We start from the raw sequence: 72089 nt of genomic DNA on the forward strand, positions 1-72089 counted from the left end.
GGGCTCCCACTTTTCGCCAAGTGTGTTCCGTCCTATGATATGATAGGGAACGAGTCTATCGCCATTTTGGACACAAATTCCAAACTCCGGACTGATGCTGAGCAGAAAAACCTAAATATCACTTTGCACGACCCGGGATTCGAATCCAGGACCTTAGTGCTGCCGTACCGCTTTGTGCTTTTGTGGATACAATAATATATCATACGTACACATTATAAAACAAAACCTCCGCCGCGTCTGTCTGTCTGCCTGAACACGATAAACTCAAATCTATTGAATAGATTTCAATAAAATTAGATATGGAGATAGTTTGAGACCTTTGGAAGGACATAGGCTTTTTTTTGCCCCCAGAAAATATAGCGGGATTTTTATCCCAGAAAGACTGTCATGTGGGCGAATCCGCGAGCAAAAGCCAGTATATATTATGCAATGTTAGTGTTGTGTCAGTTAGTGATGAAAAATGAAATTTTCCGAAAAGGAACCCGACACAACTTAGATACTACTATGCATAAATGCGGCCTGCAAAACGTTTTGAAAAACGAAGCGACGATAGCCTAGTTGGGTGTGGATCGGACTGCCAAGACGAATGTCCGCAGGTTCAAATACCAAGGGCACACACCTCTGACTTTTCTAAAATCATGTGTGAATTCTTTATGAATTTATCGTTCACTTTAACGGTGAAGGAAAACATCGTGAGGAAACCTGCACATCTGAGAAGTTCTCTATAGGAATTTCGAAGGTGTGTGAAGTCTACCAATCCGCACTAGGCCAGCGTGGTGGACTAAGGCCTAATCCCTCTCAGTAGTAGAGGAGGCCCGTGCTCAGCAGTGGGCAAGTATATAATACAGGGCTGATATTATTATATATTATTAAATCGTTTTAATGTTATTAGATTAGACATAAATTCTGTGTAAAGGGAAGCCGGCAAAAATCGGGTTATATTGACCCTTCGCCGCTGGTCAATATTTAGATGAATACAAATATTATCAGCAAACCTGCCACACTACGTTGCTATGGGATCATAGATCATAAGACTAGTGAAATCAAGTAATTAAGGCGCATTTTTCTATTTACACTAGTCGTATCAACTAGGTTCAAGGAACATGGTATCCCCCAAATGCAATTATCAAACCTTGTTAGTACTAGCATACATAACTTAATATTAAAACATTCCGTAGTTAGATAACCATCATTGTAAGGGAAAATAAACCTTAATTATCTGTCAGTCAAAGTCTGACCTTTTCGCCAGTTGAAACGAAATAAATTGGTTTTACAGAAAAAGAATGCGAGTTACTCATTCGTTGGGACAATAAAACCTGTTTGGCTTATATTTTTTTGTTTTATTGAATATATTTGTTTAGTGTTTATTTTAAATGAGTTTATTTGTTACTAGCTTTTGCTCGCGGCTTTGTCCGCGTGATTTAAGTCCGGGATAAAAGTCCCGATATATATATTTCCGGGATAGAAAGTAGCTTATCACCTTCTCAGGGTCAATCCTACCGTACATCATCTTTGTCTAACTCCAACGGTTCAGGCAGCGTAAGCCAAGATAGCAGTTTTTTTTTTCGACTTATATGTATCTTTATATTATGACTAAATTACACAAAATCCTTATAAATTATAGCCTATGTATTATTCTAATGTATGAACAATATTACTGTAAAGTTTCATCCAAATCCGTCTAGTAGTTTTTTCGTGAAAGAGGAACTAAGATATATACATCCATCCACGCAAACTTTCTCATTTATAATATTAGTAGGATAATGTTTGTGACACTCGAAGCTAATCGAGTTCTTTTAGTTTTGTTTGAATATTTTAATTAGGGTTAGAGTATTGCGTGTTGGATTACCTCGTGCTTCAATTTCGAATTCAATTATAAATAATTATTATTAATTAATAGACGTTCAGAAATCCTAAATTCGACAGTCGCAATTAATATATTTGTAACATATGTTATATTTACGAACAACGGCCCGATTTGCTACGGGCTAAATGCGCAAAGAGAAGCCCTTCAACATAGAACATAGAACACATGTTATACGTAAATTATTTTCTGTACTTCTACAAACTTTGCTGATGTTAAGATATATTTTATATCCGTCCGGATAGCAACCACCGTACACAAGGTTTTAAAATCCGCCATAGTAGCCCACGTAAGTGTGTCGCGTTCTGGGATTAGCTAGTATATATCCAGTTACAACAGGCCGGCATAATTGTGTCGACTGTCGAGGAGTAATCATCTCTAACTTTCCATCAGGTGCGATGGAGTCACTTTAGCGTGTCCAGATAGAAAAAAGAACTTTAATCATGGCAAATATCGCAATGTGCTTAAAAAATGATACAGCTCTCTTCATATATCAATATATAGGTGTATATAGTTATTTAAACTTACAACAGACAAATAATATTAGTCCTTTTCGGGTTGACTACAGACGATAACCATAAACAAAAGAGTATATACATGTGTGATAAACGCACCTATGAGTGTAGTTTCTTTTTCTTAATTTTATGTATTTTGAATAATTTTTAAAATATTATCTGTATTTACTCCTCCATATGAATTTTACTGTACCGAATGTCATATCTCCATCCGCGCAATTTTTAAATTGATAAAGTATTAGCTTCACGTATTATATAATGCTTGCAAATTTCAAAAATATCCCTAGCACCACACTATAGTACATGTTATGTAATGAAAAACATAAATTATGGGAATTTTACACCAAGAACGACAACAAATAATGTCGATCCCAAAATTATGGTTTACGGAAATGTATATTTAATGACTATCATATTGTGATCATTATGAATCAAGTTCATTTGAAGCTTAGACACGCATCATTATAATAAATAAAAAATACAATATAAAAGTTCAAGGGCAAATAAAAGAATGTCTAAATACGCACAATACATTTCCAATCTTTTCAATTGCCTGTCATTAGTTTCAGCCAAATTGCTTTATACCAGATTGCGTCGACCTTCTTCATTCGAAGCTATACAAAATATCGCCGCGACAACCCTATACGTCGTATTACCTGGCATAGAGAAGCACTCGCCGTCCGACCGCCGAGCGGTACAGTCGCGTGTACGAGTTTGCACGAATCACTGCGAACTCGCTCGCTCCGACTCCGATCAACGGGCCGCGTGTGCGTGGATTTTCAAATTTCGAATACAGTGTTGATGTTCTAATTCCGTGATTTACGAGACATTTTTGTCGTGTGCGCAATCTCGTTGGGCTCACAACGCCGATGGAATACGCAATACGTGAGCGCTTTTTTTTTCTATTATGCTAATAGGGTTGTTGTTTTTTCCTGAGAAGGGTACGGTTTTGGTTCGTTAATGTTCGGCTTTATTGCGAGTTGAATGCGAATACGCAAATGGGATTTTTCGTGATTTTTATGCGCGGCCCCAGCGGTCAATTTATGACGGTTGGATAAACGTTTGATTTTAGAAGCGCTTTATTTTCAATCGATTGCCCTGGTGCCGGACTGGTTGCTTTTTTAATGACGGTGGATTATTTTTTATAAGTAACGTCGGTATGCAAACGCAACGTTTAATTTTTAATTTATTCACGACATTTAACGGAAACGTCCGTTACCGTAGACGTAGGTCTACGTCGTAGGCGTGCTACGAAATTATTTTGCGTGAGTTGTAGCAAAAAGTTTTCTTATTTGAATATGTATTTCTTACTATTTATTCGTCACAAATGATTGCTACTCAGACTCCGTTTAGCGTGTAACACACGACATTTCCAATCTTCACGTTTCCATTTACGGAAGACGTAAATCTTAACTGAGACAAGCCATATCAGATTTCAGGTGGCAAATCTATTACTGTCTTCACTAAGGTATATTGGTAACTGTAAATGTTTGGATGGCTTAAGCTTCCCAATTATCGCTCCATTTAAAATTAATTTCCATTTGGGTTATAGGTACGCCAGGTTGCGTGAAATAAATTAATTCCTATTAATGATTCTTAAGATTCTTGGTTAAGAAGAATTATAAGTCCTAACTCGCCAGGACTTACCGCGGTGTTTCAATGCGTATGATTGGCTATCCTGGTGTATAAAAATTGCTATCACAGGTGAGATATATAATTTACTAATGTCCCTTCGGTGTAGTTGAAGCGTATTATATAGTCTATCGTTCTTTAGGTTAATCAAAGATTTTTTTATAAGCGAAATATATAAGATATTACCAATCAGTGGCAAAGGGTCCATATAATCCGATTACTGCCGGCAAAAATATGTGTTACAAATAATAAATCAAATTCGATGATCGGAGTTCGACCACTGAACTACTAAATGTAAATAAAGCGGTTGATATATTATTAGAACTTTAAATATCAGGACTCCACATCGTCCCAATTCTTTGAAATATATTTCGACACTTGAAAGACATATCTAAGCGACAAATATACCGAAAATGAATTATATAAATATTTGGAAATCGCCATACTTTTATGCGTCATTTGATCTAGGTTTTGTGTGTCTAGGTCAATTTTAATATCATTAGACTATATCTTTATAAAATAAAAAGGTTTATTGTTATGAATTTTCATATTAAAATTCCAACTTTAAAAAACTCTATTAAAAAATTTGCTGATTATCGCTTAGATATGATTGCCCTGTAAGCGTCGATTTTATTTATAATGATTTCACAGTACCATGCAGTCTTCAAAACGTCGGGAGAAAATAATAATATAAATAACTGAGATAGACTCCATAAAACAGTTTTATTCTATATTTAGCCAGTATTTCTGAAGTCAGCGTTTACTAACTACATACTACTGGTAGTTATTTATTTTCACGAATCGCAAAACTGTGTTTGAAACCATCAAAAATGTAGCCGTAAAATTGTCTCGTGATATTTACTTTTGAATGTTTGTCAAAATTTATTATATTTCTAACAGATCAATTTCCGGTTGGATTTTTATGACATACACCCATAATAGTTGGTGTCTCATCCTCTCCCAATGACCAGTCAAGGTTCATAACCCGTTAGTGGGTTGCCCTGAGCATGGTCGCCTAATTTTCAAGGGTTGCGAGCGCTTACAGCGCTCACCCAAAATCCCGAAGTGTTTGCATAAGCCGGCCCTTGACAAGCCAACACACATAGGCTCATGTTAAAAAAAGGGACTTACAAGTCAATCATCCTAGATTGGCATTAAGACCATTTTTTATTTTAGTTTTTTTTTTTATTGTTTACACAAAAAATACAATAATTATACAACACTAGCATCTATCAAACCACAGAGGTTTATACTAGAGTAGATATATAACAATAAACGATGCGCTACACATTTATTGTAATATATCAACTAACAGGATACTGCTGCAGAAGAAAAATATAGTACGCTTTTACATTTTACACTTTGTTAAAGAGAGAACTTTCCGTAAATTCAATGTTGTCGAAAATATTTCATTTAATTTTAAAATTCTTTTTTCAATCCTATGTATTTAATTTTAAAATTTTGAAAAATGTATATGAAAACAATTTAGGTACATAAAGAATAATAATAATGTATTTTTTTTTGCTGAGAGCGATCTTTCGATAAAATCCGAAACGCAGTTTTATTTTGTCTCACATTCGTGTAAACATAAGAATCCATTTCAACGATAGATTATTTTAATCTCCTAATTATATAACCTATGTTAAAACATTTATTTTTCTACACACACATAAAAGCAAAAAAAAGTATAAAAAACATACACACACAGTTAACAATTTTAGGGATAATATGCTGACGCTTTTGTCCCCGTAGAGTTGGCAGAGATGTAACTAGCACCCACTTTGTGAACTTATATGTTCTTATGAATCAGGGAGCGAGTCTGGTCACAATTTTGCATATGTCGATTGCTAGAACCTAAGTTGGGGGTCTTATATGTAATTTAGATGCAGAATTCTAATTGTTTGACTGGGTAATCAAACCGGTAATCAAATCTGGTTTATAATTAAAATTAACTACCACACTATAATGCGATAGTAATCTTTCATTCGTGAATAAAATCTGAAATGTAAATCCCTTTTTTGGATTGAAATATGGGGGAGCAATATAAAAACACTTGTATTTTTGTTTTTTTCGCGGGGAAAAAATAGCGTTACCGCTACCACTTGAAGGGTGAGTACTGACTATGATCTTACAAATTTAAGATCAGCGAAAAAATATAAAAAAAATCCAAAAAAACACTCTAACAAAAATGACAATGACGAATTGTGTAATTATCTCGGACATTTTCACGCCCTGACGGACACAAAAAGGCACCCATTTTTATTTTCTTGCACAATCATCAATCGTGTATCCTTATTATCTGCTTTTATTGTCCGTCTGTGCTTCAAAACGATTTTGTAGGAAATATTTTTAGACGCTTTGTATGAATGGAGTTTCCTTTTTGAAAATAATGAGATTTCGCATGTTATATCGTAGACATTTGAAGAGTTTTGGAACTAGAGGTCGCGGGTTTGGATCTCGAATTGAGATATATATTTATACATAATATTTCGAGTAGATCAGTTTTGTGATATAATATAAATACGTTATACATGTCTTTATTGACTGGTTAAGATAAAATGAATCAACCACATAATTAAGATGATTTTAAAATAATAATATATTGTTATAGACTCAAGACCATAACATAAAAAATTAAATAATAACATTGACTAAACATTAATAAAAATGAAAACACAAACAAGAATATTGATACCATACACACACGCATTTTAAGCCTCAAAGGGTGGGCAGAAGCGCAACTGCTGCACCCACTTTCCGCTGTGCGTATTCCGTCCCATGATGTGATAGGGGGTGGGCACATTTCAGACTCCGGACTGATACTGATGACAAAAACCAAATATCACAGCCTGACCTGGGCATCGAACTAAGGTCCTCAGCAGTGCAGTCGAACTGTAATACAACAAAGCCACTGAGGCAATATTGATACCAATTAAATTAAATACGCTTATAATAAAGAATGAAAATAATTGGAATCGAAGATCATACGATTTGTTTAGCTTCGTTGTTTGTTCATTTTTTTTATTATTTATTGAACTTAATGAAATTAAGAACATTTCATTCGACTGAAAGCATGACTGCCTCTAGACAATAATACATCTTTTAATTGTTCTAAGTAATGGTAACACATAAGAACTTTTGAGTAAAGTATCCCAAGGGGGTAAGCAGAGACGCAACTTGCGCATTTTGTATGGTGTATTCCGTCCTATGAAGTCATAGGGGTGAGCCTCGGCATATCGGGCACAAATTCCAGAATTCGGGCTGATACTGAGTAGAAATATCCAAAATCACTTTGCTCAGTCTGGGATCCAAACCTGAGATGTAGTAGTCGTACAGCACGGACAATACAATTACGCTACCAACCCCATAAAAATACCGACTAATAACGTCTATCGACAACGAGGGTACTTTCAAACACTTACTGGTGGCAGGTCCCGCATATAAGATTCCGTCCGGATAGGTACCACCGCAATGTCCATTACTGCCGCCAAGCAGCAGTGTGTAGTTCTAGTCAGTTAGTTTCTACAGTAGTGTAGCAGCACTGTGGTGTTCCGGTTTGAAAAACATTGTAGCCAGTGTGACTCCTGGAGATAATAAGATTTAACATCTCACGTCTCAGAATGGTGCGTGCAGTGGAATACCAAACAATACTTTGTAATTCAAGGTGTTGGATGGTGTTTCTACTGTTTATGGGCGATCGTATCGCTTACCATCAGACGAACATCTCGTTTCGTCATTCAAAACAATAAAAAAAAACTCATTTTAAATAAATCCCAGTAACAATAAAATAACTCAATCACCGTGCGATCGTAACAAGAAACTCTTACATACAAGTTAAAAAAATTCAATATTGTTCTTTGTTCCCGAATTAAATTATGCCAACAATAACTCGCGTCTCGGCTGCGTGAAACTTTTTATTTCTCCTGTGTTACATTTATCGGTATTGGCCTGATAAAGTTACAAAGTATTTTTTGTTTTCTTTATGAAAAACGCCTGGGCTGACATAAAATGTTTGACGTAAATTGTCAAACGTAGTAAATTTTGGGTTTGGGAGATAATTTTTGAAATATTGTAAGGTAAAAATATCATGTTATGCTACGTTTAACGACTGAAGTGATAAAGATCGGTGGGATACATAGAAAATAATGCTAAGCTTGATAGCTGTCATTCATTTGTTCACATTTTGCACCATCGATATATACATAGAAAGAAAAAGAAAGAAAAATAGTTTATTCGTCGCAGATTGACACGCACTTGTACTTAAAAAGCGTATAAAGGGGGAAAAACAAATAAAATCCATATCTACTTCGTACTCAATATTTTACTCTATCACGCCTTGTTTGCTGAAGTCTTATATAAATGTATAAATAATAAAATAAACAGAAAATAAGAAAAAAATTAATTTATACAGCATTATTTTGACATTATGTTACTTAATGAAACCGTTCATTTTCATGAAAATAACATACAATTATTTACTCGAACCGTAGATGTAAAATAACAAAAAAGTTCCGAATGAATTATATATTATCATTAAATATTAATTTTAATTTTACACGCCATGATACTACTACTTCTTCTTCAAAAGAATTTTTCAGGGCAGAAAAATAACACTTTCACTAAGAAATATACTCACGCACACGCCATATTCGAACTAAACAAAAAAACTAAGAAAAGTAAAACTGGATTTTTTGCTGCAAATACTCGTTATCATCTATATCATACATATCACGGATGATTTTGGCACAATGTTAGCAGATAAAAACCATATTATGTGGTTTAATTTAACACAATATCGAATAAAAATAACACCCCGTATAAAAAAATAATTACTTAACCAAATATAAACTCTAACGCAAGCATTATAAAGCGCACTTTACCTACGCAAACTGATATTTAATTATATCCAATTACAAAGTAGCCCTTTTCATGGCAGTTAACGTTACATGCACAATCACGTGTCAGATGGCCGTAGTGGGCGTAAACGGCGCATAAATACACCGAGAATTTCCTTACGATAAAACTCCACGAAATTCAAACGACTCTAATAAATTTTGAAATACTTTCTGAGCGGAATGTTTGATTTAGATTTGTGTTGGGTATAGCTGTGTAAGTAGGGTATAAGTTATGCAATATGATTACAGTAAGGCGCCGCGCAGACGTTTAGTTGTAAACACACGTCATACATGACAGTAACCATAAATATTTACTACGTACTAGATCTGGCATTCCGCACACTCATTGTGTTCGACTCAACTGTACTGCAATCCGTACACCTGACTTTAGTATGATTTCTACATTAACAACGTGTGGTTATTTACGCAGTGATGCTCATAATATAAGAACTCGTGTCTAAGTGTAAACCTGGATGAATAAAAATATTAGTTAAAAAAGTAAAATTATTTGTTGTTAAATGAATAGGTTATGAGTAACGTTTTGGTTGCCATTTTAGTTCAGATTTTGAACAAATAGTTTATATGGACGTTCGTGTTTATAGAATATACGTCAATGACAGCAACGGGATGTCAATATTTCGTTTCCACAAGATTATTAATAAGCTGACTTTGGCTTCAACTAAATTGCTAAACTAATCAATAGTAGATTAGTTACAGTTGGTTTAGTCAATATTGTACTCAAGCGATCGTATGCGAACGTATTAACTTCGACAGAAATATTGTTTTTGGTTTGTCTAGAATAAACTTTCTAAATTATTTAAATGACATAAAAAATCGATTTTTGATACAGAGATAAAAATTTTACGGCGATTTTTAATTTAGCATTTTTCATCTACTTTTGTGGCTGACTGTACTTATTAAAAAAAACTACCTAAAGCTGATAAACATTGCAAACTAATGAATGAAGTTGTTGCTGGCTAGTATGCACGTTGTGATTAGATTTATGACCAATATTACAATAAAATTGCATATCTTTTGGGCTAGCTTACTTTATACCAAATTTTATCATAATCGATCCAATATATTCACCGTGCAATCGTATAATGATAATATCAACAGAATAGCAGCAAAGTAAATATCGTAGGTAATTTACGTTCGTCTGCTGTGTAAACAAAACCTCGAGGTGAATCGCGCATAATCAAAGGCAATGTTAAATTAATTCGACTACGAAAAATACAAAGGAAACAATTAACTTTTAATTCGTTTAAAGAAAATATCGTTGCTTCGAAATATCATAATAATAGAAGGTTGATTTTTATATTACATCGAACATAATAGTAATGATATTATGTAATATAAAGATGTTGAATATTCACATTTATTAATGGATAGAATGTGAAAAAAATGTATACTGTTGCTTTATAGCAAAAATAGATAAAAGTAAGACCTATCTAGTAAATTCCAAGAACCGCGGCTAATAAACTCTAGTGAATTTTCCAGAATATACCATTCCCAATTATTTTCCTAATAGAGGATCACTTTTTCAAACAATTGACGATGTTTTTTATTAATGCGAATGTTAGACATTGAAATGAAACCATTTTTTAATTTATAATTTTCTCCCAATGTTTTTAAGACTTTGGAGCCTTTTTTAGAATCAAAAATGTATAATTGTAAAATTTAATCAGATATTGTAACTTTGACTTTTCCCCCGATTTGGAGATAGGCTCGCCCCCTATCATCATGGGACGGAACACACTTGGCGAAAAGTGGGTGCCCTGGTTGCACCTCTGCATACCCCTTCGGGGATAAATGCGTGACGTTGTGTGTGTGTGACTTTTCGGACGAACAAAACCTCTGTCTTCTTGTAACTATAAAGGTTGCAGTCTTCGGAACATCGTGAGGAAATTATAATATAAAAAAATCCGCAATAGAATCCGAGAAAGAATTTTATTTCAATTTCCGTCTTAATATAATAAGAATTTGGGAACCTTATTTTAATCCTCATTTTATTACAATCGCGTGTCGGTTTTAAGTTATAAAAAGAAACGACTGTGAACCTAATTCTTAAGTGGATGATGAAGCAAAACCAGAGATGACGGAGTTCTTTGAAAATTATGTCGGCTTTTATATGGACTTAATAGAATATTGACATAAAACATTTCCCGAATTCTATTTCGGTTTTTATATTATAATTCCTTCGACGCGTCGTTTGCCTTAATAGTCACGGGGTGGATCACATCATATAAAAACCGCCATAAAATCCGAAAGATATTTTAATTCGATGTCTATAAACATAAGAAATCATAACTTACAAAAATATTCTAGAACTAAGAAATTCCTTCTTCTTTTAGCACCCAGATATATGTATTTGATAGGACATATTATTTTATATCCACCTAGATAGCGACCACCGTACACCAGGTGTTAAGCCCGCCATAGTGGCCCACATAAGTGTGTCGCGTTCCAAAATCAGCCTGTATCTATTCGGTTCCAACAGGCCGGCATAATTGTGTCGACTGCCAAGGTTGCCATTTCACAATTAAACATCTCTCATCACTAGATATTCTATCGGACCCTATTCAACTTATCATCAGGTACAGAGGGCTATTTTGTTGTGATTGTATAAAAAAAGCAAGGCGTGACACAGCGTGTTGCGCACCTAGCAAACCACTGTAAGTTAAGGAAAGTAATCAAGCACCTTTGTCCAAAGGCCCGTTTGCGAAGACTCGACGCATTACCTATAGTATTTTACGTCTTTGGATCTTAAGGGATAAGAGACTCAAATGCGTCTATGGTTGACGAACTGATTTTAGCTCCATTATGTGATAGAAAGCTACATATTATAATTTCGGGCGTGAAAAACAATGAAAAGTGAATTTAGGTTTAATTTCTTAGCCAGAAACTGACACAAGTAGTTACTCAACCTGGGAATCGATGTGGGGACCTAACGGTATAGGCACTATTTTTTTTATAATAATCCATAGGCCTCCAAGAAGCATAGAGAGCTTCTCTACGAAGCAAATTATCAGTAAAAAAATATAGCTTATAACTATCGTTAGATACTTTATCTGTCAAAATTGGCTCAGCAAGAGCGACTCTAGAGTGGAAGCTAAAATGCATACATACGTACGTAAGGTGTTAAAATCATTAACCTTCCTTGTTTCACCGTAGTCGGTTAATAACGTCATTACTTTAAATTCATTCCTCGTCACTGCAACCTTTTTTCCAACACAAATCCGAACATTTTGATTTATCTCACAATTAACAAAACTTTTGCCCAACTTCAGTAATCCGTTTAGCTCAATGGGGCATGTAACCAATTTGTCTTAAGTTCAAATTCATTGCCGGGCCCGAAACAAAATGTTAGTTTTTCTTGGCGCTAGATTTATAACTTGGGCCATGTGTGCGGCCAACAGTTTGGTAAGGAAATAAATTTCAGCTTACAAGGTCGCTTAATGAAGCCTCAAAATAAATGGGCTTGGCCATGTTTGGATCCAATTTTTGGTGAATAAGGTTTTGGGCTGGAAAATAGATATTTATGTGCGTAGAGGAAGTGTTTTCCACGTATGGATATAATAATAATAAATAATAATATCAGCCCTGTATTATATACTTGCCCACTGCTGAGCACGGGCCTCCTCTACTACTGAGAGGGATTAGGCCTTAGTCCACCACGCTGGCCTAGTGCGGGTTGGTAGACTTCACACACCTTCAAAATTCCTATAGAGAACTTCTCAGATTTGCAGGTTTCCTCACGATGTTTTCCTTCACCGTTAAAGCGAACGATAAATTCACAAAGAATACACACATGATTTTAGAAAAGTCAGAGGTGTGTGCCCTTGGGATTTGAACCTGCGGACATTCGTCTCGGCAGTCCGTTCCACACCCAACTAGACTATCGCCGCTTACAATGGATATACATGATCTATATATTATAAGTGAAGATATAACTTTATTCATTTCTTTAGCACATTGCGCGCACGCAGGGGTGTGATATTTGGTATAATTAAAGTTCATATAGAGAGTACAAAGAAATTAAATTTATGAATTACGATCCAATTTCCATCACTGGAAAAACACGATAACATATTATTACGTATTTGCTTTTACTTGCAGCAAAGAAACAATACAAAGATACACAACTTACGTTTACGCGAATGTCAGACATAAAAATTAAACTATTTTTTTCATTCTGCGTAGATAGGACCGTCATTAGACATTTTCTTAAATATACAAAATATTGTAGAACTGTAAAATATAAGTAGATATTAACTTTTTCGACAAATTTATATTATAAAATAACAATAATATCAGCGCTGTATTATATACTGTCCTACTGTTGGGCACGGGCCTCCTCTACTACTGAGGGAGTGATATAAAATACCGCTATAAAATCCGAAAAGTAATTTTATTTTGAAATTACACAACTAATAAAATATTTATAACTAACAGAATACTTCACAGTAAATACACGCAAATGATGTGGCTTCGTGTTTGTATATTTAATGATCCAGTGTTCTGCGGTTATTGTCAATTTCAGTTAATTGGTGTAATCCTCAATGACGTGCCAATTGTAGTAACGTCGTAACGTGTAAGTAATTTTCCTTTGGGTGTATTTTCGGGCTCTTAACGTACTTGCATCACGCCTTCATCCCTTTTCAGGGGTAGACAGAGGTGTTACAAAAGCCTCATTTAGCCTCATTTTTGTCATACGGGCACTGCAAAGGGTCTCCGTTGAACCTGGTGGTACGTGGAGTGGGGTCCAATAGAATGTCGATTGACGAGAGATGATTACCCCTCGGCAGTTGACACAATTATGCCGGCCTGTTAGAACCGGATGTACACAGGCTGATCGCGAATCACACTTACGTGAGCTACTATGGCGGGTTTTAACACCTTGTGTACGGTGGTCGGAATCCAGGCAGATAAAATATATTCTACCACTAGCTATTAAGTCTCATGTAATAGAGGGCTATTTCCGGGCAATATTCCAGACTGCGGTCTTGTATTGAGTAGAATAACGAGTTTAAGTATGATTAACTAGATTGCTCGTATCTTGATCGCGTTACCTCGGTTGCAGCCAAATACTAAAGCTTTGGTCGCATAGCAAAGATATTTTTTCATACTTGTATTCAAACCGTAAAGTATGTTTGCTGGTATTGATATATTTTATATCATCTCGGATAGCGACCACCGTACACAAGGTGTTGAAACCCGGCATAAGTGCGTTGACTATCGGCGGACAATCATCTCCCGTCAGTTTCTTTTAATTTTTATTCGTAGTTTTTTACGACTGGCTTATCTAGTAATAAACGTCTTTAGCCTTGAGGTTAAAATGCCTATTATTTTGTCTCCTGCTTTGCTATGGAGGGAAGTGTACAATTAATATTTTCAACTTCTTTCTATTTGATTAATGTCGTTGCAGAATAATGACAAATTAGTTTTCCCTGAGACTCGCCGAGCTTCATCGCTCGGTGTCATAAAATGCGTGCCACTGCTGATCCCTTACAGGAGTTGTAGTGGTGGGTATAAGGGCGAGAAAGTCTCTATTCTATCGGACCCCGCTCCACTTACCATCAGATACAGTGGGTTCTCTTTGCCGTAATCGTTTTTTAGGTCACAACTCTCACGTATATGATATTTATCTCCATAGCCTGTTTCATGCAATACAGCATTAGTGAAAAGACAACTTAAAACAATATAACGTAAAAGCCAGTTTATCGCTAAAAGCATCTGAAAACCCTAACATTATTTATGACTTAGTTGAACTAGATTTAGGTTGCCGCAAAGGCTAAGTTATCTTTTACATAACAGGAGGTGTGTTTAGGCCGACTCATGCACCAACCCGCTCGGGTAGGCAAACAGTTAAATTTTATTAACGAAGTTATGGAATGGCGGTAGTTGAGTAGACTGGTGAGATGACTAATCCCAGAAGACTGCCTTGACAACCTCGGTGGCGTAGTTAATGTACACTGTACAAGTACGACTACCGCGCTGAGGTCCTGGGTTCGAATCTCGTGTTGAGCCAAAATAATTGTGACTGGGTTTTTCCATCTTAAAAATTACTCAGCCGCAGCTCGTAGTCAGGAAGTTGGCGGTGGGATACCCCCGTGCCTTAGAAAGCTCGTAAAGCCTTTGGTCTTGCGCCGAATCTCTCTCCGGTCATGTCGGATCGCCGTTTCACCGGACAAGAGTGAAAGAACACAGAGTGCACCTGTGTATTGTGCACACACTTGTGAACTATAATATATCCTGCCTACTTGGTTGATCTCTGTTCAGATTGGCTGCCATGGCCGAAATTCGGCTAGGAGGGATTCATTAATTCATTCATTCAATTCCAGAAAAAAATATCACGTAGTTTTATTATAAAGAGCAAGTAACTCTACTTTTCACATTTGCTTTTCATAACCCAATTTCTTAAATACACAAAGCTTACATCATTTATATCGGGAAATAATTGGACTAAGCTAGTTGCCTCCCAGTTTGCATATCTTCCTCCCTCGGGAATATTGTTAAATTCGGGAACAAAATTATGCTATACAATATATTGGAAACGGTAATCTTTATTATAACGTACATTCTCTTTCGATAGACGGTTTGGTTCTAGAATTGCTGTCTGACGTCAGATAAGTCGGGCCGGCATAATGATAGTAATCTTGGTGCATCGCTCGTTAGTAAATATAATTATTGTAACCTGTAGATACCTTTAAAAGGATACGGTCTCATACTGAATAAATTTGTATTAATAATGTATCGTATGTGTTATTTAATGGTATCTCTAACAAATAAAAAAAAATGTTTTATAATATCTTAAGAAATTTGTTTTAGTGTAGTCGATTACACGGTTTTGGACCTGAAGGGGAAGGCAGAGTTGTAACTAGTGCATCCATTTTTCTCTATATTATGTATTCCTATAATATTCACTAGTGTAGGCCTCACTGCGGTGAGTAACTGAGGTTCTACGTTCGGTTTTCAAGTCAGACAGAGCACAGGTTGACGTGTTTTCCATTTATTAATCACACCTTTCCTTGAGTTTAGAATATGTGAAATGGGGTTAGAATGTGTGCGAAACAACGTAATAGGCTCATCTCTATTAAATCCTAACCCGTATGTAACCTCAGCATGTGGGCACTGGTTATATCTCTGCCTAACCTTCCAGGGACAAAGGCGCGTTTATATCATGTTCGTACAATATACAAAGTAAATTTATGCTAGGACGTTATTAGGCTAAGCTAGTTATTGTTAGCCTCCCAATTTCCATATCATTCTCTCTTGGGATTTTGTTCAATTTAGGTACAAAATTACGCGATACTATAATCGTAGGGTAATCTTTGTGATAGTTCTAAGCTAACATTATAATTTTTGTATTGGAAGTATTAAGAGCGTGTGATTGCTTATTGATGTTTATCTAGATCTTTTTCTCATTGTTGTGATGGGAATCATACCAGCCACACTAAATTATATTATCTGAATCCTCACGTTTCTATGTATCTATTTCTCGATTTTGTTTTCACAAGTACCTACATACTATAAATTGTGTTATGTACCACCCAACTTGTTGCCAATTAATAATTATTTTCTTCATTTTCAGTCCCAAATCTATATACAAACTTTGGTGCATCTCACTTTGAAGGAATATATTATTATTTACTAGCCAGTCTTGTTATCCATTGTGAAAGTAATCTGTAGTAGTATGGGTGACTTTAAGAAATTAATTTTATTCTATTAATTTCCACTTCAAACGTATCATGTGAAAGCGGACGTAATGTTGAAGAGAAATACCTTCCTTCCAGTCAACCTTGGGAAGTGCAAGACAGTAAAACAAGTCTAGGAAACTAATCTAACTAACCGATTAGTAGAGAACCTGATTCCTATAGCAAGCACCTTTCAGAGAAATACATATAGCATAGTAACAGAGGAATTACAATAGGGGACCGGCCTATGCTTGACTTTGTTCATTATTCTATATATAATGGTTAATAATATGAAAAAGAAGTACTCCTGCGAAAAATGCATAAAAATTGGTTAAAAAATGAGCGAGTAATACATATTTAAAATATTGTAATGTGCAGAAGTGGGCGCGATGTGGGGATATCGCTACATCTCTTTCTTTCGCACGCGTCGTAATTCCCGATGACGTCACATGTGGATATTTCGTCTCTTTTCTGTTTCTTGTTAATTACCCCTTCCACCGAAATTCAAAGACTTATAACTTGTTGATTTTTTACCAGATTTTAAAAATTCCTTCTGTGTTATAATTTATATCATGTAAATATTTGATGAAAGTAAAGAACAAAAATGAGTCCGGTACACTATTCAAAGAACTGAATTATGAGGACATTAAGGAGTATTAGAGCGAAGATTTCGCTCATGTATGGAAGATATTGAAACTGTGGCAGTAAATAAGAAGATGGAGTAGGAGACTAGGATTTAAAACCGATGCTAACGACTTGCCTTGAGTAAAGAGTGGTAAGACGACGCGTGGTCGTATTTACGAAGATTGATAATGAACCGAATGGAGTTATGAACGAATGAACGAGAATGAAATTGCCTTATATAAAGTAATCTATGTCAGTAACAAGTTTGACATCTTAATCCATTTCTAAAAGGCCACATAAACCTACGCACTACCTACTCCCTATTGACAACTTACGCAATACCTACTTTACATACATTACTTTACTTACATACTCTACATATAAACATTTGTCTTAAATTCCAATTTTTAAATCTGTTGCTTTTATTCTGTTTCATTAAAAACTCGCATCAAACACTGCACCGTATTTCAATTCAAGTATCACATTTTGTATGGAATTTATTGTGTACATTTTCCACGTATCGCTCTCCAATGAACTTGCCAATATTATTTTCTCCCGTAAAACCAAGTATATTTTATTGCAGTTACCCTTCTGTAGGAATGAGAGGCCCTTGCTATGAATTTTTCAGCACGCCAAGTGGGACATTTATATAGGAAGCAGTTATATAAATATCTTGGTAATAAATCAAATTATGTCGCTGTACCTTTGTAATATGATAAAAACTGTTTGTAATATAAAAATAACTAAAAGAGTTAATTTTCTTAACAGTTATTTTTTTAAGCTGATTCCAAAACAGGCTCCATTAAATTTGAGGATTTTAATTATTAAGCGAATTTTTGTAAGTTTCTCACCAATATGCTTGCATGAAAGACTATTCTTTGATTAAAAGTTGCTATATGTATTTTTTTAGATTAATAATAACTTCTATGTAAACCAGAAAAGGGTCTATCTTTTTTTATTGCCCAAGCAGACGAGCTAACTGCCTACCTAGTAAGTGTTGTACGGTGCCCAGCGACGTCGGTAATGCTAGAGGCATCACCGACGTCGCTAAACTGTTGCCTACCTGTGGGAAAGGACCCATATACCCTGATTCCTGCCGCCTTTTATTTCGTAACTAATTTAAAATCTAATTTTCCTTGGAACGATTTACAGACATATTAGTAGTACCTATATATTGTGTCGAGTTTTCTTTCGGAAAATGTCACCTTGCGCCACTGTTGTCCTCCGTACAAATCCTTTTTTTTAACCCAATTTGAAGGACATGTCATAAAGCCTAACTTATGACAAATTTTTTCAGCAGTACTACTGTTTACCTCTAACATCTCTACATCTCAAATTATTGAATTTATAATACTAGTAAGGTAATAAACAATCTCATTATTATTAATGCACCAGTTTCAGTCGTATTTTTCACTAATAAAATTATTTTGTAACCATTACATTGATACGATACGATGGCACTGACCTTCCACCAGTGAATAAAATTTATTATCTTAAATAGAATGAAAAAAAGAAATCTATAAATATTATAAAACTAAATCCCCTTTTCTGTCTGTCAATATGTTATCGATTTTCTCAAAATCTACTGAACGGATTTTTATGAAATTTGGTATGGAGATAGTTTAAGACTCTGGGATAGCTACATTCTATCCCGGCAAAATATATAGCTAGACTCTAATCCCGGAAAACTCCTTCACGTAGGCGAAGCAGCGAGCAAAAGCTGGTGTACTAATATGGACAAGTAGTAAGATAGCAAGATCGTAAGAACACATCCCTCTGTAGTCATAAAATTCCCATACAAATATTTACAGCACTTTGACCCTTTAGTTCCAGCCCTTTTTACGACTCTCCCAATTCTTAGGGGGTTAATACACTATATCGGGATTAGATTGAAATGTATCATCATTTTGTAAAGTAGCCCTAGTGTAAACTAAGTGTTTTGGTGAAAATTTGTAATCTTTCAGATGACGCATTTTGTTTTGAGAAACTTGTATGCAACAGAGGTAACTTTAAGTAGACAAGTATTAAGAATTCGGTTTGAACGATAAACTGTGAGTTTTTTTTTATATACGGCAAAGTGACCCTACTGTACTTGATGGTTAGTGGAGTGGTGTCCAATAGAATGTCGACTGCAAAGGATTAATCCCTCGGCAGTCGACATAATTATTCCGGCCTGTTGAAACTGGATATGCACAGGCTGATCCCGGAACACGACACACTTCCGTGAGCCACTATGGCGGGTTTTAATACCTTGAGTACGGTGGTGGCTATCCAGGCGGATATAAATTATATTCTTCCACCAGGGGTAGGAGTTTAGATGCTTTACCAAAAATCTTTTGGGTGATACATGACTGATACATTCTACGTGTTTCAAAATATCTGATTTCATATCGAAAAGCTTTTTAGCAGTTCGAACAAATAAGCTAACAAAACACAGTAATGTCTGATTTTAGATTAATCCAGTTTTACTTTGCGAACGCGTAACGTTCAAATTCGCAATCAGCACACAGACAAACGACAAATTTGTTTATAGTTAACAGTTTAAAAGGTCTTTCATTTCCCGTTACCGGTTATTTGAGTTCCGGTGGCGAACGTATAACAAAGTTGCAAAGTACACTCGTAGCAATGCTACGCCGTAGCGCTCGTAGACTGCTACGGTTTTAATACGTAGCGAACCATTTCCATTTTAATTTTTAAGTTTTTAAAACAACTAATTAAGTTGTATTACTCAAGTTGTTTTTCTGTTATGTAATTTTGTAATTGTGCCGTATTCTTAAGAAATGTAATAACAATACAGTTTATTATAACTTTCAGTCAACCCTCATTTATATTTCTTATTTATAGCTTTAAATATCTTTAGTTATATAAGCGACTTTATTTAAATAATAGTTAAATATTCACTTATAACTTGACTTATCATAAGTGCAACTTCGTTCGCCTACGTGATAAATAAATCATTTTTATATTTATTTGTCTTTAACATCCAGTAAAGTTACTATGAATAAATAACTAAGTTCAAGAGTGAAAGACTGATTAGTTAATTGATGATTAAACCAATTTAGTCGTAACATATGTATTATTTATTTTGAATAAATGCATACTTTTGAAATTAAGGTCACTTTATCTATACTAATATAAAGAAGAGAGATTTGTGAGTTTGTTTATATTAATCTCTGGATCTACTGAACCGATTTTGAAAATTCTTTAACTGATACAAACCTATATTACTCTTAAATGGTATAGGCGTTACCTCGGGAAAATATAAAGCTGTGTTTTTATCCCGACTGAAACCGCGTGCAAAAGCTATAATACTAAAAAGATAAACCAAAGAAGTATCGAAACCACATTATTGATCTACTCGCCGCGCTTAAGATATAAAGCAGAAGCACACCAGATTATCCGTAACTTAAGAACTAAAACATCAACAATGCATGCGAAGAATCTTTCACATTATTAAAATATAAGTTCAAAACCTCATTTTATCGAGATTCAAAGTAATCATAGAACAATTTCATATCGAGTTTGAAATGAAAGTTAGTGAAAATATATGAAGCTATTAAAGATTTTTGTGAAATATGGTTTCTTTACCTGGGAAAGGATTCACCGTTTGCTCATCTACTTCAAGTTATAACTAATTAAGATTAAAATAAAACTATTTTTCTTATTTTATCGCGGTTTTAAATTATAATCTTCTTCAGACGTTATAATTGCCACAAATAATTAACAAAGTGACATACATCATTGGATAAAAGAAAAAACTCTCTAAAAATATACAATAATCTCTCTCCTGTGCTATGGAGATGTTTAAAACCCTGGAATAGTTATAATTATAGTATTACTTTCTATCCCGGGAAAATATAAACCTCGAGCAAAAGTTAGTAGTTCATATTACAAATTGCGAAGGTATAAGTTTATTTAATGTATATTATAGAATTATTATTTCCTTTTACATTAGAAATGTCTTCTAAGACTTTAATGTGAAGTACGAAGAGCTTTTAGTGGAATTACTTTTTAAAGAGGTAAATAGAGGCTTTCTGTAGACTCTAAGTTTATTTTAGTTATTTTTTTATTGACTTAGTAGACAAATGAGCGAGCTGTCCGTCTGATGGTAAGCAATATTCGTCGCCCTTGGACTAAAGTAATGCCAGAGATACAGCCAAGTCGTTGCCTACCGGATAACCATTTGGTTTTTAATCATAGGATATTAAGTCCAATTTTATTTCAAAATTTGAATATCGGAAAATCCGTAAAGATTGAGCGTTTTTACTAGATGAAACAACAAAAGGAGGGATGGATAAAAATATATTTTTATCTTTACAAAAAATTTACGCTGGTCAAAATATTTTTGAAAATGCATATTTTTCATGTTAAAGCAATGAAAACGAAGTGACAGTGCTTGATGACACCTACTAACCACTACCCTTGCAGTAGTCTACATAATTAACTGAAAAGTAATTTTATTTAACTAAAAGTAGTTTTATTTAACACATACTCTAGCTTTTATCACTGACGGGTAAGCAGAGACGCAACTGTTACATCCACTTTCTGCACAAATTTCATAGATAATAAATAGAAAAACCCAATAACACATTACCCGTCTCGGGGATCGAACCTGAGTCTTTGGCACTGCATTCAAACCATAATACGACACCGAGTATTTAAATATCAAACAATCACGTAACAATAAGAAATCAATATATCATTACTGCCTATGTACTTCTGCCTAGCATGTTTCATTCCAATGATACGAGATAGCAAACTTAGTACAATTAGGCCTTCACAAACGAGGGGATCGTTTCCATTTGACAGTAAGACGTAACGGCCAAAAGGGCCATTATTGTAATACGCCACCCTCACGCCGAAGTACCCCCTGCAGATTATACTAAAACACTTCAGCTGTCATTTGGCCTAAGTCGAGTCTCGTGGTCACATTATTTTTGCATACTTAATTATTTGGAAGCCTCTCGTTAGAATTTTTAAGGTGGACTTCAAACGTGTTCCAATTTGTTAGAGATACTCTGTCAGTTTTAGACGCTGTGATATTTTTTAATCAGAAGTGTAATGAAACTAACTTGGTAAAAGAGACATGATAAAATAATGATGTAAATAAAAATTAACAACACTAAAAACCCTAATGTTAAAACCGTATGACAGATTTTACACAGGCTAGGACATTAACTATTTTTAAATTTTTCGTTATAAAATAAATCATTACAGTCAATCGGGCTAACTTTGACAGATCATCCCTATATTTTTTTAGCTAACTTTTACTATTATAAACATGAGACAAGAGTCTCAATGTATTTTCATAATCTCAAGTTATTAAATGTCTATAAAAATCATAAATTATTTTAAAATCTGTCAATTTTGTTGTGTGTCAAAGTTATAACCCCTAACGGGGTAACTTTGCCACAGATGAGATTTATCGCAAGAATCATAACTTTTAAACATTTTATAGCTTTAAGGTACATATTTCGATCCATTCATGTTTAAAACAAATATATTTGTTGCTTGATTCTACTTACTAACAACCTTCACATAGAACGTCATTATTGTTGTAAGTAATTGGTATATTATGTGGTCTGAGTTATTTATAAAATTAAGTAAAAAGATGTGTTATTGACTCGAATGTTTATTTCAGAGTACAATATGTAACTAGGCAAACAACAAAATTCAAATATTTACAAAAAGAGAACACATTAAAAAAATATTGGTCACAACAAAGGTTACATGCTACAACAAGTATGAACCAAAATCTTAATCTATTCTCTATCCTAAGCCCTAACTAAAATGAAAAAAATAATCAACACAGATTGGCCATGTTTCAACCGTTATCGGTGCTATTTCAGCGTATCTAGGTCAAAACGCGTGGAAATCTAATTATTGCACCGTTGTAGAGAATATGATGAAGCGTCCATTGTACTGCGCTGTCAGTTTTATACTGTCAACGTGAATTTGAAAACGGGGACACCGAAAACACCAGTTATTTGTGTCTAAATCTGAACATTACTACGTTAATGATTGCCAGGCTTTGGCGGATATTCTATAGACATGAACGTGCATATAAACTATTCGTTATAACGTAATCATTTGAACAACAAATAATTTTACTTATTTAACTAATATTTTTTATTCAATTTCCGGTTTACACTTAGACTCGAGTTTTTATATCATGAGCGCCATTCCATACACAACTACAAGCTGCCAATATTGACTATACTAAAGTCAGTTTGAATGGATATCAGTTCAAATCAGTTGAACACAGTGAAAGTAAGGAATGCCAAATCTAGTAGGTAGTACATATTATATCGATGTTGCACAGGTTATTAATAAAATTCTAAATACCAGAATAACTTATGCTTTTGTGCTAAACACATTTTGATGAAATTCAATACGGAGTAAGCTTAAGCCAAAAACTCTTTTTTTTTAAAAGCTAGTTAAGAAAACATTGTTATTTTAAATTTAATATGATGTTATTCTTTTTTATGCATTTACAAACAAATTAGCATAAATAAACTGGTAGACATTACTATATATGAAATATCTCATGTCTCTTATAAAATAAGATTTCACTTGTAGAAAACGTCGTAGCAAATTCTTTGTAACGCAGAAGAAAATAATAGTTTCCCAGACGTTTTTATACAAGCCGAGAAGGCTCGCTACATCTCGTTATATTTATTAAAAACGAAATAGCAACCGTATTTTTCGGGCTAGCTACAACTTAGCTACCATATTTATTACAAAGCGGGCTGTCTAAGTACATAATATCTAATCTAACTTATACTGCTAAAATTACTTTACTTTTAATATAAAAATGCAAAAGTAAAAAGTTTGGAGGTTTGTTAGAAGTAAACGCAAAAATAACAGAATGGGTTAGTCCTGGACTAACGTATAGGCTATATTTTTTCCCGGTAATTGGCTTTCATATGAACTTATGATATTTTAAATTAAATTCTTTAATAAGTGACTCTGGCGTCTTACAGATCATGCTGTGGATTTCTGTTCACGCGGACGAAGCCGCGAGCAACTGCTAATATAACACAATAAATTGTGCCCGATATGGCGATAGGCTTGCCCCCTATCACATCATGGGACGGAACACACTTGGCGAAAAGTGGGGGCCTTGGTTGCGCCCCTTCGGGAATGAATGCGTGATAATGTGTTTGTCCCCACTGCACCTTATGGTAAGTGGAAAGGGGTCCAATAGAACGTCGACTGACGAGAGATGATTACCTCTCGGCATCGACTTAATTATGCCGACCTGTTGGAACCGGATATACACAGGCTAATCTCGGAACGCGACACACTTATGTGGCTGGTCCAATAGAAAATCAAAGATGATTATCCGTTGGCAGTCGACACAATTATGCCGGCCTGTTAGAACCGGATATACACAGGCTGATCCCGGAACGCGACGCACTCACGTGAGCCACTATGGCGTGTTTTAACGCCCTGTGTACGGTAGTGGCTATCCGGGCGGATATAAAATATATCCTACCGCCAGACTTAATGTACAATAAAGAGTTAAAAAAATAGGCGTCGTTTTTCAACACATATGGCTTCTTAACAACCGAAATAAAACACCCAATCTATTGTATGACTTATCTAACTCAGCAACTTCACCATTACGCGTCGAGTGACGGCTGGCGTAAATTTAGTTTTGAGGGCTTCCAACTTAAGTGACATCAGAACTTGTACTATTATATCAAACTTGTTTTTACTACTTTTCCCGCTTAGTAAACGAAACTTATATATTATTTATGTTTTCCGAGTGATTTTTTATGCAGTGTTTTAAAAGTTGGTCAAATCTCGGTAGATGTTTATGGTAGCTGGATGGAAGTTTTGTGTAAATTTCACCATAGTAAATAAGAACAATCGTTCGCACATACGCCTTTCTTCACGAATGAGTAGGCAGAGGTGCAACAGGTGCACCAACTTTCCGCCGTGTGTATTCTGTCCCATGATGTGATAGGGGGCGAGCCTAACGCCATATCAGACACACATTCCAGACTCCGGGCTGACACTGAGTAGAAATATGTAACTGCCAGACCCAGGGCTCAACCGGGAACGAAATTAAAATTATAAAGAATAAAAAGTAAGTAGTCAAGTGATTTCGTATTAATCCTATACGGATAAATATTAAAATAATTATAATTCCACATACTATATACGTTCTTATATCATTATAATCTACAGACTTTTATCTGAACCACCATTCGCATGTTACCTAAATCTAAGCTCCCGTTCCAAAATGTTTCATATATGTATATTCGTTTTGGCACATCACCAAAACCAGTGCACCTATTCTGACTGGATTTTTGTAGCCTGTAATCTAATCCAGATTTAATCCATAAAAAATATTTTACACATTCAACGCCACGGTCAATACTAGTTATAATAAAAAGCAAAGAGATTAAACACTATAGTTAGAACAGACATAAGGACCAAATCTGTGCTCCAAAACTGATTAATAATAATATTAATAATAATATCAGCCCTGTATTATATACTTGCCCACTGCTGAGCACGGGCCTCCTCTACTACTGAGAGGGATTAGGCCTTAGTCCACCACGCTGGCCTAGTGCGGATTGGTAGACTTCACACACCTTCGAAATTCCTATAGAGAACTTCTCAGATGTGCAGGTTTCCTCACGATGTTTTCCTTCACCGTTAAAGCGAACGATAAATTCACAAAGAATACACACTGTACACACACCAAAACTGATTACCAATTGATAATAAGTTGTTGTCTTATATGAAAAAGCCGAGTGACAAGATGTCACAGCGTCCTTAGATATTAATTAAAATAATATATTTACAGAAAGTATGCTAATATGTGCATTAAAAACGAGCAAATCACAATATGGAAAAAAATATGAAGTATTTCGCATTGGTGTTTTACTATTTCACAGTAGATTAAGTAACCATCGTATGAGCACCAAATTTTTATATGACAATCTTGCCAATGTCCACTCTATACAAGTGGCGTAAGATAGAATTTTCTGAAAAGGAACTCTACACAACATATAGGTACTATTATGCATAAATGTGGTCTTCAAATCGTTCTAATGATAATTAGATTCTACATAAATCCTAAATAAAGGGAAGCCGGCAGAAAACGGCTCATATGGACCGTCCGCCACTGCTCTATACAATCTCAAAACTCTTTGATATAAACACATAAAACAAAACATAATTCACACGACAATTACGACAACATGGTCATTTACTTAGCCACTCTAGTACAAAGGAAATAAAAACTTTTAACAGGAGAGGCGTCTCGGCCCGCTACGCTGGCCTGTCATTAACTCTGAAGGGCAAAAGTACCTTTAATTTGACCCATAAAATTTTCCTATTCATAGTTAAAATTAAATAAAGTTAGTCTTTAATTATGTGATGATTTGAAGTCGTGTTGACGTTCAATAAACACTTATTGATGGTTAATCAATAATGTTTATAGCAAAAAGAAATTATTGAGTATTTTATGGTAAATAATATTGGAAAGGACGTTGGTTGTTTTTCGACAAGTTTGTGACTTAGTAACATCAACTAGTACTTTTTTATTGCTTTAATGACGAAACGAGCTTTCCGTTCGCCTGATGATAAGATATACGACCGCCCGAAAACAGTTAAAACACTACCCAACACCTTGAATCACAAAATATTGTTTGGTATTCTACTGCGCTCGCCATCCTAAGACATGAGATTTATAGTCTTATTATGTTCAGTAGTTACAATGTGTACAATCTCCTTCAGACCGGAACACACCAGTGACTACATACTGCTGCTTAGCGGCAGAAGTAGACGTTGCATTGTTACCTACCCAAGTGAACTCTCACATATGAGAGACTTACCACCAATAAACGTACTGTACTTAATATACTTATAATCAGGCAGCGTATTCATCACATTATCTAGCATAACTCTTGACACGGCAATGCAGTGTCTGATAGTCGGTAAGAATTCATTCTGTCAATAATGCTAATAAATATGTACGTATATTTTTTATGAACTGTTTCGGTGGAATAGTGGTATTACGGTACGACTGCAGTGAGGTCTCGGATTCGATCCCCGGGTCGGGCAGTGATATTGGATTTTTCTACTCAGTGTCAGCCTGAAAGCTCTTCCCCTATCACATAATGGGACGAAATATACACGGCGGAAAATGGATGCACCAGTTGCGTCTCTGCCTACCCCTTTGTAGAAGGCTTCAGAGACGTATTTTAATGAAAAACAACACATCGAAGTATTCTTCCAGTGAGTTTTTATAGTCATATTGTTTGAAAAATATTTTTTTATTTCTTATTCTTTTGCCAAAATACATATGTACATAGTACCTATAGTAAGTCACTATTGGAATTTTGAGGGTGTGTGAAGTCTACCAATCCGCACTAGGCCAGCGTGGTGGACTTACACCTAATCCCTTTCAGTAGTAAAGGAGGTCCGTACCCAGCAGTAGTACTGTATACAATACAGGGCTGATATCATTTATTATTATTTTATACATAGAAACATACGTCTAACCTCGCAAAACATTCCGAAAAACCTAACATGATTATAACAAAAAGGAATAACGGGTCGAATAAATTTGAAACAAAACAAGACGGGCGTGTGAAAAATACCCAGCTATTTTTATTTGAATCCGTGTTTTTCTGTTACATCGTCAGTGAAAATTTCTCTTGTAACAAGATTAGCTGTAATTTGCTTATTCTCCGTCTTTTACGGATTATATTAAATCGTTTTCTTGTCCATTCAGTTTTGTCTTTAATTTGAACCAATTTTGTTTCGCAATGGTAATTGTAAGTGGGTCAGAATGGTGTGGTTGTTTAGTGAATTTACTAGACAATATGATATCCGTGTTGTCTATATATGCCAAGCAATATGCAGGGTGACAGCAACAATGCTTTCCTTCGAAGTAACATTGTAGCTGGTGGAATTAGTGGAAACTATGTGACCTTATAGTGTTGTTACTTAAGGAATCTCTGTCTTATAATATTATGTTTAGAGGCAATAGTGACATTGGTCACTACTACCATCACAAAGCTTGTTTATCAAATTTTATATAAAAATATTTATATAAAACAGGCCAGCATAATTGTAGCAATTGGCGAAGGATATCCTTCTCTTATCAGCCATTAATCGACTCTATCGGGACTCTACTCCACTCACCATCACTGCCCGTTCAAAAAAATATCTATATAGTAAACATATTACCATACAGAGTTATAATTTTGCATTAACCCACAATCCAGCTGAAGTGGGACTCCCGCTCGTGAGAAGTTTTAAAAGGGTTGAAATATATTCTGTAATATACACTTAGGGCCTAACAAGCGTCAATCCCACCCTAACAAGGCCCCGAGTTATTTGAGACGCTTTTATGAGTTACCTTAGCTTCAGTTATGTTTCGTACAATAAAACTTTAGAAAATGTAGGCTGAATTGAAATTTAAAAACTCGCGGTATTTGTATAAAGCATTATAATAGAGTAAAATAATGAGGTTAAGTTAATGTATATTTTTAGTGAACTATTTTATAATTTTACACAATATTTATGTAGGATATAATTTACCAAAAACCATTAACACTAATGGATTGTTTGTCAAAAAATTTAATACACAAAATGAGTTTTTCGTTTTATATGTACAACGAATGATGCGTACTATAAATATATTGCTGGAATTTGTGTCTGATATGGCGATAGACACGCCCCCTATCACATCACGGGACGGTACACACTTAGCGAAAAGTGTTGTGCCTCTGCATACCCCTGATAAGTGCGTGATGTGTTGGTTTTTATAAATAATTATGATACAATATTGTTTTCACATCAAATTATAACATCGCAAAACTAATTTTCATATTATATGTGGCCTTTATTACGCGTTACCCTTTTTAGCAAAAAGCAAGACACAAAGAACATCACTGTCACTATCCCTTTACGAACAAAAATGCGAAGGCGATCTTGTATAGGCGAAAGCTTTTTGCACTTTCACACGCAGCTTTCACGGACGCTATACAAGGCCGTGTGTATACATGACGTCACAGGACGCCGCCCGCCGTACTTTTAACGGTCTGAACCCATTACCTCTCAGTTATGTAAATACTTTTACCTTATGTACATACCTTTACATAATGTTTGTTCAACACCACTTTTATGGGTACATTGTTTTTTTAAGATACTTTTTGTGACTTGAAACTTTTAGCTTGGCGCTTTTTTGTAATGGACTGTTTAGTTTATTTTCGTGTTACGGCTAGATAAATGGTTTGAGGGATTTCGCGTAAACATTTAAGATCAGTTCTTTTGAAATGTACGCTGAAAATACTGCTTACGTAGTGACTTTTTTATCAAACCCTTATATTGTAAAACTTTGCACTATAGTAAAATTAAAACACGAATATCATTGAGATTGCAAAATGAAATACTTTTAAAAGCTAAATACCTACATGGTATTTTGCTTTGTCACATTTTATTTCAGATTCTTACTTTGAAAGCAAAAGTGATCTCGAAACATCTGTATTTCCTTAGTACTTGCGATATAAATTTGGTACGCACATTAACTTGACTTCTGGGTTAACGAAGACGATACTTCTTAACTCATAAATAAGCGAAATAGAATTTTCTTTGAAAGGCGAAGTAGAATTTTAGGAGACGGAACCGCGAGCAAAAGGTAGTCAATAAAATAAATAAAAAATAAAATACTTTATTTATCACGTAGGCGAACAAAGTTGCACTTATGATACGTCAAAACAAAGAATAAGAATAATTATTATTTCTAAACAACTATTAAAATCACTTATATAACTATGGAGATTTTAAATTAGGGATAAAGTTTATACAAAAGACTAGGTACAAACCGAAGTAACCAGCTCGGGCTGGCAAGTAGGGGGAAATAGAAGGGTAATATAACAATAACAGTAAGTAACCATGAACATCATTTTTTTTCCCAAAATTCTTCGATCCCTTGATCATAAAGATTTGTCCTTAAATCGATTCTAAAGCCCTATCTCTATGTTCTCAGCTCGTTAAGCATAATGACCTTAATCGCCTCACTAAAAGTGTCTAAAATCGATCATCATTGCTACTTAAATGGTATTAAGCAAAACGATTTGATGTTATTATAATGGAGTTTTCTTCGATCTTATTTATGAGGTAAAAATATTCTCAAATGACAGTAATCTGTAAATTCTAGAAACATATAGACTAAAAAGCTTTTAATATAAGTTTGAGTGAACCTTTTAGAACCCCTTAGTTTACGCGTACTTGAACTAATAATATTTAAGTTTTAAGTCAGACATTTTCTCAAGATTGAATAAAATATATCTTTAACTCTACATCTGTCTCCACTTTACGCTTTCTTTCGACTTACATAATAGCTTAAGATATACAAAAAGAAATAAAATTACCGAAAATTATTATAATTTTATTATTTTGTTCATCAGTGGACATTCTGCGGCTGATGATGATGATTATAAACGTCGATCTTTCATAATTCTGTGCTATTGTCTTAGGCCAGGGATGCCGAACCTTTAAAGGTTAATGTGTCATTATTTATAAAAAAAAATATGGCCTGAATCGTGACATCCGAGACCGCTTTTATCTATCTGAGTGCACCTTTTTAGCGATTTTTTCTATGACCCAAATATGTTGTTTTTTTTTTATCGGGGTTCAACAAAGTGGCTTCACTGCACCTGATGTTAAGCGAAGTGAAGAAAAAAAGATATATATACAATGTTTGGCATAGTACTTTTGTGCGTGAATTATTTTGACTCGTGCAACCACTGGCAGGCGTGCCATTGGTTCGCCATCCCTGCCTTAGCTTCCAAGTTCACTGTTAATTCTCCTGTACAAATCAAAATCGATTCCATTTAACATAAAGTTCATCAAAGACCAATTAAAGACTTTATGAATAATTCTGGTTTATTATAGTTGATTAACTTTTGCCTTTATTTACCTTCTTAAGCATTCATGAAATTGATTTACTGTTATTGATTTCAATAGTTTACTTTCGCTAATTTACATCGAAATATTTATGTAGCTACGTGAAATTATAATAATAAAATAAAGTTTTATTTGGAAGCTCTTATACTAATCATACCCAAACTTGATGTACTGAAGAGCTAAACACTGACTCTCAAGATACGGGCTTGTCTAGTTTGAGAGCCAGGGTTAATTGATTATGTCAATCTAGAAATATTAGATTCTTTTACTATTGTAACAACGTATTGTGAATCTTTGTTTTTCTATTTTCACATGGTAATATACCTAATCGTTAAGAATAAATAAGAATTAATATGTGTAAAATTCTTCTACCACATTGAGCTAAAACTGATTGTTACTCATCTTTCGCATCATTCTACATAATTGTCGACTGCCGAGGGGTAATCATCTCTCGTTACTCGACCCCATTCCGCTTACCATCATGTGCAGTGGAGTCACGGCTGTACCTCAATAAAAAAAAAACACAAAGTAAGACCCCTGATTTTATGTCAATAAAAATATATAACGGATACTTTATTGGATAACTTTCAGCAAAGGCATAATCTCATTAAAATATAAACATAATTTTTCTAAGCTAACATTGTTAGCTAATTTTCTCATTTATTATAAACGAAATGGACTATGTTCGGCTCAAAGGAAACGCTGTAAAAGAAAAACGAATAAACCGGAAGTATAGAAGAAAATAACAATTTTTAACGCAATGATAATGTAGCCTCTAGCGGCTGACTTCAGAAGTTTTGAGAATGCCTTAAATATTGCAAGAAGTCAAAGTATATACAACACTTCTTCCCATTAACTGTCCTTCTTTGGGACTTCACATTTTTACGATTATTCCAAAAGTACTCTTGGGAGTATCTTCTTATAGCGCTTGGTTTAAAGTACGAGCGACTGGTGGTAAAACTTTTGAAGAAAGTTCATAAGAATAAGTAAGAAAGCGTTGTTATTTTTAATAATAATAACTACGCGTTTAATTATTCAATTACTATATTATTAGTAATAATATAGTGATTAAATAATTATATCAAATATTATCTTTTATTTATTACGAAGGTCATTCATGTTTTTACAATTATAAAAAACATTAATATTATTTGTACGCAATATAAGAATAATTTCTGGTAATAAGATGTCAGACACGCTCAATATTGTCATCAGTAATGCTCAGTCAATGGTAACTGCTCATATAATCGACTTATATTTTGAATCAGTTGAAATACATCGAGTAATACAAACCATTATAACTATAACGACTAATACGAGACGCGTATCGAAGATCATTATTTATTTATTAGAAAACCAGTAGTTAACATATATTTTAATAAATTACAAAATAAACTAAATATGAGGCCATTTACGGGTTTTCACTATAACGTAACAGATACTATTTAGAGGTTTAAATTACATTCTAAGTAAATTGTTAATAATTGTGTATGTCGCCATTCCGTCGACCTACTTCGTAAAGAAAGGAAGGCTTAGCAACCGTCACACCGCAGTAATGCTTGGATTGAAGGGATCTATGTCAATTTTATCGTAAATTGTGTTAAAATTCTTGCTTGCTGCAATATGTAAGTATTTTCTCTAATTAGAGGCAGCTGATGGGACGTGAATGGGAGGAATAAACCTAATTAATTTACTTAGAATTCTAAACGTCACCATGCTCAACAGAGCCGGTCAATCAATTTCAAAAATAGAGTACAATCAGCTATTTATATCCCGACTATAATGTTCAGCTAAATCAGAACGGCATAATAAAAAATACTATCCGCTGTCGCTTATACCTCGCACCATTTGTTGGGTAGGCTTAAATTATAAATCAAGCGGACACAAACGCACCTGGGACAGTGGACTCGCGCAATAAAGCTGATGTTTATTCTACATCAGTGTTATAAGTTTGTCCCTTTATGTGGGGAAGATTATTGTAGTGTGTAAACGCGAAAAACTTTATGTAATTATCGCACTGTGGGTAGTTGGACAAATATACGACTTAAAATTAACTTTAAGTAGGTAGAAATATACTAATTGCAATTAAATTTAAAATAACTTTATTTAAACACAGTTTTATAAAGTGTTATAATATAAATTATAGCGTAGGTTTTTTTCTACATTATTTTACCCATATTTTTATTTTTTATCAAAGAGCTGTTTTGTTTTAAATTTATAGCACTTTATGGACTGTAAGACTTAAGCTAGGATTCCTACTGATTGATCAAACTGTGATAAGCGCAGTGCCATAAAATGCCATCGACATAGCGCAGGTGTTTCCATGTACATGAACTCAAAATTTTTGATAAACCTCTGTCGATAAATTCGAATGTCTCGGTGGCGTATCTTTATTGCGTGCGCGGTTAGACCCGCTCCGAGATCTCTGGTTTGAGTCCCGGGTCGGGCAAAATTATGCAACCAAGGTTTTACTATTTAGTTGATTCGATATTGTTTTTTATGTTCAGTATCAGTCCGAAGTCTGGAAGTTGCGCCCCATACGGCAGTAGGCTTATCACATCTTGGGACGGAATACTCACAGTGAAAAGAGGGTACATTAGTTGCTGTTTTGTTTGTTTGCTATTTGCGTCTCCGAGGAAATTGTTTAAACATTACGTCAATTGTTTTTGTTCTTCAAAATCACAAAGAAAATTACCCCAACTAATACAATTGAACAAAACGTTTCACCGGTAATTTTCAATACGTTACTTCGATAACTAGTTTAAAATGTCTGGAAAGGTACACACCGGAACAATGAAACAAAGGCGCAACAAGCTTTTGTTGAACTCTTAATGAATTAGAAATTGCATACAATGAAACTAAGTTGCAATTGTTTCTTTAAAAATACGTTGTAAACGACGTAACCAGTGTTGATGTTTTTCTTTTATTAAGATTGTTTATTCCTTTTAATTTGAATGCGACTTGAGTATTTAATCTTGACTGCGTCGATGATATTATTGTAATGCGTATATGATACGTGTACGACTACCGCGTTGTCGTCCTGAGGTCGAATCCCGGGTCGAGCCAAATAATAATTGTAATGGGTTCTTCCATCTTAAAAATTACTCAATCGACCGGAGTCAGGATGTTGGCAAAGGAGAGCGTCATAGATTTAATTAGGTCTATCCAACGCGTATGAGCGTATGGACAAGATAAAAACAATTATATCCATATCAAATTTGAAGTGTGTAAGTCAAATAGATTTTAAGTGATGGTCGAAAGTGGGCCGAATGGAATCGTGTATTCAGTAACATTTTTTTTTTATTTCTTTGAATGACGAGACAAGCTTACCATTCGCTTGATGGTAAGCGATACGACCGTCCATAAACAATAGAAACACCATCCGACACCTTTTTTACCTTGAATTCCAACGCGCTCGCTATCCTGAGACATGACATGTTAAGTCTCAGTATGTTCAGCCGTTACATTGGCTTCAATGTCCTTCAAACCGGAGCATAACAGTGACTACACACTGCTGCTTGGCGGCAGAAATAGACATTACGGTGGTACCTTTCCAGGCGAATTCTCACATACGAGAGACCTACTACCAGTAAAACATAACATGACGGACGTACTATTAAGCTCCTGAATTATAATAGGGTACCAATACTGGACACGGATCTCCCCTTCTAGGTACTTCTAACTGCGTGGTTATTCACGATAATCACTTACCAAGTTCCCTTCCTTCTAAAAAACCCATACATATTCTATTAACCACAGCAGCGTAGTAAATGATTTCTAAATACGCCGAACGTTCGCGTGATATGTCGGCGAAGGTAACGATCGATGTAAAGAATATTAGAAAATCAAAGAAACGGGAAAATACACTTGAAACTTTTAATGGAGTCTGACCTGGAAGTGGAGAGGCTAGACTTATTAGGTTTTAAATAAACGTATACAATATAAGTATTCCTATAGGTAAACATTTTTATTACTTTGAAATAAAACTATTTTTCGCATTTTATCGTGGTTCCATCCTTCGTGGTCACGAGGTGGACTGGCTGGACCACGAAGACTGCTTTGAAACGTTAGGAGAAAATTATAATATAATGACTGCTATAAAATCCGCAAAATAGATTCATTTCAAAATCAGAAATCATTATTTTTATTACTTATTAGCGACCCTTTTCCCGAGTAGGACTCATTATAATCTATAACCTACGAGTTCTATTCCAATCTAAACTTTACAAGATCACTCGCTGGTCAATCTGAAAATCACTAACCTAAAATTACAATATAATCGCTTAGTCATAGGTAACATACATACACATATTTCTTATTTATGAATAGATTGTTTTTTCATACAATAGGCACAGACCTGATTGTAAACTATTAATCTTATATCTGATAATAATAAGGAGACACTTCCAATACCGTAATGTTTAACATAAATGATTTTTATGGGTTTAAGTGTAGATATCGTCTCCGGTACCACACGATTACCCGCTGTGCCACAGAGACCTATCTTTAAAATAAACATATTAATTATTACTTTAAAAGACTACATACACTGCACTGCAGCGAAATGGCCGATTAGTGCGGTCTCACCTTATTTCTCTAATTACCGAAACAATGAAGCTAAAGTTTGGTCGGACTAGTCTCTAACTACTGCAATGATTCTAAAAATTATTCAACTAATAGAAAGACACTAACATTTTAATACGTACACGGAAAAATAACCCAACTGCACCTAATGGGGTCTAACAGAATGTCGACTGAGGAAAGATGATAACCATTCGGAATTCGACACAATTACGCCGGCCTGTTGGAACTGGATAGATACAGGCTGATCGCGGAACGCGACACACTTACGTATGCCAATATGGCGGGTTTTAGCACTTGGTATGGTAATTGATATCCAGGCTGATATAAAATATATCCTAACACCAGCAAAAACTAAAGTTTTCTTGTTTGGTCAAACTAATCTTAATAGCTACTGCTATAATTCTTATGATAATTTAAATAACAAAAACCTACGTCCTACACTGACTTTGAATGAAAACATAACATGACTTCATAACCGAAGTATTAGGAAGAAGTGCAATCCCAGCACCCACTTTTCGCCATTGTGTTCCTTGTCATGACGTGAATGAGAGCCGAGGTTATTGCACTTATTGGGCAAAAACTCCAGACTCCAAGTTGATACTGAGCGGATAAACTTAATGTAATTTATGATTTTGACTACTAATTATTTTTATCCCAAGAAAAGAGTATTTCTGTGTAATTGAATAGTATTTGCATGTCCATTTAAATTTAAAGCAAATTCAAACTCCCGCGTTGATCGCAATCTTGTAACTTTATCAAATAGTATTTGCAAGAGATCTTCGCAGTCTCCAGCAGTCTCAAACGATGTCAGAATACTCCTAATTTCAAGCTTGTTCATACAATTTATTGCCTTTTCAATTTATGTAGCGTTTAATTGAGTTTTAAGTCTTTGACTAGTAATTTAAAGCTTTGTTCGCGATGGGCTTTTCATAGTTTAATTTATTTAAAAATATTCATACTATGTTTTGAAAAATGGGTAATGTATTCTTTTTTTAAATGTTAATATTTCAGAATGTAATGTTGAAATGAACAGGCCTTTGTTAAATTAACAAGAAGATATGATTGCTTCGGTGGAGTAGTTGTATTGTGTGCGTGGTACAACTACCGCTCTGAGGTTTCAGGTTCGAATCCTAGGTTGTACAAAAGTTTTATAGGGTTTTTCCTCAGCATCAACTCGGAGTCTGGTATTTGTGTGTGATATAGCTAAGGACTCGCTCCCTATCACATAATGGGACGGAACACACATCCTCCAAAAGTAGGTGCACTAGGTAAGTCCCTGCCTGCACCTTCGTGGATAAAGTATAGAAATGCTTTCCAAATTTATAAGAAATCCTTGCGAATATAATGGTGTAACAGTGCAATAGTCTACCTTCTTAGCTGGCCACAAACGTAAAAAAATCGCAATGAAATAATACTTTATTTATCAATAAAACTCGATGGTGCCACACAGTTTGAGGAATAGCAAAACACACCTTATACATTAATTTAAAACACCTTATATTTGGACATATATTTAATTTATTTAAAAACTACGGACCCGTCAAACGTTATCCTGTCTTAACTATGAATATTGTATTCGAATTATTACAATTAATCAACCGATCTATCTGTGTTAATTTTGTGTTTTTAATTTGTCAATCGCTGAGAATTCTTTCAAATAACTGACAGTTACGTGAAACTACTGACAGTTATGTAAAATTTATATTGTCGTTAAATTTACTAATGTTCCGCTTAACTTCCTTTAAATTTTCTTTTCATAAGAACCTACTCTTTCAAAAGATAATAATTAAAACACCAGTAAAATAATTAGCGATATTGTTCCATCGGCGTGATGCGATGACCAAGGGAAATAGAGATTCATTCCATGTATACAGATGTATATGAATAACAAACAAAATATTTAATATACCTCTAAATACTTATATAAATTAAACTACTCACATCTAAATATATTTAATACGTAGTTTTAGTCGTGGGAACCTATTATTGAAGTCTCAATTGTTAATCTATAGTTATAAAGCTATTATCTGTTGGTTCCCGTAAGATGTAATAAATAAATAAATAAATATAACAGTTTCACAGAAAATTATAACGTAATAATATACAGTTTAACATTAAACACGCGTTGTTATTTGTGTTACTAATACCCGAACATTTTGTCTTCAAATATTCTAAATGGTTTACAGCTTTCATTGAAATTTATATCAGCTTAGTAACTACACATTTTTTTTATATTTAATATCATTTTATCTTGCTTATAGAATTAAATATAATATAAAATGTCCTTAGAAATTTGGCAGGAATTTAAGCTTTTAATCACATCAAACAGTAATTTTATATAATGATACTGGTATCATTATACCACCAATACAAGGCTGGCCCTGTATTGGTAGTGACATTAGTCCACCATACTGGCCTAGTGCGGATTTATCTACTTCACAAATAGTTCTTAAGTATGTAGGTTCCTTCTCTATGTTTTGCTTCGCCTTTAAAGCGATCGATAATTAACAAATGATATACAAGTAACTTTTTTTTTATAGCTTTCAATAACGAGGCGAGCTTTTCGTTCGCCTGATGATAAGCAATACGACGGCCCATAAACATTCCAACACCTTTAATTACAAATTATTATATTATATTCCACTGCGCTCGCCATCCTGAGACATGAGATGTTGTTTTATTATGTCCAGTAGTTACATTGGCTACAATGTCCTTCAAACCGCAACACAACAGTGACTATACACTACTGCTTGGTGGCAGAAATAGACATTGCGATGGTACCTACCCAGGCGGACACTCACATAATATGAGAGACTTACCACCAGTGAAGTAGCTTCAAAAAGTCAGAGATACATATCTGCCTTAAGTTTTGAATCTACAGATCTTTGTTTCAACAGTCCGTACCATTCTTAACTAAACCTATTCTAATAGTAATCTCACACAATTATAATTCCTCAACAAAATTCTAAATAATTTATTACTTAGTTTATAGTTTCATCAATAAGTATATCAATAGCTTTTAACCATTTTATGTATACTATAACATTTCACGTCTGCGCGTCGCCTTATTACACTCAAAAGTATACAAATAGCCACTTCAAACAAGTTCCATTATCAACTACGGTGTTATTCAACATTCTTTGTTATCCAATTTGCATAAAACATTTAAAACAATTGAAGTTTACATCACAATGGGTCTTAATTGAAAGTAAACCGTTTATAAAGGCCAGAGTTTAATAACAAAGAAGGCGCTTGTACGTTGTCATTGTCTGCGTACATGTTATAATAATATAATATAGGTACATATATATCATCATCATTGTGATCATCAGCTTGATAGCCGCTGTGATTACAGATTTCTGATTAATTCTTTCCAGCTGTTCATGGCATTTCTTTTTATACGGACACCGTACAGTGACCCCACTGCAATTGTAAATCATAATGTCGTCTAGATAGAGTGTTCATTAGCATACCATCGATGAAAACACTTCCTTCGGTTAAAACACTTTATCAAAAAAAATCGTTAAATTTGGTTGTCTATTCTAATTTTTTCATGCATTTATTATATTATCATCCTTTTCAACCGTCAATATATCAATATATCGACGGTGGAAAAGCTGATTGACTTAAGCGACATATCATTTTCGAAAAATTTTAGCTAGGTTAAAAAAACATAATTGAAAGTGCTGATTTTAAACATGTATACACTAAGTACCGTAAAAAATAACGCTTAAATTAATTAGCCTTGCAACCGTCGATATTATGTTTCACAGATAGAAAAATCTTATGTTAAACAATATTTCACAAATTTGATGATTGAAGGGACGAGGTTGTTATTTGATACATAGCTCGCCTCCTCCAAGATCTCGTTTATTAAGTATAGTGCTACCAAATCCTTTTTAAAAGGCTTTACTAGTCAGTAATTCTTTATCTGGCTTAATGTTCAGCAGGAGGGGAGACCAAAAGTAGTTTGAACGTAAGTTAACGATCGTAAATTCCTACAGATTCCATAATCGATATTGTTTATAAGATTGATTAAAGATTTTGAAGTAAATAGCATGAGTTGAATTTTTACGATTGACTTATGCTGACTCCCAAATAGACTCAAAAACACGCAATGCGGAAATAACTCCGGAATTTCATAATACGGAACCTTGACCTCACAATGGGGCTTGAGTCATGTTTACATAATAAAAAACCTTTTGCTTTTCCTATTGTTTTCTAACAGAGTTAGAGTTTTACAAAGGCTCAATTGTCAATTTCACAAAGGGTGTCAATTCATTTTTGTTTATTCGTAATGTCGGTATTTGAAAAAGTTTTTATTTTTATTAGGCACCGACTCTAAAATTGGTTATCAGTATAAAGGTAATGTTAAATTATTATTTTTTTGGTTTTAGTGGTTTTTTAAAGGCGGTTTAATTTTTTGTTTAAAATATTTTATTTATTAATGTATCTTAAGAGTTTTGGTATAGGCACTTTTATTTGTTAAATTGGAATTGTAGTTAAACCAAGGGCTAGTGCAATTGAATCAGTTTGTGGTTTTTTTGTTGATTTAAAGATTTCCCCAAGAATAACCTACGCAAGACAAGCTTTTTCCATTTTCCATCACGATTCATGATTCACCCGAGATTCGAACCCACGGAGAGAGTTACTGTCGAACAAGACGACATTGAAAGATTACAAACTAAACTGCGACGTACTTGAAATATATATTGCGTTACCCTCACAAGAAAAAAGGGCTGCAAATCATAACTTTTGCTAGTGATTGGATATATTTTATATCCGCAATCCGACTGTACACAAGGTGTTAAAACCGGCCATAGTGGCCCACGTAAGTGTTGCGTTGCGGAATGCTGTGTATAAAAAAACTAATCGCCCATTGCGTTGACTTCTCAAACGCGATCATATATGTCATTTAAACGTTATTGAACAAAATAACTGTCAAAAACACTGATAAGGTTAATAAATAAAATTATTTACGAGATCTGTAACGTTTTTCTAGATCACTTTAAGAAGTAAACGACGTTAAATTACGCAAATCTCATTTTGTACATCAAAGAAAAAGATAAAAGGCATAAACATCAAAAGTAATTTTATGTTATAATGTAATAAACTTGTTTTGCAAACATTTTGATAACTGGATATATTTATCGTCTATTTAATTTATTTATTTTAATATTAACGATTCATTAAAATCCTCTGTTGAATGTATTTTGAATTAATTTATTTTCTTTCACCAAAGGACTCAGCCGCAGTTAACTTTCATAGCAGTAATACTACCGGTGAATGCGACTTCGTACGCGCAAATAATTTATATGATACTTATAATACTTTAATGAAACAAAGTATAAAATCTTCCAGTTATATCCAACATGAAAAATCTGCATGAAAATAATTAGTAGTTTTGGATTTTATACCTAGTAGTTTATTTATTTGTAATAAGGTACACCAATAGCACTACTTATCATCATTCAATACAATAAAATAATAAGGTACAGCATCTGCTATATGTTACTATTAGGTGAACATAGCATTTACCACTTACATCATCATTTCTGCCGGGATCCTCCACTGCTGGAGATAGGCCTCCCCCATTGAGCCATAGGAACCGGTTCTGGTCCGCCCTCATCCATCGGACTCCGGCAACCCTCACCAGATCGTCGGTCCATCTCGTGGGGGGCTTGCCTACGCTGCGTCTTCCGGTTCTTTACTTACAACATATTTAATTAAAATATAAAACATAATAAGAAGGTAGTTATATTAATCAATCGTATTCAGTAAATAGAGCTTTGCAGGCACTTATACACTGAAAGAAAATTATATTTATTTATTTAAGGACCTACAACGAAGACATATAATAAAAACAATGTCGTAGCATTTTTATAATTTACAATGTGACGTGTATCTTCAATTATAGTAGACCACAGCGTGAAAATTTATATATTGGTACAGCGGCATAAAAAATAATATTTGTTATTAATATTACATAACATAACATCACGCATTTTATCCCCGAAGGGGTATGCAGAAGCGCAACTAGGGCACCCACTTTTCGCCAAGTATGTTCCGTCCCATGATGTGATAGGGGGCGAGCCTATCGCCATATCGGGCACAAATTCCAGACTCCGGGCTGATACTGAGCAGAAAAACCCAAATATCACTTTGCCCGACCCGGGATTCGAACCCAGGACCTCAGAGCACTATTGTACCGGACGTGCAATACAACTACGCCACCGAGGCAGTCCAGTATTAATATTATTAAGATATATAAGTAGAAACTTAAAATTAAAAAAGCATAAAACATAATAAGAAGTGACAAAACCTAACGACGTCATATTTAAAGTGAAATAATTTTTCGTTAGTGACTATAAGTATATGGTTCGTTCTTCCTCGATAGCCTAAGTACTCAACACGAGAATTACCATGTTAAATAATGAAGCAAAACAAGGCCCGAAAAAACCTCATTTACACTCAAACACAAATGTTTGTAGGACGGTCAACGCGTCAATCTCGCTGAATGGGACTCTATATGGGCCTAAAGTATAAACTGTAAGCTCGTAGTTTAGAACTAGTATCGAGTGGTCATGCCGAAAATCGATACGAAACTAACTTTATAATCGGTGAATTTGTCCTTGGAGTTATTGTATTTAACTTTATATGCTATAATAATAATAATAATAATAATAATAATAAGTAGGTAAAAAACTGTAGGTAAAAAAATGTTTTTCTCGCCCTTATAATATTTTTCGTACATATTAATTTGATAATAACCGGAATAAATACCTTATAGACACGAATAATCAGTTATAAACATAATTACGAGTATAATAGTTTATCATATTTTGACGCCTTACTATAATAACCAAGTTTAAAAAGATTAGATAAGATTTCACGCACTTTTCATGAAGCTTTCTTCCCGCAATTCCGTCCCGTAGTATTCCACCTAAGTCTTAAAATAAATTGTAAATATCTTAGAGACGATAACTTTTTGCCATATCCGATTTTGATAAAACAAAACCTATATCTGCTCCGAATTAAACTGTATCCAACTTTAAAAACTACATAATTTGTACAGTAGTTTCGGAGATGTTCGATAACAAAAAAACAGATGAAAATTTTATAAAAATCGTTAGTGTTTCCATTACTCTTATATTCACCCTTTTCTTTTTATTATTCAATGTGTACATATACACCTATATCTATATGTATAGATGGTTATATATTATACAATTTCAATAACCAGTTCTGATTGGTTCGTCGTATGAGCCGGAAATTCAGTTCGCCAAATACCGACGCGTAATTTCCGCTTGATTTAACCTAAACCTTTTTATATTTGATACTAAAATGGCCTTTAGTGTTAATATTACTTTATTGTATTGACATTCTTACCCTGGACCTGCAGGCAGAATTTAGCGCAAATGACATCATATCCCTTGACAAGACCGTTACAACCATATCAAATTAACTGAGGTCTGTTACTTTCTAACAAACAAGTGGGTAGTTTCAAACGTACTGGATTTCAAATAGGCCGGCATAATTATGTCAACTGACGATACTTATCTCTCGTTAGTCGACATATCTGAACCTTACTCCACTTAACATCAGGTGCATAAGGGTCATTTTGCTGTGGCAGCATAAAAAAAATATTTTTCTTGCCTGATTAGATAAACGAGTCAATGGTTTGACGGTAAGCGATATCCGCCACTAATGCACAATAGCAATGCCTATAAGTCATCCAAGTCCAATAACCATAAACCTACACTTCTTACGTATCAAATAGCGGAACCTCACAAAACCCCCTCCCCCCTAACCCGTGTGAGACACTAATTTCACACCCATTACCCAAATATACAAATATACCAATTCGAAACAATTGAAAGAAAAAGAAAAAAAAACTTCGCTTCCAAAATAATCATGGATGATACTCTAAAAATCTTTTTATAAAACCATTTAATGACTCGCTTCCTATCTTCAAAAAGAAAATATTGAACTCACTTGTAGAAACCTAAATCTAGTTTTATATTGAGAATATACTGCACTTATGGTGCAGCCAATTGTTTATTATTATGTAATAACATGTTCATGCTGTGACAGCCTGTAATTAAAACAGCACTGCAGCAATTACTGAAATGTAACTTAAACTAGGTATGTTTTGTTGGCTGTCCAAATAAATAAATTAGTTCACGTAATTTCTCTAGACATAAACGAATTTCATACTATTTATCGAAGTTCCTCACAACATAACCCTTAAACGTATATAAAATATCGCTTCAACCCTTCGCTCGCGCCACGGTCGTGAGTAACTCGAGTGCCCATTTGTCCGTCACGTCCGTCGGAGTAGCGGTTGAGGGTTATGTTTTGTTTAGTCCGCTAGGGTTAAGTTTGGCTATCGGACGGGTTGATGATGCTGTTGATAGAGAATATTTATGGGATAAGACCACAGAGCAAGCAACGGTTTTGTTCGTTTAAGGGCTTTGAATGTTTGCATGTTCCAAGGTAATACGTAATATAAATAACAATAAAATAAAAAATAAAAAGCCTTATTATTCCTTGCATTCTTCTTCGTTGTTTTCAACCTTCTCGGTGTAGGCCTCCTTTACCACTTTTTATTTACTGCGGCATGGAGCTCTTTTGACCCAGTTCGATCCGGTGACTTTCTTCACATCGTCTTTCAAACGCATTTGTGGTCTTCCTCGGGGGTGATTTTATTCCTTGCATTATTACAGGACTATCTTATTACTAATAAGTGTGTTATTTAGTTAAACTTAAATTAATTGTTAGTTTTGTTAGGTATTTTTTATGCAAGGAACTTATTGGATAAAGACCTCCTTCAATGATGGCCATTTTTCTCGGTCTTGTGCTATTTGCACCCAATTTAAGCTGGCAATCTTTTTGATCTCGTCTTTCCATCGTGTCAGGGCTCTCCCTATGATACGATGGGAAAAAACGTAATATAACATAATAATACTAATAATAGCCCTATATACTGTCCCACTGTTGACCACAGGCCTTTTCTTCTAGAAGCTAAGGTGTGTCAAAACAAAACCTGCCAGCTAGAGGTGTGCCCTTAGGCAAAGTAGTGCGGTGTTTACACTGGACAGATTACTTTGTATTTGAACAAGGCTTAGGGTTCCGTTGGACCTTTTCTTGTATGTTTGTTAATTGGCTTTTTTAGGGTAAGAGATTATGTTTAGAAAGTAAGGGTAGTTTTTTAGACTTGTCGTTAAACCTATTCCACTGGCACCACGTCAATTGCTCTTAGAAGTACAGGCGTAACAGTCTTAAAATAGTATGCTTAGGGTCTATTTTGCGATGTCTAGGTAAACACCAAACGTCGAAGGGATCAAATGTAAAAGTCGAGTTCCCAAATAAAAAGTATAAGAGTACATAGAACATTAACAGCTGTTTGTAGGTTAACTGGCGGATAAAATTTTCGTGATAATTATTTAACTGGATCTTATTACAATATTTATATCCTATAAGATGATAGATCTATACATTGATAATATTTATGGATAAAATACGCTTGTATGTAAGAAAAGACCCATGAATTAGAAGTGTTGTCGCCTTTTATGCAGTAACAAGTTTGCGGGACGATTTCGATTAGATTTTATAAAAAAAAAACAAAAACGTTACGTAAATATCACGTATATATATTTTCGAAGTGGCAGACAGGGGAGAGTGCATTCACTTTTCGTCGCGTGCGTTCCGTCGAAAAATATGACAGCAGAGAAGTCCGTAGGCATTTAAAGTACAAATTCCATGTTCCAAACTGATACTGAGTAAAAAAACAATATCACTTATAAATGTAATTATTTTCTATAAGTTCAATAGCTGGCCAATGTACCTATAATAAGTATGAACTGTATTCAGTATTATTTCGCGATACGAAGCAAAAGTTACCAATAATCTTTTCTTCAATATTGATATTCACTACCGGTTACTATTTAAAGAGGTTTTATGAATTGTAATACATCAAAAATAACCAGAATGAATAGTTCTCCGACGTGAACAGAAACACTGCGTTTGTTAATAAGCCTTAAAATATACAGAACCATGAGTTGAAACACCACTCGGAATGCTATTTCCCACGGTACCCTGTTTAAACAAGCGTTGGCCCCAGTTGTTGACTCTTACCGCAGCTTTAAAAATATAGTTCAGTTTTTATTTAAACGTTTTAAGATACAGAAATAATATCCGTTCTCTTTGGGTCTTTGATGTTGTTTAGTTTGTGTTTAGAGAGAAAATAGTGTTGACCTTTCGTAATATTTTCATTGGTATTTTTATCATTGGAATTCGAAATTGCGTTGGTGAAGTGAACTCTTAACAAATAACATTGTTGCGGCTCCCGCGTGAAAATTTTTTTCCGGGATAAATATTTTCCAGGGATAAAAAGTAGTCTATAGCACTCAAGAGTAATGTAGGTTCCTATTAGTTAAAAATGTTCATAATCGTTAGTCTTTACACCTGCCATAGTGGTTCACGTAAGTGTGTTGCGTTCCGGGATCAGCCTGTGTATATCAGGTTCCAACAGGCCGGCATAATTGTGTCCACTGTCAAAGGGTAATCATTTATACTCAGTCGACATTCCATTGGACCCCACTTCACTATCATCAGGTGCACTGGAGTCACTTAGTCGTGTGCGTATAAAAAAACCATAGCAAAGTGATTGGTACTACACCTGATGGCAAGCGAATCGGTATCCAGATAAAGGTTTACCTAACTGGTGATAATTCCTCGTTACCTGACAAATATATGGTCTCCAAGATAACTAACATTAAGATGATTCGTCTCTCACGTGTGCATGTTCACTTGTACTCCCTTAACAAGCCTACACAGTACACACTAAGTGACGTGCGAGATCGAAGAGATCCTCTTGTTTCTTGTTAATATTTTAACATTATAATTGTTCAAACTTTCTAAATCGATTGCCAATTCTTACAACAAGATATTTGGGAGTAATCGCGTTATTTTAGCAATGTAATAGGATAGTAAATAGCAGTCCGGAATAAAGAAGTTGGTGGTTTAATACCTCTGTGCCTCGAAAAGGACGTAAAGCGGTTGGTCTTGCGTCTGATCTCTCTCCGGTAATGTCGGATTGTCGTCTCACCGGACAATGATGTAAAGGAACAGAGAGTACAATTGTGTACTGCGCACACGCTTGTGCACTACAATATCTGTGTACCTCGTTGATCTCCGCTGAAATTGACCGCCGTGGCCAGAGGGGGCAGGAGGGATTCATTCAAATAAATATTTGGTGCATGCCTTAAGTAAGGCGAACGAACTTCAATAACATGAAAAAACAAAGCGCTGCTGTAAGCGAATCCATCGACTCGAGTAATGAATGAATAACGCATCGCTCAAAGTACTCGGTATGATTTAAAAACCTTTTACCGATTGCTTTAATACAAAAACGATGGTGAGGTATGATAGTGTTGTGCCTCTGTAATCGGATAAAACTGTACGTATTCGAATTACATACAATCTAAAGAATAATTGAAATGAAACAAATATGCCGTATATTGGAATCGAAATAATTATTAAAATTCTGAATGACGCATATTGTAAAGTATACACTAGATGAATATAATTTGTAGAATATGAACGTTATGAGAATATTTTTTATCTTTCGTGGCATCAAAAGTTATAAGGAAACAGACCAGATTTTCAATTAATTGATTATATTATTATACTAATAAATATTTGATACATACATACACACCCATGTCCCTATCCCATTGGGGTAGGCAGAGACCATTAAGCGCCATATACGATCTTGACACTCTTTGCTTCTTACACATTATACATCCTATACATTTTCACAATTCCGGCCGTTTTCGGAGATCATTTATTGATCAGTGTACGTTCTTCTCGGGTGCCCCATTGCAACCGTACCATTCACATTCGCTCGTATTCTTTCACATTTGATACACTAAATAATAAAAAAAACTACAATATTAAAAACATAAAACAATTACCCATACTTTAGCATATACTTCAATGTATAAAGTCCACCATATTGATTCTATGACGTTACTCACGTCCAAAAGAATTTAATAATATTAATTTATTAAAATACTTACACTTAATGATATACGGACTTCAAAGGAATGAAGAGATACAGCCAAGACAGCTCAATTGCAATCGGATAAAAAGGAGATATTTTATTCATAGACAACTCCTGGGCTTTGTTTAATGCAATTTATATTATTAATAGATCCATCGTACACAGAATTTATGGAATGTTTCAATATATTTATTTCCTGGGATAGACATTCCTTTCTTGCATAAAAATTAATTTCCGTTGGTCACGCTTATTGGGATAATAAAGAGGTAAAACAAGGAAATCGGAAATTAAAGGGAGGGGAAATAAATGGGCATGAGTGTTTGGAAGATTTTTACGATGTTTTTACAAACTTTAACATCATTATATCCTGAATTTTCTTGACTTAAAAAATACCTACTTATACTGTCTATATCGTTATTGATACAGTTATCGTTTAAATTTATAGATATGTTACGTACTATGAACGTAAACTAACCTCAATGAAGATTTTATCGTACACAAATGCAGATATCTACCCGTTCGGTTTTGTAGACTTGATAAGCCTTAGGATCTAGTCTTACCATCGAACGCCTTAGAATTCTAACAAACACTTGTGAGCGATATTGCTCGTCAATTCACGGTGTATGGTTGAGGAATAAGGCTTAAGGCGAGGCATCATGAGTATCTGTAATCAGTACTTTAAAATTATCTAAATAGAGATCTAAATTGATTGAATTGCTGCTGAGGAAGTATTGATAGATTTTGGATTATTCCACTCATATTTCTTAGTATGTCTAGTTCTTCATTTATTCTCTAGTTTTTGCTCGCGGCTCCATCCGCGTAAATATTTTTCTTTTAATTAAAGTCCTACTAAATACTGTCTCACTTAAAAAAATCTATTACTTTTTTGTTGTAAATTGGTCTACGTGTACACCGAATTGAATCCAAAGTCATTCAGAAAATGTTTAGATGTTGGAAATGAACGCTAAAAGCATGTCATTATCAACATCATCAGCCGCAGGTCCACGGTTGAACATGGGCAAAGATTTCCAGATCGACTTATTGGAATCGGCCCGCATCCGTCATCATCCAATGTCTTTTAAAAAGCATTTCTTTCATCTAAACATTCATTACTTGTGCATTTATATTAGTACGGTTACCTTTAACAATTGACATATATTTTAAAGACACGAACGTCCACATTATGTTCATAACTATTTGTTCAAAATCTAAACTAACAATTTTAGTTTAGATTAGTCAACCAAAACGTCTCTATTATAATCTAGTTGAAAAACAAATAATGTCACAAATATTTTTGATTTACATCACCACACGTTGTCAACGTTGAAAACATACAAAAGTCAGATGTACAGATTGCAGTACAGTTGAGTCGAACACAATGAGTGTACAGAACGCCAGATCTAGTACATATATCGATGCCTTTAACAGAAAACTGAGATTTTTGTTTTGTTAACAGGCAATGTGAGTCGAGATGCGATCGTGGGTCGCTGGAGTTGGACTACACGCGGGCGCACCATGTAACACTGTACTATGAATCCGAGCAGCTTCATCGTCTACATCACAAGCCTGCTGTGGCTTAACCTCACTGATGCTAAAATTGGTATGTTGTTCTTTTTGTTTTATACGTGCGAGGCAAGTGGCCCCACTACACCTTGTGGTGAGTGGGGTTCTATAGAATGTCGACTGACGAGAGATGATTACCCCTCCGCAGTCGACACAATTATGCCGGCCTGTTGGAACTGGATATATACAGGCTAATCCCGGAACGCAACACACTTGGGCGGGTTTTAATACCTTGGCTACGGTGGTCGTTATCTGGGCGGATATAAAATATATCCTATCAATAGCAACTAATCTTATTAGTCTTAATAATACTCATACACTTAGCTCTTTTAAGACTAAACGTCTCACATCTTAGGATGGCAAGCGCAGTGGAATATCAAACAATACTTCAAGGTGTTGGATGGTGTTTCTATTGTTTATGGGCGATCGTATCGCTCACCATCAGGCAAACGGCAAAGTTTTCATTCAAAGCAATAAAAAAGAGACTTTACTGCTAAAATGAAATATAATATAAATGAATAAAATTATAATAATATATCACCCTACGAAAATGAAGTATCAACTGTTTAATTTCAATTAATTGAGGTAATTGAGAGTTCAAAGGATCCTCGCATCCATGATCCAGTTGAACAGGGATTAGTCTCGTCCCTGTGACGTCACTAAAATAGGCTTAACTGAACGTGTGCTGAGTATACGGTAGTATGGGATGTTAGAAATTCCGAAGTACTTTTAATAAATTTTTATTTATTTCACGTCATATCCATTTTATGGATTTTAAAATGTCATCATGAGAAGATATAGTTGCTGTTTTTGTCTGCATTTTCTGTTTTAAATGGTACTGAAGCATTGACAATATTAAAAGGTAAAATGTTAACAAAGAAAACTATCAAGTTAATATAAGTCACTTTGCCGTGCCAAAAAAGGATATGCAAGCCCCACTATCTGATATGCTTGAAAAATATACAAAAAAAATATAATTATATATCTATTTCTAAAAAAGGTAACTTTTTAATTCTTTTAAATTAAAACAATGTTTACGACTCACTATTAAATCTATGTAATATTGTTTCATAGCAAACAAAGCGTACAAATAATCATATTAATGCTTGCAAATATTTGGCAGTCTACAGCGAGCGATATTAAAATTGTTTTTTCACTGTGTATTCATTTAGTGTTTTCTTTTGTATATTAATAAAGGAATAACGTTGCCAATAAAACATAAAATAATATTCCATTGTCAATATCTGTATTATTTGGACATTGTTTGATCAATCTAGACTATACCGAATGTAAATCCAATTCCTACAAGTTACTATTTGTTTTTGATTGTATTCGTACGCACTTGAATCCTCGAGATTGGAATTCTGATATGGCGATAGGTTCGCTCCCTATCATATAAGATGGATGTAAGAACGGCGTATTGCGGCATTAATTCCAATTGTAATAAAACTATTTCGGATTTTCTGTTACGGGGTCATCTTGAAGGCTGCAAAGTCTTCGAAACGTCGGGAGCAAAATTATAATATAAAAACCGCGATAACATCCGAAAAGAGATTTATTTCAATATCTAGCATTCGCGTAAATATAAAAAAAAAAAAACAAATTACTGAGCAATAAGACACTAACAAGGTAACATTGTACGATGTACTATGTATTTCTAAATTCTGGATGGTACCTATTGTCACTGCTTAGAGCATTCGATAGGCTTACGATGAAGGATGCTCTTCACATCATTCAGTTGTAAAATAAAAACATTTTATATAGTTGTAAAAGGTAGATACTGTAATTTTAACTTTTCGGACGACCGACACCTCAGTCCCCACGTGATTATGAAGGCTGCAAAGTCTTAGAAACGTCACTTCGAGAGAAAATGATAATATAGAAAACGTAACAAAAACAAAAAAAAAAATCGATATGTAGCATTCGCGTAAACAATAAATCGTTATAAAAACATTTATCAAAGGTGCCACAATATCACGACTTATAACGTAATAGTAACTATATGAAAATTTTGTTCCAGGCTACTTTTGGCACATCACAGATCTTCATTACGACCCGTTCCACAACTCCCAGGAGTTCCATAGAGGTGCGGACATTTCACCATATTCATATTTAATGTTTATTTCCCCGGCTCGCGTTTATATGATGTATGCTTGTTATCATTTCAATATTACGAAGATGGAATTCCATTTTTTTGCGCGTTAAATTGATAAATTATGGCCCGACGAGATATATTGCTGTAATAAATTGCTGTTTTAATCAAATAATTTTTGGATACGTAGATTTATTAGAGGTTTAAAAATTAATTTTGTTAGAAAAAGGGGCGAAATAAGAGGCGAAACTTAGATTGAAGTCATTACTCTGATTAACTGTATAATGTGCTTGTAACATAAATATTATTGAAAAAACGCTTCATCGCTACTACCACTGGGGGGTGAGTGGAAGGGTTATGTTGGTTTCACCAGTGTTAATGCCCAATGTCGACACTCGGGAGTATAGCATCGTCTGATCGAGCATTGGACCGAATCCCTAACCCTATGTATACCCTACACCGGCATACCAACCAAAGACGCGTTGGCTTTCTTCGGCGCACACGGAACGGCCCCGAGGCATCTTGTTGCACTAAGATAGCTGCATGGAACCATCCCTGAGTTACGCCCCTGGCTTTCAATATTAAGGCCCATAAATAATACGTTTGCCTATCAATTGGTTCACCAATTTATGTGATTATTGTTAACATTAATTGGTTAATTGACGCATGCTGGTATGAAATGAATGATGACCGTTTATTAATTATGTAAATGCCACTAATGAATTAAGATGTAATTAACGCAAAATATTTTTAAACGCAGAATGATAACATTAAAATTTCTATGGCACATTTATTTATGTAATCATATTATGTGTTAATAATTTACTTAAATAATTATTGAAGTTATTGTAGTTATCGGCTATAGATATCGGGTCCTCTTTGCAGTGCCGGATTTATATTTTTATGATTGTAGGCCACTTTATTTCCACCACCCCATGTCGGTAGGTTTATGTATATAAGTAGGTTTTTAAAATACTTAATAATTTTCCATTTGTTTGTATTATGGAAGGCACTAAAGTTAAATAAACGAATGATAAATTAAATCGAGTGACCGTCCTCTGAAATCTGGCGCCCATAAGAGGCTGCCGTCCATAGGCCGCATTTACAAATCTTGTTAATAAATATTGGAGAAAACATTTGTCCCGATATCCGGTCTATACCTAACTACACTGTTTAATGCCTGTACGAAATACTTTTTGTATGTTTGATAATTAATTAATCCAAAGGTCCTTCTTCATATTTTTTTATCAGGATGCCGGCACAACAGGGCCAACAACGAACACAGCCATCGCAACGGCCGCCATCGCGACCACACATGCGACAGCTCATGGTCGCTGATACAGAGCGCCGCTGCGTTCATGCAAGAGCGGCATCCTGATACCCTGGAGTTTGTTCTGTGGACTGGGTACTTTATACTCCTAATTAAGAGAGTGAATGTGAATGAGTAGCGCAAAGGCTACATAATCATTATTATTGTATTGATATATACCTAACTATATTTATTCACTTATAATATCTAATTAGTAAGCGATAGCCTAGTTGGGTGTAGAACGGACTGCCGAGACGAATGTCCGCAGGTTCAAATCCCAAAGGCACACACCTCTGACTTTTCTAAAAAATCATGTGTGTATTCTTTGTGAATTTATCGTTCGCTTTAACGGTGAAGGAAAACATCGTGAGGAAACCTGCAACATCTGAGAAGTTCTCTATAGGAATTTCGAAGGTGTGTGAAGTCTACCAATCCGCACTAGGCCAGCGTGGTGGACTAAGGCCTAATCCCTCTCAGTAGTAGAGGAGGCCCGTGCTCAGCAGTGGGCAAGTATATAATACAGGGCTGATATTATTATTATTATTATTATAATATCTAATTACTTTTTCCCTCTGTTTTATTTATCTATATATATATTCTTCTTATACAATACGTGATTTTATCCCGGAAAAAACATACACGCAGGCGGAGCCTCGAGCAAAAGCTAATAGACTAACCCTCTTATTTATAGACGGTTTTTATCTAAAGACGGAGTAATGCTGCGATAACAACAAGTGCCCAACGGCGCTGAGAAACGGAGATAGGGCTGTTGTGATTGGCTAATATTGAGATACAACAATATTAACCAATCATAATGACCCTATGTCTACGCACTGCAAAGGCTGCCATGCCGTCAGCACTGAGAAACAGACTTGTTATCACAGCTTTGCTCCGCCCTTAGATGAAAAAGGTCTATGAATACGGGGGTATAACAATATATAAAAATCTATTAATATTACCAAATAATTATATCGGAATGTCTTCTTTGAGAAGGCTGGTCTACACAAAGCACCATAAGCATAATAAGAGATGATGATAATATAATGACATAACAGATGATGGATTTTTTTACATAAGACCTATTTTTATAATATTTTCAAACGAAAGGTTATTGACTGTTGCTTCTCATTCAGGGATATCCTCTCATCATCCATGGAGCACATGAGCGAAGACTTCAAGCTGGAAGCAGTCCGGAATGTGACTGATATCCTGAGTAGAACGTTTAGCAGTCAGTTTGTATTCCCAGCATTGGGGCACAATGACCCCCCACCTTCTAAGAGGCTGGTAGACATGTGGATGCAGTGGCTTCCGACTGAAGCTCTACAGACTTTTAAAACAGGTAGGAATTAGCTAGCAACGTTTATTCTCCGAAAATGAAAGTAAGATCGAACTAAAGGCCACTAAAATGTTATATTATCCATGTTTGACGAAGACGGCCGTAATTATTGTTATCTTTAAACTCTTTATAACTGCGACAGTTAAAAAAAAATGTTTCGAAAAATTAAATTATTTGATTTCATCTAAGAAAACTATAAATGAGGTACTTACAGAAAAATAATCTCATACTATAAGTTTATCAAATATGAAATAGGGGCTAAGGCCTAATCCTTCAGCAGAGGAGGCCGGTCGCCAACAATCGGACATAAATATACAGAGCTTGGTATTATTACTTAAACCTTTACTACAGGTGGATATTACACAATAGAGCAATCGCACAGTAAGCTCAGGATCGTGGTCCTGAACAGCGTGTTGTGGGCAGGCGGCGCGGCTAGAACGGATGGGCCGCATCTCGGACAAGCACAATGGGGATGGTTGGAAGAAGTCCTCGCCAAAGCCAGAAGTAAAAACGAAATGGTAATTGAACTGTAATATATTTTTATAGTATGTAATGATTATAATGAACAGTATTGGTATGTTAGTACAACTGCACATAAATATTAATAAAAGAAGAGGACTTATCGACTTTCGCGTCTTTAATGTTGAGAATAAATCACAAGTGTGTGGAAATACGTCAAGCAAAAGCTGATCTAAGAAGGACATTGTACGAAACAGGAAGATTCTTGTTAATTAGTCATACAAAACATAGGCAGAATGTCCGACTGTAATTGGATGTTAGAAACATCTAGATTTGGTTAAAAGTAAATATATCATCAAAATAAAAGATAGTAGAGAGAATAGTTACTATCAATGATACTGAAAACTATGATATCTTAACGTATTATTATAAAACAAAGTCCCCTTTTCTGTCTGAATGTATATGATCGATTTTCTCAAAATATACTCAACGGATTTTTTTGAAATTTGGTATGGAGACAGTTTAAGACCGTGGGAAGTTTATAGGGTACTTTCTATCCCGGGAATATATATAGCGGGACTTTTATTCAGAAAAACTCCTTCACGAAGGCGAAGCTGCGAACAAAAGCTAGTTACATCATAAATATGATTTTGTTACTTTGCAAAAAAGAATATTTTAATAACGTCAAATTTAGATAAAAAATCAAATTATTTTATATGAGTACAGTAATTGTCGTATCAAATAATAATAACGAACTTACCTTGACATTCCATTTAAGTCCCAATTAAATGAAACTTTCTCCAATCAAGTTCGTCGACATTTTGATTTATTCGTGACATTTTCCTCAAGATCCCATCGGTTCCGAAATAGGAGATTAAATTAAATGAAAATGAAAAATATGAATTGAATTTCCAGCACCTGTAATAATTAAAATGACATAATATTATCAAGTTATCTGTACCTATGTGTATTAGGATATTTTATTGTTGGGATAAAAATATTTTTGTAATGCTATTTTTGACACCTCTATAAAAACACTATAAGCATTTGACAGACCGGGACAGCCGGTCATTGATAAGTCGGTTGGTAGGTGAAACAATGACATTTCTTGATCATTAACAAGTCGTATAAGTCTGTTGGTCGGTGAAATGTTAGTGAAAGCATTTCTATAGTCAATAATATTTATTTTTATTTTAATCAAAATCACTTCAGTTCCTAACATTACTATAATTAGACTTAGATGACTTTTTGAAAAATATCATCCATAAGTGAATGCCTCGGTGGCGTAGTTGTGTTACGGTAGAAATGCAGTCCTGAGGTCTCGACTTCGATTCCCGGGTCGGGCAGTGATATTGGGTTTTTCTACTCAGTATCAGCCCGGAGTCTGGAATTTGTGCCCGATATGGCAATATACTCACTCCCTAATCCCTATCATATCATGGGACGCAATACGAATGATGAAAAATGGGTGCGCCACGGCAGCTCTGCTTAGCCCTTCTGGGTTAAAAAGCGCGAGTATATGTATGTTTGTAAGCGAAAATATATAACAGAATGACAGGTTTTAAGTGTTATTATTGGCTTTTATTTATATTCCGGTCCGTCAGGTTTTGTTTTGACACTATTTATTGAAATTGTAGCATTACCCATCTTAATCCTTATTTTAAATGCGTAAGGTTTAATAATATTCCGGTGTTTGTATATCTGAACGTTTCTTAGAAGTATACTCAGAAACAGCTGGACAGATTTAGATGAAATCTGGCACACACATAGTGCACAGTAATTAGAGAATGTTCGTGGGAAATGATTGTAACGCGTGTGAATTTGCGAGCAACATTTTGTTACATAATAAATGATGATCCATACAGCCAGTTATTGTAGAATTATTGATCAAAGCTCATTAATATAATTCATAATCGCTATTTCCTCCTAGGTATACCTAGTAGCCCACGCAGGCCCAGGTATGGAGGAACGTCACAATGCCGGTAGTTCCTCCGCGGCCGGTGGGGGAGAACTCACCCCCTCAGCCAATGGAAGGTTGCTGCAAACCATCAGACAATTCAGTGACGTCATAGCTGGACAGTTTTACGGACATCGTCATACTGATACTTTCAGAATTATTTATAGTGGAGGTGAGTTGAAAATTATTGTTTTTAATTCTAATACAGCGGCATCGTTTGCCAGGTCCTTGCAACATGGTTGAGGAGGCCAATGGCTGGCACATGCCTCATCCTCGTGGAAGAGTGATTCTATAACCTCTTTTGTGACTAAATGAACTGCTGTAAATAATAATAAAAAGAAAACAATTGTATTTTTTTTCTATGTATCATGCACTTTAGTTTATACCTTAAACATATTTTTAAAAGAGCAACACTAGAGTTTCTTGTCCGTTCTTCTGTGGTGAGAACTGCTTTCCTAATTCCGAACTGATATAATTTTTGATAGACTCTAGATAATGTATACCATCTTACAGGTTTAAATAAATTATTTAATTTCATTTCATAATAAAATATGAAAGTCGCATGAGAGTCTATCTGGGTATTTACTGTTTTATCTTTCATGTTACGGCTCATTTGAGGATAGTGTTTATTTATATCAATACTTTTCCATTTCTAGAATGTTTTGACTAACGTATCAAACGTTTGTTTCATTTTGTAATAATCTTATTTACTAATAACTGTTTACTAAGTTTCTTTTCATTTATGAGGCTGATATATTTTAATATTCAATTATAATTATAACAAAAAAGCATATCATTTCAATTTAAATTATTTCTGATTGAGGTCGACCGGTCTCGTGGGCTTTGCTGGCCCCATCGGTAACCCCCAGAGGAGCTGGTAGCATGTCAAATCCTGGATTGAGACTTTACAAATTCGACTCTAATACCGGAAAGGTAAATTTTTTTTCTGTATTCTCTTCATTAACGTTAGTGACTACAATGTTTGCTAACATTACTATTACTTCAATTTTGGATGGGACACTAAATTTCACTTATGCATTTAAATGAACATTACCAGAAACCTGAAAAACGTCCCCGAAACTTAGTTAAATAGGGTAAATAATGGAGAGTACTCAGCGTCTGTGTTATATCTTTTACGTGATTTGAATCATGTCTCTTACATTACTCCTCGCAGGTCCTGGATTACACTCAGTATTACTTAGACATTACAAACACCAGGGGAGAAGTCCATTGGGCAGTGGAGTATAACCTGACCCAGTATTATGGCTTGAGGGAAGTTAGCGCGATGTCGCTTGATGCCTTGGCTGAGAGGATACGAAACTATAATGATCGTGGAGTCTTTATAAAGTAAGTTTTTGTATGCCATTTCTGGTGTTTTTGTTCCATTTTGTCTTTAGTTTCTGTATGACTTTAGTTTCTCCATGATTTTTATCAAAACTCTAAATTCACGTAAGAGATATTGTATAATCTTATCATATGACTGCAAACTAGTGTACAGTCACATAGGTAGCTGAATAATTTCAAAACTTCAAATTGCCTACACACTTATGTGTTCTTACCGACATTTCTTTTTCTTCACACAAATAAAGTAAGAGTGATTTCTTTTACTACACACAAAGAAAAATAAAATTGAATTAAATGCAGACCTCATACAGACTATAAACGACAGACGATCGTTAGCAAAACGCGCGTCAAACGCTTATCTGAACGGGGTGGAAACGGATGTTTTGACTTTGTGCAGCTACTTTTGTGGCTAATATGGTATATCAAATATCAACATTGTTTTTAACCTTCTACACAAAATCAGCGGTCTTTTGAGTTTGAAGGATTTGTAGGCATCGATCATCGTTGCGTTTTAAATTAATGGGCGATTAAACAGAATGGATTCTATTATTTCTAACCAGGTATATGACAGCGCTCCGGGTGCGCCACAACATTGATACAGCGGACTGCGACTCGGCGTGTGTGCACGTCCACTACTGTGCAATTACTCGCGCCGACTACCAACAGTTTCGCTCGTGCGTCCGCAACCCCGCATCGGCGCTAGCGTCGCAAGCGGCGCACAACACAACCGCCATCTTGCTTTACGCCATCTTGATTTTGATCTCATCGTAAGTTTGTAAATGTATATTTAAGCAGAAGTAATTAGATATTATTTCCTTTATTCAGTTTATTGTAAACAATAAACATTTTTATAAGAAGCCTTAGCTTCGAATCTTATTTATTTTAATGGCGTACTTCATCATCTCTAGGCCTTTATTCTCTATTTCTTGAATGTAGCTGTTTAAGAGGATTTCTTTTAGACAAAACGATATATGGGCGCTCTTTGCAATAAAATTACCTTGGGAATTGTGTGTATATGTTATTTATGTGCTGGTTTTTTCCATGTAATATATGAGAGCCTTAAACACCGCTATTATATTATACTAAGTCTTAAATCATCTTTACTTTAAAATACATTTTATATAGTCACATTTTTCATAAAGAGCTCAAATCATAATAGATAATAAGTGATTTCATACGACGTTACTCAGTTTTAGTAATATAAACATTATGATAGATATTTTATTAATGCCTAGAGTTGGTGAATTAATTAGTGAATAATATTGATTTAGAATTATTGTAAAATATGTTATGAGAGTGGTCTAAATATTCATTGAATGTAAGCAGTTAGAAATTGTTTGTGATTCGCGTCGCTAATTTGATTGTGATATAATTAATGTTTTGTATATAAATATAAGTGAACTGATCAATCAATGTAATTAATAAAGTGTATGATCTCAGTGGGTGTTTTATTTATCTAAAAATTACTACTCATGACAACTTGAAATTATGTATTTATTAAGCATCCACGGCAATTACCCCACTGCATCTGATGGTAAGTGGAGTGGAGTCCAATAAAATGTCGACTAATGAGAGATGATGATCCCTTGACAATCGACACAATTATGCCGGCCTGTTAGAACCGGATAAACATATAAATATAATATAAATAAATATAAATTGTTTCATTACCGGCATTGAGATGATATGACATAAAATTTTTATTAAAATTGTTAATGTGAATGACTATTGGAAATACTCAAATATCTAAATTGCCATATTAGTAGTATATTACAATTATCCCAATAGAAGTCGAAAGGTCTAACCCCTCTTATTAGTGAAGAGGCTTGAATCCAACACAAAAGTCAGAACAAAACATTTTTTTTTAATACCGAAATACATCTCGTAAAAGATTAGTTCTTAAGGTGGTAGCTCAAGGTCCATTTTCATACATTTTGTTTCGGCTTTAATCTGGGTAACTAAACAAGTATTGGCAAGTAAAGAATTTAAATTCACGTCTAGTTAGTGATTAGTTCTCGCAGTTGAAGAAAAATGTAAAATAATTAATAATCATGGATATTTCGGCCTTTAAAATTTAATATGACGAAATTTTAAAGGCAGAAATATCCATGATTATTAATTATTTTTACATTTTTCTTTCAACTGCGAGAACTAATCACTAACTAGACGTGAATTTAAATTCTTTACTTGCCAATACTTGTTTAGTTACCCAGATTAAAGCCGAAACAAAATGTATGAAAATGGACCTTGAGCTACCACCTTAAGAACGGAACACGCCTAAAGGTCTATTTCGAGCAACGCTGCCATCAGAAAATCGATACTACCAAAATTAGAATCTGAACTTTAAAAGAAGCCCGGGTTAATAATCTTTCGACCTAGCACTTAAGTATTGGTAGACTTCTCGTTCATTACGAGAATGCAAAGATTTCAGTCTAGATTGAGCTATTATTATTCTTTATCATAACTGTGTTATACACACACCATCCCCATATATATTTCGTCCCATAATGTGATAGTAGGACCTTACCATGATGTGATAGGCGGGACTTTATCAAGATAATTCCAAACTTCGAATTGATCCTGAGCCGAAAAACTCAATATCACGTTACCCGATCCCCGATTCGAACCCGGGACCTGAGAGCGGTGTCGTATCTCCAATACAACTACACCACAACTGCATCTGATATTAAGTAAATTGGAGAGCAATAGAATGTCGACTGACGAGAGATGATTACCCCTAGGCAGTCGACACAATTATGCCGGCCTGTTGGAACCGAATTTGTGTATATTCCAGTCTGATCCCGGAACACGAAACCTATGTGGTCTACTATGACGGGTTCACTATCCGGGCGGATATAATATCCTACCAAAACCATTCTTCTATATTGTTGAAAATCAAATTATTAATTATTCATACATATATTTTGACTAGCACCTCAATTTGCATGATGGAAAAATTGCTGCCTATCCAAAACGCATGTTTGAGCCAAGATTTCATCGGCTAATTGCATTTTTAAGTAATGGATGTAGTTTAAACACGTATTTGGATATATCCGTAAATATTGCTCCTAAAATAACAATATAAAACCTAAGTTTCTTTGAATAAAGAATAACTTACTGCCTCAGTGGCGACGTTGTATTTTGTGCGTGGAGCGGCCACCGCTCTGAGGTCCCGGATTCGAATCCCTGGTCGAGCATTGTGGTATTTGGTTTTTCTGCTCAGTATCCAGTCCAGAATGTGAAATCTGTGCTCCGTATAGCGAGACTGCCCTCCTACGATGTAATTGAAACCACATGTCGGAAAGTAGGTGCCTAAGTTACAATTCTACCTACTCCTTCGGGGATAAAAGGCGTGAAATATGTGTGAGAAAGACAGAGAGATAAAGAGAGAGAAAACTATAATCGATTGAAACTGATGTGATGGGTGTTACATTATTTCAGCTCCATTGCCTACCTATGTTTATACGGCAGGTACTTCATCCAACTAAATATTTTTTATAGAGGCCATTAAATAAATAAAAACGAGATAATACGATTTGAAAGCGAAGGTTATTTGATAAATAAATATAAATGAAAACTGCGATATGAAAAGTCACTTAGCATAAGATTTTATCACAGTAAATATAAAAGATAGCATCAACACAACAGCTGTATCCAATATCACTAGCGTAACCACATAGATCCCCATATCCAGCACCAGAAAATTCCTTTATCCCTATAAGTATTCCTTTTTACTAACCATTAGACGTCCCGTCAAATGACTCTTGCAATAACAACTCAAAATTCACCGCATGCTTACAAGAATATTTCTGAGGCCGACCTACAGTTGCTAATCTGCGGGCGGACGATACGAGAAAAATGGGTCACACTACCTCACCCTAAAAACGGGAGACATGACCAACGAACCGGGACCCTTGAACCGAACTTAACAAACCCTAACGCGGCTCGCGTTACACCAGCCATGAATACGTAGTTTTATGCCTTATGAATACTTTTCAGTGTGAGGAAAGGGTTAACTTCGCACGGGTAAAGTGCTAAAATGCTAGTAAGCATTTATGGGTTGAAAGGAAGATTGAATAGCATCCACTTTCGCGCTCCATTGTAGTTGAAAGTGACATTTGGATGCCGATGGTGAGATGGTATTGCTATCGAGCTATTAACATCGGCCGAGTTTCTATTGTTCCTGCGGAGCTATTACGATTTCAATACACATCGGCCACGCTCGGTAGAGTAGTAAAGCTGGTGTAAGTAGGTTAATACAGTGCCGCGTAACTTGTACGAAACAATAATTAATTTCCACATTTTGATACTACTACACTACTAAATATACTGTCTTGGACTACTGTTTAGACATTCTATCCTTGGGAACCGAACCAGTTTTCAAGGCGGAGAATGCCCGAAGGGATAGGCAGGGGCGCAACTAGTGCACCCACGGTCCCACATTCCTCCACATGAAACGATACGGGGCGATGGAAATCTACCACAAAATACAGAGAACCAGGTCACACTTTGTCATACCTATGAATTTAACTACAAACCTGATCTATACAAAGATTACGCAACACCACATAAACCCAGACACTCTCACTACAAAACGGTTTTTATTATTGAAGACGCCGGGTCCATTCCATTCCCCATGTTTATTACATTACGGCGCCGGTTGACCCGGCCGTTTAGTAATCCAATTCGTTGCAAAATTAATGGCATTCCGCCCACAACGCACTGTGCCCCGTAGATTTTCGGCTCACAATTAAATTAGGTGCCTAATGATCTAAGAAACGGTCCGTTTGTAAGGCCTTGTGTGGGCCGCGTTCAGATTGGAGAAAAATTTCACTATTTTTTTCCTTATTCTCGTTGGCTGTGCTTCTTATGAACTTTTTTAGGTATATCGTTCGAGTTGGTGACTATTTTTTTTACAGCCAGTAGCTCATTTTTATGTATTTTTGATCGACTCTCGTATGGTTCTCATACGTTATTTATAATAAAAATATAACCCATTGGGAAATTGATAGAATAATCGGAGAATATGGAATTATAAGAAGAATATAAATATAAATATTTCTTACATTGGCAATACTTTTGCAGAACATATTTTGGCGACATGACATGAAAAAAACTCAAGTATTTTTTTTTATGAGATATACAAACAATATTTTATGCAAAAGGAAAAAATACAATTCCCAAAGAAATAAGGAAAAAGGCAAATAAATATCAATTTTAACAAAGACCTCGCGTTCTTGAATCCATGTTATTATTTAAAATTTATGTACTTACCTTTACTTAGTCTAAAGAAGATGCGAGAAGTGGCATTAAATTTATTTTCTTAGTTAAACTTATCTTCTTAACCGACGTTAAAAAAAGGAAGAGGTTATTATCAATTCGACGTGATTTTTTTAAATATTTGTTACCTCAGAATTCGGTCCTTTATTTAGGTTATTGACATATTGTTACTGTTAGTAACAGGATCGACTGGCACCATTTTTAATATAGCTTTTTATGTTGACTGCACATCAATTACCAATACTTGTCATACCAGAATATCTTCAGTTTACATTTAATTTACTACGAAAAGTATAAAAATTGACGATTAATAACCTGGCCCTTAAGTGCGTTACTTCATACCTTATTTGTAAAATAATTTTGTAAAATGTAAACTGCTCGAGCAAACAGGAAAACATAAACTGAAAGAAAAATACAGGATTAAACATTTCCCTACATTTGCCGGCTCATTTGTGGTGGATAATGACGGCTCCGAACAATATTTTGTAGAGTATAATCGTGTTTTTCAAAAGTAGTCTTTATGAACATTGTTTACACGAACTTTTTACAAATCAATAATCAATTGAGTTTACTTTCGCCTTTCACGCCGCTTGCAGACCAAGAATTATACCAAGTTAGTTGAGCATAGCGCGTAACTGCGAAAGTTGTAAATAGCATATAGTTTAAATTCGTTTTCGGTCGTCGATGGCTCTTACATAAACTATCGTATCTAAAAAATAAGGAAAATCTTAATAAATGAAGATCTTTTTGAATGGATTTGGTAGTACTTAGATAACGAAAAGCTAAAACAGTGAAGTTGCGGCTCTGCATACCCCTCGGGGATAAATGCGTGATGTGTGTTTGTATGTTTAAAAAAGTGAAACTCACTATTTTTTCAGATACCTTAGTTTACTTAGGAGTCATCAAAGTATGAAAAAATATTTAATTTATGCGAGCTAAGTTTAACTTACTTAGTTTAGATTTTCGTCTGCAACCCACATAAAATTTATAAAGAATTCTTTAGGCATTAAGTTTACCAGTATACATTTTTTTATATAAAGTTTCAATAACGTATAAATAAAACTATTTGCGGGCTAGCTCGCCTATTCACGAGCTGCTGTCTTCGAAATAACGAAAGAAAATCATAATAAAACAAACGCGTTAAAATCCGTAAAATTGTTTATTTAAATGTCTAACATTTTCGTAAACATAAGAAATCATTAGGTTTTAATAAATAAATTCTTAAACATGCATATTGCATTGCCTATAATTGTTTTGTTATATTACAATGCTTTGTATTTTGTATATTTCTTATCTAAACGTATACAAACGTCGATAAATCAAATAAATACATTTTGACAATTATTGAGGCTACTGTTTGATAAATTGTATTTTTTTTTTATTACATGAAGGAGATCAATTTAAAAAGCTGCTATTCAAAATGTACGTCCAAGGTAACAAAGTCTAGCTACATTTCGTTTTTATACAATTAATACCAACCAAGTTGCATCTGCGCGCGCCTGCAAGTAATCACCCACTGTTAAATATGCACTCATACCGAAAGAGCAAATCCCACAGAGTACGGTAAACTAGGCTGTGGCCATTCAACGTTGGTTTGTTTACTTTTCAAGTCACGGGGCCAGACCGCAGCGAGCCGCGTGAAATCAAATTAGCCCACTAATAAAGCAGGGCAATTCGCTTTGGACGCCAATTTAATATGCTGTGCTTTTTTTACGTACGTTTGCCGAATCAATTGATTTGGTGCATTTAATGGTTATATTAGGCAGTAAAGGTAGGAATTAGTGTGTGTCTTACAGTTGGTAAGAGCGGCGACAGCCTGGGTGTGGAACGGACTGCCGAGACGAATGTTAGCGGATTCAAATCCCAAGAGCACACATCTCTGAAGTTTCTAAAATTATGTGTGAATATTCGTTTACTTTAACGGTGAAGGAAAATATCGTGAGGAAACCTGCATACCTGAGAAGTTCTCTATAGGAATTTTGAGGGTATGTGATGTCTACCAATCCGCACTAGGTCAGTGTGGCGGACTGAGGCCTAATCCCTCTCAGCAGTAGAGGAGGCCCGTGCTCAGCTCTGGGACAGTATATAATACAGCGCTTTTGATAAAAAACTTATTTGAAATTATTTATTTATTTTACTATAAATATGTTCTAACTTAAGTTTTATTTTGATCCTAACAATAAAATATTCGATCAATTAATATTATCTAATGACGTATCTATGACATTACTGCCTCGGTGCGTACGTATTACGGTACGACTGCGGTGCTGAAGACCTGGGTTCCATCCCGAGATCAGACAAACCGATATTGGGTTGCTCTAAACAGTATCAGGTTGGAGTCTAGAATTTGTGCCCGATATGGCGAGAGCCTCGCTTCCTATCAGATCATGGGACGGAACACACACGGCGGAAAGTTTGTATACCAGTTGCTCCTCTGCCTATCTTTTGGAGGTAAAAGGCGTGAGTGTGTATCTATCAAATACAAATAAATTGAAATAGGTATATACAAACAAAAGAGTAGAAAACCAACGAATAGTGGAGGAAACCCACTCACGGCTAGTAAACGATTAAGAGGAATATGACAAAACACTAATAAATCGTTTTTCTTTCATTCAATATTTTGATAAAGACATAGGGACCAGAGTTAACAATTATAATAACAGTTCATTTTATACTAACTTGTGTACAATTAATCCAATATTATCAATAGAAGTAAGTATAACAATATCTAAAGTGACGACTTAAAAATAATTACGAAAATACGTAAAGCGACATCAGGTCACGTCCGCGGACCATCTGATGGATGGTTTTATTTATTCCAACGACCGTTTTATTCTGGCCGACGTCTAACAAAAACCAGCTCTGGAATTCATGGGAGCTCAGAAAAAGTTCCCTCTCTAAAAATCGTTTTGAATTCAAAGTTTAGAGACTAGATACGAATTTACTGTTTTGGACAATGAAACGACTGACTAATGGAAGCTAAGCTATTGTCAGCGAACGTCAACGGAAACTCGTTATTTAAAATGAATGAAATGAAGCATTTGTTTTGTGTATATTGGCTGGTTTACTTCTTGAATGGGAGTAGAATGTAAGATATAAATAGCCACGATAGCATGCAGATTTGATTATAATATATAAACCACAATTGCGCTATCTCTCATGGATTGTTTAAAGCTGTAATTATTATTAACATACTATAAGTTATTTTGGTTACTTATAAACAATTTAGAGTCTTGAGTCACTTGCAAAAAAAAAATTAAAATTTCAAAAATGCAAAGTAGATACTAGAGGCTAATAAATAATAAATATTTGATTTGAATGATCCGAAATATTTCAGTTTGGTAATAGAGCATTTAAACCGCAGTATGCTCAAGTCTTCACGATATTACTTGTCCGATGAAAATTGATGCACTTTTCAAGCATCTTTACTGCCAACAAAACCTTTTTGAGTTTTTTTTTAAAAAATAGCAACACTTTCTATTGTCTCGGTGCACCAAAATTCTCAACCATCAAATTACCAGGGAAAGTGCGCAGAAAATGAAACAGCGACATAATTCTTAACCAATATAATACATGTAACACATTAATATGAAATAAGCTCATCAAATGGAAAAATAGTTTCCTGATTTATGTAATAAGGCTTATTAATTTTATGCCGACACTCATCTTCGTTTTTTGGAACACTTATTACGACCTTCATTAAATTTATTACATGCCTCAGCACAAAATGGCGGCCATTTCAAATCCCACTCCGCGAACCCGAAAGGACATTCGGCTTACCTTCGTCATTTGTCTCAATTTGTTAATGATATTACCTAACACAGCTTGTCTCCAGTTAAAAAAGAATCATTAAAAAGTAATTGGATTAGAATTTTATATAGATTATACCAGTGTAATTTTAGGTTTTACTGCATAGGGTTCTGGTTGTGCGGTCATTAAATCGAGACTGTTGAGCGTGGTTGTAGCTAGCGAGCTTACACGGATAGGCACGTAGTCGGTTACCACAAACAAATTCAGTGAAATGTTTTAGTATAGCTCTTACGCTTCATATTATGTAGCAACATCAAAAAAGCTGAAAGAAATTTTCACCAAAATCTATTTCTTACGAAATCGTTGTACCTCTCTTTGTATCTCGTGTCGTTGTAGGCGTTCATTAGTATTGTTGATGTTATCATCAGATCGTGCAACTATTCGTCTGTTTACTTTTTGCATGATGTTAATGTCGTTTACATCGGCAAGAATCATAACATCTAACTTAAATAAGTATTTTTGAATCGCAAAAACGGGTACGATATTGTTACCCTACTGCACTTGATGTTAAGTGGTGTGGGGTCCAATAGAATGTCGACTGATGACAGGCGAGTACCCCTCGGCAGTCGACATAAATATGCCGGCCTATTGGAACCGGATATACACAGACTGATCCCGGAACGTGACACACTTACGTGGACCGCTATGGCGGGTTTCAACACCTTGTGTATGGTTGTCTCTATCCGGGCGGATATAAAAAATATCCTACCAGAGAAGGCATAAACAAAATAAATATATGAACATGGATTGAATCAAGTTAATTTAGACTTCAGCTTTTCTCAAATTAACTTTTCGCTTTAAGTAAATCCACATACGTTTGCATGGGTTCAAGATTCATTACAACTTTATGATTTCTTGAGTTATAATTAATTCTTGAATATTTCAAACTTTGAGTAGAATGCGCGCATTCTCGAAGACTTTCTCATATGTCTGAAGGATGAAGTATGCAAGGGTTGAGATGAATTTCATTTTGATTAATGATAGTTTCTTTATGTTCAAAACAAAGAACACGAAACTTGAAAGAAGTGTAATTAAAGAAGCCAAGAATATTTCTTTGAGTCATCAAAATACTCATGACAATAAAATCTTATGTTTACGTGAATATATAAATGTACATGCGAATGACTTCAAGATACTGTGATACTTTTTTAGATCGGACCACGAACAACTAAAAAAAAAAATGTAAAAGTTGTATAATTGTTAAATGTCATTGTAACTTTGACTTTTGGGATGAACAACACCTCAGTCCGCCCTATGAATACGAAGGCTGCAAAGTCTTCGAAACGTCGTGAGAAAATTATAATATAAAAAACCGCGATAAAATCCGAAAAATAGTTTTATTTTAATAATCATTACTTAAAAATAAAAAATTCTTTAGAGTTCTGAGTAGAAATTTAATTGTCAATTATAATAATATAATGACCAAATATAAAAGAAAAATAATTATCAGTCATAATTTCAAATAAATGGTATTAAAATGTACGTAATATAGTACATAGTACCTCAGCTGTCTATAGCCTTACCTTATCCGACTTACATTTACTTGTATATTCTAAAGCAGGCGCTTACAATGATTATTGTACGATTATCAATATTTTTGAAGCCATTGAAATACTCCGGACAATCTTAAATGATATTACGCTTCAAGGATCAGATTTCAAGCCTGGAATATATTTGCTTAAAAGGTAGACGTTACTCGACTCTTGAGTTAATCTCAGATTTGTTCTACAATAGTCTTCGTTTATACATTTTTTATTCATCGCACCTGATTATTACACAGAAGCAGAGACTAGATACTTTTGAAAGGGATATTGTCATTTATTAGCGGAAAAGGTTAATCACAAGATTTTGTAAAACGAAGAAAAAGCAATCCAGAAAATACAAGAATACTCATATCAATTAGGTAAATAGGTAATTTATCCCCAAATCAAAAGTTAAATCAGTGATAAAGTCAGTCGGGTTATTCCAAGTTAAGCTGATCACCAAATTATAGAATTCAAATACTCTAATACTTTTAAAATAAACACTTTAATACCTGAATCAAACAATGATAAACCCCAATCAAACATTAGACATAATCTCAAAACTTTAACACTAATAACCAAATACGGACATTACATTGTGGTATAACATGAGACTGATGAAAAATAGCGTTGGCCCACCGCGGGCGGCAGATTGCGTTAATTTCAACTTTTCGGTCTCTCATAACATTTATAAGGGTATAAATCGTTTTTACAGAGCGACGATTTGTTACAAACGGGCTTTGTCTAACTGCCTTGTTGGAATAGATGTTACTAAAGTGTGGGACATTTTATTTATTTAAATAAAATACTCATGCATACTGCATGTCATCTGGGCCTGTCATCGAAAAACAGCGTTGCAGTACTACTTACATAGGTCGTAATTTTTGTTTGTTTATTTATCAAATATAATAATTTTCTTTATTTAATGTAGTGTCTACTTAAAATTGTTTCAGCAATAAATCTTTCTTTTTTTCTTTCTTCTTCTTTCAACAGTACACATTTCTTATTTCTAATATAAAGTACTAAAATCACATTCTGATGTGTACCAAATAAAGAAGTACACAGTATTTACAAATTCGATATGAATAAAGAAAAATAATACAATCCAGTTAGGTTTCAACTCTAAATTTGTGAAAAGCTAACAATCATGATTGTAATTTTTTATTCTTTGAATTATTTAGTTTACTCGTACTATGGATCGATGAGCAATTTTATTACATTATTTAGCAATCTAAAGTACGATGAGAATTGGTTAAAGGCTATAGTAATCAAACATAGCCTTTCCTTCCGAACTAGCAGTGCATCCTTTATTCTTTTGGTGGATGTATTGGGTGTCATTTAAACTGGGATTCATTTGCAAGTTTGTCATCTTTAAAACAAATCTCAACATAGCTACATACACCAAAACGAACCAAAACATGACCTTACTAATCGAATTTCGGCCACGGTGACCAATCTCGCCGGAGTTCAGCCAAGAGAAGGAGATATTATAGTGCACAAGTGTGTGCGCAATACACAGATGCACGCTCTGTTCCTGCACTCGCATAGTCCGGTGAGACGGCAATTGTAAATGACCGGAGAGAGATCAGGCGCAGGACCAACGGCTCTACGTGCTTTCCGAGGCACGAGAATATCACACCGCTAACTTCCTGACTCCGACATGCGATTGAATTTATACGATAGAAAAATCAAGTCACAGTTATTTTGGCCCGACCCGGAATCCTAATCCAAGACCTCAGCGCAGTAGTCATACTTGTACCATGTACCATTACAACTACTCCACCAGTGCAGCCTTAATAAACAAGCCATTAAATCCCAACTATACGTACATTGTAAGGTAACTCTCTCCATATCTTTTGACCTTACCTTCACATCATTAACTAATGAGACGTCCTACAACCTCCTCAACGGGCTAAAAAAGGACAAATTTTGTTCCTCGCACTCATTGACAAACAAGCAGACTACCTTAACTTTAAATTGTAAGCGTACTGACTGGAACAAAAGGAAAATTTCAACGTGCACGAGTTTCCGCTGTTAGTTGTTGCATTATTTAGATGTTCTCGTTTCTCGTTTGGAAAACTCATTTGCGTCAGTTTCGTCATTATTCGAATGATCATTCCATTGAATAAACCTTTTGCTATTTGCATAATAGTTTATGCCATGTAATTTTATATTATTTTTGAGGTTTTGTATTCATGTTTTCGATGCTAGTTTGCCCATTCCTTTTTTAAATAAAATATAGCAGATGTAAAGCAGATAATAGCCGTAATACAGCAGATTTGTTGTTTAAAGAACCATTTATTAATCAATATTGTAAATTTCAGTGTCAAATGCTAAACACATTTTTATGACTTCTATATGTAATTGTTAATTAAATTTTAGTTTAAAAAACAACCAATACGCGTTTTTACAATCGACAGCTTTATATAAATATTAGCTATAAACTCGATTCTCGGAAATATCTACCAATATACCTGAAATACATATAAATTAAAACGTTCAGCCCGCCAACGCCATTTTTTTTCCAATAATACCTACATAATTTAAAATCACATTTATCGTGAATCTTTATTTACTCGCACCACTTTTTACAAAGCCACCGGCTCGTAATGAACTCTAATAGACGAATTATTGTGCCACAACACGTAAAATTGAAAAATTTCTAGATCCACAGCGTAGCAGAACGAAAATATCGTGTCACAATGAGAGTGACTAGGGCGGCGCTGGGCCGTACATGTTAAATTATTCAACTTAGAACCTCAGCTAAAAACAACAGTCGACTACCAATTATGCACTCAACCGAATTCCAGCCAAATTAGAATGAACGATAATACTGCTAATAATAGAGTAGACGTGCTGTCAGTCAAAGCATCCGCTAATGAAATGTTGGCTACTTCATTAATATTCTGGATTATAATGTACGAAAACCTATGCCGCGTAATGGCATTGGGTTGCTATGTTATTGGTTAAAGTGTGGGCGGAAGGCGTTTAGTATACGAATAGAATTTTATGAGTGGAAATGTTCGATAGTTGATGAACATTTTGAAAACTATACTTACATAATGGACGATATGAATCCTCGGTGTCCATAACACAATTAGATATTTACTTGGACACCAGGGTTCAATCAAACATATTGCTGAATTACTTAGCAGTACTCTAATTGTATGACAATTTGTTTTTGTTTTATTTACGTTATGTGTTTTAGTGTGTGTTTTTTTTATTTGACCGAAATTAATCCGAAAATGATTTTAAAAATTTACTGATTGTCGCTTGGATATAATTGCCTCTCAAGCGTCGGTATGTACTATCTGAGCGCCAGACAAAGCACATTTTAAACCGTTTGTATTGAAGTATGAAATTTCACACGAGCACCCATCAAAAGTAGACTAACAGAAAGGATTTTTGAAAATGCATCCCGTGTCACACAAAATCATAGTTTTCTTATATTTTCGTTCCTTTAAATAACCTTTATAACATTGATATAAAATCGCGATAAAATCTGAAAAATAGATTTCATCGCAGTATTTTACAATATAATTTTCTCCCTACATTCCTAAGACTTTGCAGCTCATAGTCACGGGGACACTGAGGTATTGA

The 72089-nt window shown here is 34.8% G+C and overlaps 1 protein-coding gene across 1 annotated transcript; it reads left to right on the forward strand.

Moving 5' to 3' along the window:
- The first annotated feature begins 3051 nt into the window (after positions 1-3051).
- On the forward strand, positions 3052-59301 carry LOC115440702 (acid sphingomyelinase-like phosphodiesterase 3a). Its single transcript, XM_030165119.1, has 10 exons — positions 3052-3264; positions 49273-49416; positions 51400-51465; positions 52723-52876; positions 53914-54119; positions 54468-54634; positions 56506-56704; positions 57356-57465; positions 57707-57879; positions 58437-59301. The coding sequence occupies exons 2-10, from the start codon at positions 49347-49349 to the stop codon at positions 58645-58647; spliced, it is 1356 nt and encodes a 451-aa protein (XP_030020979.1). The 5' UTR covers positions 3052-3264; positions 49273-49346; the 3' UTR covers positions 58648-59301.
- The last annotated feature ends 12788 nt before the right edge of the window (positions 59302-72089 follow it).

The sequence above is a fragment of the Manduca sexta genome, chromosome 20, assembly GCF_014839805.1.
Source record: "Manduca sexta isolate Smith_Timp_Sample1 chromosome 20, JHU_Msex_v1.0, whole genome shotgun sequence".
Taxonomy (NCBI): domain Eukaryota; kingdom Metazoa; phylum Arthropoda; class Insecta; order Lepidoptera; family Sphingidae; genus Manduca; species Manduca sexta.

Bases quoted from the DNA above. Each gene is read 5' to 3' on its own strand.
- LOC115440702 (XM_030165119.1), top strand. From the start codon at position 49,347: ATGAATCCGAGCAGCTTCATCGTCTACATCACAAGCCTGCTGTGGCTT. The intron at 52,877-53,913 runs GTACTTTATACT...CTTCTCATTCAG, and splicing joins GAGTTTGTTCTGTGGACTGG to GGATATCCTCTCATCATCCA. The intron at 54,120-54,467 runs GTAGGAATTAGC...CCTTTACTACAG, and splicing joins TCTACAGACTTTTAAAACAG to GTGGATATTACACAATAGAG.